At 35.6% G+C, this 72,089-nt stretch overlaps 2 protein-coding genes across 2 annotated transcripts in view; both read left to right on the top strand.

The window, feature by feature from the left end:
* The first annotated feature begins 49,924 nt into the window (after nucleotides 1-49,924).
* LOC110939636 (tRNA wybutosine-synthesizing protein 2/3/4) lies at nucleotides 49,925-56,407 on the top strand. Its single transcript, XM_022181211.2, has 9 exons — nucleotides 49,925-50,742; nucleotides 52,255-52,642; nucleotides 52,994-54,040; nucleotides 54,573-54,702; nucleotides 54,784-55,019; nucleotides 55,122-55,257; nucleotides 55,563-55,639; nucleotides 55,808-55,914; nucleotides 55,987-56,407. Exons 1-9 carry the CDS (start codon nucleotides 49,968-49,970, stop codon nucleotides 56,091-56,093), a joined length of 3,003 nt encoding a protein of 1,000 aa, XP_022036903.1. The 5' UTR covers nucleotides 49,925-49,967; the 3' UTR covers nucleotides 56,094-56,407.
* An 11,570-nt stretch (nucleotides 56,408-67,977) lies between these two features.
* The window catches only part of LOC110939634 (tRNA wybutosine-synthesizing protein 2/3/4), a 6,486-nt gene continuing 2,374 nt past the window's right edge, over nucleotides 67,978-72,089 (top strand). Inside the window, exons 1-3 of the mRNA XM_022181210.2 lie at nucleotides 67,978-68,795; nucleotides 70,309-70,696; nucleotides 71,048-72,089. The exon at nucleotides 71,048-72,089 is cut by the window's right edge and continues 5 nt beyond it. Of these exons, the coding sequence (XP_022036902.1) occupies nucleotides 68,021-68,795; nucleotides 70,309-70,696; nucleotides 71,048-72,089 (2,205 nt within the window). The 5' untranslated portion in view covers nucleotides 67,978-68,020. The remainder of the gene's footprint in view (nucleotides 68,796-70,308; nucleotides 70,697-71,047) is intronic.

Here is a 72,089-nt window from a genome sequence, read left to right as displayed (position 1 = left end):
CAATACCCTCTCTCTCTCTCTCTCAATCATCTTCCCCGCATCGGCATGCATACCCCGATCCATGCCTTTCTCGGCAACGGCAAAGGGTTGGCGGGGGGTGTTTACCGCGTGACAAACCACTTTGCCGCACCCTTTGTCGCGTCCACTCCTAACACCCTTAAAACTTTTAATACAATAAATTTCAAATGATATTAGTAATTTTTTTCTAATAAGTTTCGTTACAAATTATATCAAGAAAGAAGGTAAAGGGGTAAAAAGTTGTGCAACTATCCCTTTTTGACAACCCTAGATAAAAACTAGAGTAAATTACATTGATGGTTTTCGTGACTTGGCCTATATTATTGAATACGCCCCTCGATTACTTAGTTTACTTTCATCTATGGTCTGGTCAGAAAGGTTAACAAAATTAGTTTGACTTGTTAGTTTTAAGACATTTTGGTTACAATATAATTTTAGAAACCGATAAGCTTGTATTAAATCATTATGACTCAAAAGTTCGGTTTGACTTCCCATCTCGGGACTTGATTATGCACCATAAACCATGATCGGACTGTCGCGCTCCGGTCAAAGATAATATTTATAAGCCCAAATTACCCTTAACAAATAGCTAGTGGTAGCAAGGGGTCGAACCACGAAGAGTATGTGGTTTGTGAGTGGATTCGATTGAATTATAGAGAAGTATCACAATTATGAAGCTTGCTATGACATTTGTTTTCTTTTTATTTTGTTGAAAGATGTGAATTTAAACTAATGGAATTGATTAAATTGATTAACAACTAATGATTAACGATTGCAAGAAAATTGATTACTAAACAATAATAAGGAAAGGGGTTCACACACGGTTTCGGTAATTGCCAGCCTAGGGTTTCTACAAGTTTTTAGATCCAACTCAATTGCATATGATTAGCGGATTTAGTTGTAACACCTCGAAAATTTATGTCCAATAATGTATCGACACGTGTCATGGACTTAAAACGTGCAAAGGATTGACCTAGAAGGACTAAAGTTGACAAACAAGAAATCTATGTGCGTAAATGGATTCAAAATGTCAACAATGAGTAAATATATCTTTCAATAACCCTACATGATGTTTATACCCTTAAACGAATAAATCATGGATCATACGAAGCTAATTGTGAAAGAAAGTGAGGAATTACAAACCGCAGGGGCTAAATGTGTCAACATGTTTAAAGTATACCTCTGAGTGATCTTTTAGCATACCCAAAGCTTTGTAATGGTTAATTATACTCACAAGAATGTGTGATAAAAATTTCACAAGGTTTGGATAAAGTATGAGAAAGTTATGACAATATTCGTATGTGAGGGGTTAAAAGCGTCAAACCGCAAAAGTATGTCAATTCGTAAGGAATCGGACCTTCCGGAATATGATCATGAGTTTAGCACACTCTAATTAACCTTAATAGAGCTTAGATATAGGCTTAGAGGTGTTTAGTGCGCAAAAATAAACTTTTATGTCATTCAGGGACTAAAAGTGTCAAAAAGTGCACAAGTTTGCATTTTCGCGCATATCTTGCATTCTGAATATCCCCGGACACCCAAAAATTTATGTAAGCACTAAAATATTTTATTTTAGTGTTTGGCTTGATAAAATTCCATTCGTCGCATAATTTGGATCGTTTTTAGCGTCCGTCCGTGTTTCGTCGTAATTAGTCGAACAACGGGACCGTACGACCAAACGAACCGGCATCCGAGATGTTTTTGAACATATTTTAAGTTCCCTATACTTTAACTTCATTTTAGAGCTTTGAAATGAGGTTAACGGGGCTTAAACGTGTCAAAAAATGCATCGAAAACCAAGTTTGGGGGTGCAGGGGCCTGTTTTGCCATTTTTGAAAGTTGCTGACCTGCAAGGCCCTTACGGTCCGTATGGACCTTTGCTTACGGTCCGTAAGGCATCCCCAGACCAGCAAAATCTGTTTCCAGCTATTTCCAGCTCATTCCAGCTCTTGCAAATGGTTTTTGGTCAATCTATGGGCCAATTTTGATGGTTTTCAAGTGCCCCTTGTATTTGTAAACCATGTGCCCACATGGATGGTTGAGATTGAAGCTCGGTTTCGATAAACGATCCTAACGGTTCTTAAAAACCTATAAATACCCCCCCTTGTTTTGGGTTTCACTTGCACCTTTCCTTCCATTCTGAATTCTCTGCAATCTTTGAGGGTCTTGAGCTTCTTGAGAACCTCTTTCAAGTCCTTTGGACTTTTGTAAGTGATTCCTTTCATGCTTAGTTATTTGTTTAGCGTTTAAACCGAAAAGTCAAGCGTTATCGATAAACGCTTTGACTTTTAATCGGTTGAACCATGGTTCGCGTTGAACATGGCTACGTGATCGCAATTAGGTAGGTGTTTAACCCTCTAAAGGGCATCTCCTAATTACCACGTTTACTTAGTTTAATTGTCGGGTCAAATTTATATCAATCGGGTTTGTTTTAAATAAAATTCATAACTAATGATATAAAATCTTTAAAATCAGTTTTGTCACTTTAATGACTTGGTAAATATTAGTTGATCATGTCTAAGCATGATTCAACCCGACAATTCTAAGTATAGGCTCGGTTCACAACCGAAAGTCGCAAAGTTTGACCTTTGCTTTGACTTTCAGTTCTGACCCGAATTAGCTTGAGTTTATTTATGCCTTAGGGTCCTTTGTGACCATGTTATATGATAGTATAACCCCCCAAAGTTATACTACTTGGTTCTTTGGAATTAAAGACCATCGCATGTTTCCATAATGCCGAAATGTTGACCATAATGCCATTTGATATTAAAACGAGATTTTTGAAGATGTGAAAGGACTAAAACCTTTATTATTGATCTATAAGCATGTCCATAAAATTTCACATCAGTTTGAGGTCTAGATTAGGAGATATGCTCATTAGCGTAATTAAGAAGCTTTTCGGTAAATAAACCGTATGATTAGCATATAGCCTATCTAAACCCAATTTTTAATACCAAACTTATTACCCACTGATGTAATATAATATTTTGGGATTTTTGAAGATTTTTATTTATTTTTAGGCTGATCGTAACCTAGAGTTCTAAGCTTGATTCGGTAATTGCCGGTTTTGCCCTTTTAGGCTAGAAAATGAGTTTTACAAAACCTTTTGACCCCAAACCTTTTTATACGGATCTAATATGATAAATAAAGTATTTTGAGCCTTCTAGAATAATAAAAATATCAGCTTCCCTTCTAGAACCCGGAAATAGCTCAAAATCACCTATTTAAGCGTTTTTAACGCATAGTATATATTGAAACCATTTTAAATCTATAAGACTTGATACCTACTGATGTCTTAAGTAAACTTTCATACTTTAACAGTAAGCAAAAGTCTTAAACTCAGAATTTTAGTTTTGACCTTTTTAAGCCTATGTGAAATTACCAAAATGCCCTTAAGATGCATAGTTTGGTTATAAGTGATAAATTTCACCTATAGATTATACCCAAATGATATAACTTAGTAAATTAAGTATTTGTACTGATTTAATCAGACCCGAAACTCAGATTACTATTTAACATCTTTTATAACCTTTAAAATGACCAAAATACCCCTACGGGGCATAAATTGGTTTTAAACTCGTTTTGGGCATAATGGAAGATATCCTACTGATATCACAATATATCAAAGGCATATTAACTTATGGAACATGTTCATGACTCTTATGGTTACCCGTTACGCATGTTTCGCGTTCGGATCGGCCTATGTGACTAGTTTGCATATATAAGCCGAAACGGGTCAAACCAAATCGTTTTTGTCTCAATATTCAGAATGTGATTAAGTTACCCATATTAAACAAGTATTCAAGCTTGTTGGGTCAAAACCACATTCTAAACCGGTCTTCGCTTCATCATGCGTTTGAACCGTGTATTCCTTTTGAAAACTAACCGGTCTAAAGCTTAGGCTAAATTAAAGACCTGTTAGGATTCTAATAGGTTATTAAAAACCTTCGTTCCAGATTAGGAGCCCAGTAAAAGCTATCTGTACTTTCTGATTTGATATACGGCTGGGATTGAATTTATATTCAGCTCAGGTAAATACCCTTAACTTATTTTCCCTATACGGGCTTGGGATACGGTGCTATAAAAGTACCGCTTGGTCGGGTGTATGTAGTCATTTAAATCGGATTGTGATTGATGTATTTACATAACCTGTTTGATATGTATTATTTGGTGTATGGCCCTTGGGGGTTAAATGACCATGTCCCGGATATCCTTGGCATCATTCATGAAATGGCCACGACCTAAGCACGGGGTGTAGGCGTACACCTGACAGCTGCATTATGTAAAAACTGGTATCCCACTATAAGGAATCGACGTTGTGGGCATTATACCTGTGGCGTGTCAGTTAACTTAAGTCCGGCCCTACAAACCGGCCCTAATGGACGACAAATGAGTAAAACTGTATACAAGATTATTTTGAATAATTGTCCCAAGTTATAAAATATTTTTGCCGAAGTGCATTTAAATCAATTTTCAAACTCTTTTCAAAATGAGTCAGTTAAGTTGTATTTACCAGTGCAAACTGACGTATTTTCCAAAAAGGCTAAGTGCAGGTGCTAGACGTAATAGGCTGGCTACTCCAGGCATCATTACTCAAGTCTCGCAAGCTTTAGATGTCAAAGTCTGTTGAACAGTTTTCCTTTTTATTTGATCCGCCTGTGGATCTGTTTCGACTGTGTTGTAATACTCAAACATTACATTTTGTTCAGTTGAAATAAATCTATATCTTTTGCTTCCGCTGTGCATATTATATGTTGTGTTGTTTGACTATGATGATATCAATGTCGTCACGATACTCCCTACCGGGCCCACCGGTGACACGTGGAAAATAGGGGTGTGACAGGTTGGTATCAGAGCCAACACTGAGTGAATTAAACACTAGCCTTTTGTGTTTAATCTCAGTTACACAATTGCACATTCTCGAGTCTAGACAAGAACATAGGACTAATCCTAATTCGTTATATTTTTGTTACCTTTGTTATTTTTCTGATTAGCCCTTGCATGGGCAAGTCATTTTGATAGAAGTCCCGTTTAGGGCAACCATATACTTGTCTAAATTTAATGGGAAGATTAGATTCCTATATTATAAGATCTACCATTGTGATAAAATGGCAAAATCTAAAAAGGGACAAGACCTAGCTCGGGATAGGGCCAAGATGGTAGTTCCTCAATTAGATTCAGATCCTTGTTAACATCTCAAATTAGGATTGCTCTGCGTTTAATATTAAAAGAATCTTAAAGGTAAAACCTAGCCTAAATGTCATTGCAGACATGGCCAAGATGGTACAACCTATTCAAAAAGATTCAAACCTTGTTAACATCTGAAAGCATGTTAATATGCTTGACAAAGTGTGATCCGATAAAATCACATAAGTCATTATTAAAAAGGGTTATTCTGAATTCCTTTATTTATATAATCATCCCTTAAGGATGAAGTGCCCACGGGCTATAATTAACGTCCTCTGGGACTAAAGACAGTGGTAGCCTGCAACTCCCTATCAAGAAAAGGAATGAACTTTGATTCAATCTTAATACCTTGATTCTATAAAATCCTGGTTTAATAATTAAATCTGTCTATGTGACTAGGCCTTTTGTGCTATTATATATAACTTAGGGTTATCCTGGATAATTAACTAAAATGGGTATTATAAACCATAGTTAATAAATCGTCTAAAACGATAGAACTGTATAAGCTTCCGTATAAACCTCGTCCTCATTTGATTTTATGTAGCAATTAAAGCTACATGGCAAGGTCGGAGGAAGTAAACAGTCATTCTCTGGAAAATGATGATGATGATAGGGTTAATATTACCAAAGGCGAGCTCCGTACACTGATTGATACAGCTGTATCTAAAGCTGTAAAGGAGCAATTCAAGGAGGTTAGTGAGACGTATAGTAGAACCTCTTCAGTACCTCACTCTAAGTCTGTTCCTAAGACTCATTCAGAAGCTCATAGCAAGCCACCCTCGAAGAAGGATGGACCTAAGAAAGAGGATGTCGAACATTCCTCAAACCAACATAGCGTTCCATCCAAGAGAATAGTGTTCGATGATGAGCCACGTACCAAGTCTTGTACTTATAAGTACTTTGTTTCCTGCAAACCCCGGGATTTCACTAGGGAGAAAGGAGCAATTGATTGTATGACTTGGTTAGATGAAATGGAGACTATTGTTGATATCAGCGGTTGTGCTGAAAGGGATATAGTGAAGTATGTATCCCAATCGTTCAAGGGAGAGGCACTGGCTTGGTGGAAGTCTCTCATTCAAGCTGCTGGGAAGATCCAACTCTATAATATGTCATGGGAGCAGTTTGTTGTTCTCATTAAGGAGAACTATTGTCCACAGCATGAGGTGGAAAGGATTGAATCAGATTTCTTATCACTAGTGATGCAGAATTTAGATTGTCAAGCATACCTCACCAGTTTCAATACCATGTCTAGATTGGTTCCTTACCTGGTGACACCAGAGCCCAAGAGGATTGCTCGCTTCATTGGGGGTCTAGCCCCAGAAATCAAAGCCAGTGTTAAGGCTTCGAGACCTACTACTTTTAGATCAGTTGCTGATCTATCTCTATCCCTCACCTTGGATGCGGTCAGGTTAAGATCGCTCAAGAACTCTGAAGAGAGTAAGAGGAAGCGTGAGGAGGATGGCTCACGAGGGTCGGAGAAGAAGCACAAGGGAAACACTGAGTCCAAGAAGTTTGGGTCTGGAAAAGGTAGTCAGCGAGCAGAGGAAAAGCCAAAGTGCTCGACTTGCCAAAAACGCCACTTTGGAAAATGCAGGATTGAGACCAAGTCTCAATCAGGATCACCTGCATGTGGGTTATGCAAGTCTAAGGAGCATAAGACTATTGATTGCAAAAGGATCAAAGATGCTACCTGCTATGGCTGTAACGAGAAAGGGCACATTAAGACTAACTGCCCTAAATACGCTAAGAAGCCTGAGGAAGCAAAGAAGACCAATGCTAGGGTCTTCCAAATGAACGTGCAGGAGGCCATTCAGGACGACAATGTGATCACAGGTACTTTCCTTGTAAATGATGTATATGCTAGAGTACTGTTTGATTCGGGAGCTGATAAGTCGTTCATAGATAATAAGTTTTGTAAGTTGCTGGATTTACCTGTTAAAACCTTAAGTGTGAAGTATGAGGTGGAATTAGCTGATGGTACCTTAGAAACCGCCTCAACCGTTTTAGATGGATGTTTTATATCCATTTGGAACCACTCTTTTCCTTTGTCCTTGCTTCCTTTGAAGTTAGCCGGATTTGATATAGTATTGGGCATGGATTGGTTATCGCATAACCAAGCCCAGATCATCTGCAACAAGAAGCAAGTAGTGATTAAGACTCCGTCTGGTGAGTCACTTACCATTCGAGGAGATACCCAGCACGGATTGCCTGAGCAAGTGTCTATGCTCAAGGCATCTGGGTGCATGAAGAAGGGTTGTGTTATTTATATGGCACAAGTGACAGTCGACGAGCAGAAGCCCAGGATTGAAGATATTCCAGTCGTTTCTGAATACCCTGAAGTTTTCCCTGAAGAACTACCTGGTTTGCCACCAGACAGGCAGGTAGAATTCCGAATTGACATCATCCCCGGAGCTGCACCTGTTGCGAGAACACCTTATAGATTGGCACCAACAGAGATGAAGGAATTGAGGACGCAGCTAGATGATTTGCTAGCCAAGGGTTTTATAAGACCTAGTTCGTCTCCATGGGGAGCGCCAATTTTATCCGCCAAGAAGAAGGATGGATCAATGCGTCTATGCATTGATTACCGTGAGCTTAATAAGGTAACTATCAAGAATAGGTACCCTTTGCCCAGGATCGATGATCTATTCGATTAGCTTCAAGGGGCAAGCTACTTCTCCAAGATTGATTTGAGGTCAGGCTACCATCAATTGAAGGTTAAAGATGAAGACGTACACAAGACGGCGTTTAGGACTCGCTATGGTCATTATGAGTTCTTAGTGATGCCTTTTGGGCTCACTAATGCACCTGCCGCATTCATGGATCTCATAAATCGCGTCTGCAAGCCTTATTTGGATAAATTTGTCATTGTCTTCATTGATGACATTCTCATATACTCAAAGAGTCAAGCTGACCATGAGAAGCACCTCCGTTGCATTTTGAAGCTACTTCAGCAGGAGAAACTTTATGCCAAGTTCTCAAAGTGTGAATTTTGGCTTCGTGAAGTCCAATTTCTTGGACATGTTGTCAGTGAGCGTGGTATCCAAGTAGATCCCGCTAAAGTTGAAGCTGTCATGAACTGGCAAGAGCCAAAGACGCCCACAGATATCCGCAGTTTTTTAGGATTGGCCGGGTACTACAGACGATTTATCGAGAACTTCTCAAGAATTGTAGCACCCCTGACCTTGCTGACTCGCAAGAATAGTAAGTTCAATTGGGGGCCTAAGCAGCAAGAATCCTTCGATATTTTTAAGCAGAAGTTGAGCAACGCTCCTGTTTTAACGTTGCCTGATGGAATTGATGAGTTTGTAGTATATTGTGATGCATCACACACCGGGATGGGGTGTGTGCTTATGCAGAAAGGCAAGGTCATTGCCTATGCTTCACGTCAGTTAAAGGTGCACGAAAGGAATTACACCACCCATGACTTGGAGCTGGGTGCCGTTGTATTTGCACTAAAGCTTTGGAGGCATTACCTGTATGGAACTAAGTGTGTGATCTATTCAGATCACAAGAGCCTTCAGCATCTGTTCAATCAGAAGGATTTGAACATGAGGCAGCGATGCTGGATGGAAACTCTGAACGATTATGATTGTGAGATAAGATACCATCCAGGTAAGGCAAATGTGGTTGCTGATGCCTTAAGCAGAAAGGAAAGAGTGAAACCTATAAGAATCAATGCCAAGAGCATTGAGATCAAAAATAATTTGAATGAAAGATTGTTAGCAGCACAGAAGGAAGCAGTGCTGGAAGCTAACTATCCTGATGAGAAGCTAGGAGTAACTGAGGAGCAGTTATCCTACGGCAAGGACGGAATCCTAAGGATGAATGGACGAATATGGGTTCCAATTTATGGAGGACTTCGGGATGTTATCCTCCAGGAAACCCACAGTTCCAAATATTCCGTTCATCCTAGAGCTGATAAGATGTACCAGGATCTAAAGGCGAATTATTGGTGGATAGGCTTGAAGAAGTCTATAGCTGCCTATGTAGCTAAATGCTTGACGTGTGCTCAAGTCAAAGCTAAACATCAGAAACCGTCAGGTTTGCTACAACAGCCTGAAATTCCCACTTGGAAATGGGAAATGGTGACAATGGATTTCATCACCAAGTTGCCAAAGACTAATAAAGGAAATGATACTATTTGGGTGATAGTAGATAGACTGACTAAGTCAGCACATTTCCTACCCATTAAGGAAACTTACAGTTCCGACATGTTAGCCCAGTTGTATGTTGATAAGATTGTATCTCTGCATGGAGTACCAGTGGCTATTATCTCGGACAGAGATACCAGATACACGTCACATTTTTGGAAAAGTTTCCAACAGTCTTTGGGCACGCATTTAAATTTCAGTACGGCTTACCATCCTCAGACAGATGGGCAAAGTGAGCGTACTATTCAAACAATGGAAGACATGCTGCGTGCATGTGTGATCGATTTAGGGGGTAGCTGGGATAGGCACCTGCCTTTGATCGAGTTCTCCTACAATAATAGCTACCATACCAGCATTAAGGTTGCGCCTTTTGAGGCATTGTATGGTAGGAAGTGCAGAACGCCTATTTGTTGGGCAGAAGTAGGAGAAGCTCAATTATCAGGACCAGATATAGTCCTGGAAACGACGGACAAGATTATCCAAATTCGTGACCGCTTAAAAGCTGCCCGTGATAGACAGAAGAGCTATGCTGATGAAAGGCGAAAACCCCTCAAGTTCGAGGTTGGTGATAAAGTTTTGCTTAAAGTATCACCTTGGAAAGGGGTAATGCGATTTGACAAGAAAGGTAAGCTAAGCCCGAGGTATATAGGACCAGTCGAGATCATCGAATGTGTAGGATCAGTGGCTTACAAGTTAAACTTACCTGAAGAGCTCAGTGGTATTCATAATGTCTTCCACATCTGCAATCTGAAGAAATGTCTAGCTGATGAGTCGCTAGTCATACCGCATACAGATGTGCATATAGATGAGAGCTTGAAATTTTTGGAGAAACCTTTGTCGATTGAGGATCGACAGGTTAAGAAGCTTCGGAGAAAGCATGTACCTATTGTAAAGGTTAAATGGGATGCCCGCAGAGGTCCCGAGTACACGTGGGAGGTAGAATCCATAATGAAGGAAAAATACCCTAATTTGTTTCAGTAAATCTCGAGGTCGAGATTTCTTTTAAGGGGGTGAGGATGTAACACCTCGAAAATTTATGTCCAATAATGTATCGACACGTGTCATGGACTTAAAACGTGCAAAGGATTGACCTAGAAGGACTAAAGTTGACAAACAAGAAATCTATGTGCATAAATGGATTCAAAATGTCAACAATGAGTAAATATATCTTTCAATAACCCTACATGATGTTTATACCCTTAAACGAATAAATCATGGATCATACGAAGCTAATTGTGAAAGAAAGTGAGGAATTACAAACTGCAGGGGCTAAATGTGTCAACATGTTTAAAGTATACCTCTGAGTGATCTTTTTGCATACCCAAATCTTTGTAATGGTTAATTATACTCACAAGAATGTGTGATAAAAATTTCACAAGGTTTGGATAAAGTATGAGAAAGTTATGACAATATTCGTATGTGAGGGGTTAAAAGCGTCAAACCGCAAAAGTATGTCAATTCGTAAGGAATCGGACCTTCCGGAATATGATCATGAGTTTAGCACACTCTAATTAACCTTAATAGAGCTTAGATATAGGCTTAGAGGTGTTTGGTGCGCAAAAATAAACTTTTATGTCATTCAGGGACTAAAAGTGTCAAAAAGTGCACAAGTTTGCATTTTCGCGCATATCTTGCATTCTGAATATCCCCGGACACCCAAAAATTTATGTAAGCACTAAAATATTTTATTTTAGTGTTTGGCTTGATAAAACTCCATTCGTCGCATAATTTGGATCGTTTTTAGCGTCCGTCCGTGTTTCGTCGTAATTAGTCGAACAACGGGACCGTACGACCAAACGAACCGGCATCCGAGATGTTTTTGAACATATTTTAAGTTCCCTATACTTTAACTTCATTTTAGAGCTTTGAAATGAGGTTAACGGGGCTTAAACGTGTCAAAAAATGCATCGAAAACCAAGTTTGGGGGTGTAGGGGCCTGTTTTGCCATTTTTGAAAGTTGCTGACCTGCAAGGCCCTTACGGTCCGTATGGACCTTTGCTTACGGTCCGTAAGGCATCCCCAAACCAGCAAAATCTGTTTCCAGCTATTTCCAGCTCATTCCAGCTCTTGCAAATGGTTTTTTATCAATCTATGGGCCAATTTTGATGGTTTTCAAGTGCCCCTTGTATTTGTAAACCATGTGCCCACATGGATGGTTGAGATTGAAGCTCGGTTTTCGATGAACGATCCTAACGGTTCTCAAAAACCTATAAATACCCCCCCTTGTTTTGGGTTTCACTTGCACCTTTCCTTCCATTCTGAATTCTCTGCAATCTTTGAGGGTCTTGAGCTTCTTGAGAACCTCTTTCAAGTCCTTTGGACTTTTGTAAGTGATTCCTTTCATGCTTAGTTATTTGTTTAGCGTTTAAACCGAAAAGTCAAGCGTTATCGATAAACGCTTTGACTTTTAATCGGTTGAACCATGGTTCGCGTTGAACATGGCTACGTGATCGTAATTAGGTAGGTGTTTAACCCTCTAAAGGGCATCTCCTAATTACCACGTTTACTTAGTTTAATTGTCGGGTCAAATTTATATCAATCGGGTTTGTTTTAAATAAAATTCATAACTAATGATATTAAATCTTTAAAATCAGTTTTGTCACTTTAATGACTTGGTAAATATTAGTTGATCATGTCTAAGCATGATTCAACCCGACAATTCTAAGTATAGGCTCGGTTCGCAACCGAAAGTCGCAAAGTTTGACCTTTGCTTTGACTTTCAGTTCTGACCCGAATTAGCTTGAGTTTATTTATGCCTTAGGGTCCTTTGTGACCATGTTATATGATAGTATAACCCCCCAAAGTTATACTACTTGGTTCTTTGGAATTAAAGACCGTCGCATGTTTCCATAATGCCGAAATGTTGACCATAATGCCCTTTGATATTAAAACGAGATTTTTGAAGATGTGAAAGGACTAAAACCTTTATTACTGATCTATAAGCATGTCCATAAAATTTCACATCAGTTTGAGGTCTAGATTAGGAGATATGCTCATTAGCGTAATTAAGAAGCTTTTCGGTAAATAAACCGTATGATTAGCATATAGCCTATCTAAACCCAATTTTTAATACCAAACTTATTACCCACTGATGTAATATAATATTTTGGGATTTTTGAAGATTTTTATTTATTTTTAGGCTGATCGTAACCTAGAGTTCTAAGCTTGATTCGGTAATTGCCGGTTTTGCCCTTTTAGGCTAGAAAATGAGTTTTACAAAACCTTTTGACCCCAAACCTTTTTATACGGATCTAATATGATAAATAAAGTATTTTGAGCCTTCTAGAATAATAAAAATATCAGCTTCCCTTCTAGAACCCGGAAATAGCTCAAAATCACCTATTTAAGCGTTTTTAACGCATAATATATATTGAAACCATTTTAAATCTATAAGACTTGATACCTACTGATGTCTTAAGTAAACTTTCATACTTTAACAGTAAGCAAAAGTCTTAAACTCAGAATTTTAGTTTTGACCTTTTTAAGCCTATGTGAAATTACCAAAATGCCCTTAAGATGCATAGTTTGGTTATAAGTGATAAATTTCACCTATAGGTTATACCCAAATGATATGACTTAGTAAATTAAGTATTTGTACTGATTTAATCAGACCCGAAACTCAGATTACTATTTAACATCTTTTATAACCTTTAAAATGACCAAAATACCCCTACAGGGCATAAATTGGTTTTAAACTCGTTTTGGGAATAATGGAAGATATCCTACTGATATCACAACATATCAAAGGCATATTAACTTTTGGAACATGTTCATGACTCTTATGGTTACCCGTTACGCATGTTTCGCGTTCGGATCGGCCTATGTGACTAGTTTGCATATATAAGCCGAAACGGGTCAAACCAAATCATTTTTGTCTCAATATTCAGAATGTGATTAAGTTACCCATATTAAACAAGTATTCGAGCTTGTTGGGTCAAAACCACATTCTAAACCGGTCTTCGCTTCATCATGCGTTTGAACCGTGTATTCCTTTTGAAAACTAACCGGTCTAAAGCTTAGGCTAAATTAAAGACCCGTTAGGATTCTAATAGGTTATTAAAAACCTTCGTTCCAGATTAGGAGCCCAGTAAAAGCTATCTGTACTTTCTGATTTGATATACGGCTGGGATTGAATTTATATTCAGCTCAGGTAAATACCCTTAACTTTTTTTCCCTATACGGGCTTGGGATACGGTGCTATAAAAGTACCGCTTGGTCGGGTGTATGTAGTCATTTAAATCGGATTGGGATTGATGTATTTACATAACCTGTTTGATATGTATTATTTGGTGTATGGCCCTTGGGGGTTAAATGACCATGTCCCGGATATCCTTGGCATCATTCATGAAATGGCCACGACCTAAGCACGGGGTGTAGGCGTACACCTGACAGCTGCATTATGTAAAAACTGGTATCCCACTATAAGGAATCGACGTTGTGGGCATTATACCTGTGGCGTGTCAGTTAACTTAAGTCCGGCCCTACAAACCGGCCCTAATGGACGACAAATGAGTAAAACTGTATACAAGATTATTTTGAATAATTATCCCAAGTTATAAAATATTTTTGCCGAAGTGCATTTAAATCAATTTTCAAACTCTTTTCAAAATGAGTTAGTTAAGTTGTATTTACCAGTGCAAACTGACGTATTTTCCAAAAAGGCTAAGTGCAGGTGCTAGACGTAATAGGCTGGCTACTCCAGGCATCATTACTCAAGTCTCGCAAGCTTTAGATGTCAAAGTCTGTTGAACAGTTTTCCTTTTTATTTGATCCGCCTGTGGATCTGTTTCGACTGTGTTGTAATACTCAAACATTACATTTTGTTCAGTTGAAATAAATCTATATCTTTTGCTTCTGCTGTGCATATTATATGTTGTGTTGTTTGACTATGATGATATCAATGTCGTCACGATACTCCCCACCGGGCCCACCGGTGACACGTGGAAAATAGGGGTGTGACATTAGTGTACCGTGACTTCGGTGCCAATAACTATCAACGCTTCGAAAAACGGACAAGAATGCACTTTGTAATCAACACAAGTAAAACCTAACCAAGACAATATATACTACACATAACCATTTCATAAAGTCATAACTTTTAACATCGTTCGACAATTTACGAATACGAAACAAATGCAAACTATTATTAAAGGTTTCAAAAATCAAACACAATTTGTCACAAAGTTGAAGCAAGAAACAATTTGAAACCCTAAATTAAACAACTACCTACACCAGGGTGAAACCAAGGTGTTTAGCCGCTCATGGTTGAGGAAGCTTGAACACCGGATGCTTGGAACGTGAATGAAGTCATCTCGAAGCTTGAACAATGGAGAATTGGTGGATGTTGAAGGGTTGATGAAGGATGATGGTGGAAAGATTGATAGTGATGGTTAGGGTTTGTATGGATTGGTGATGGTGGATGATGATGGTGGATGATGATGGTTGTTCTTGATGATGATTCGGATGCTGTGGCTTGTAGATGGAATTGAGAGATGAATGGTAGGTGATTAGTGGCTCCAAGAATCAAGTTCAAACACCCAAGATCATGTAACTCCCGTCTTCAATGTTCCATGAATAAATAAGAATCGTTCCTATATCAAAGATACCCAATTTTCGCGTTTCAGGAAACCACAACCCGTCGTCAACGCCCTGGGACCCGTCGGCGACGGCCTCCCCATTTGCTGAAATCACCCGACGGCTTGTTTGGCTGTTTACGGGCACCTTTTGATGACGGGGCTTTCTAGAGCCCGTCCCCGACGTCCTCTAGTTTTTCCTGTTTTGTCCGAAACTGTTTTCTTCATAACTTCTTCGTTATAGCTCCGTTTTACTCACCATTTTCGCCCACGTACTCGTAATTCAGCCCTCTATCATGCCATCTTCCAATATATTCATTTTAAATCCATTAACATTCCCAAAATACATCCAATCTTCGTGATTAACCCGGTTTTGTTCATTTCACATCCCCGGTTGATTCGATTCACGTCCCGGTGCTCCGTTTAGCTCCTTAAACTCTTTTAGACATGTAAAACACGAATCCCATTAAAAGTAGGCTATTCAAGATTAAAAGCTATGTAAAAACATCAACTTAAGCACAAACGATAACTAGTTTTCGACCATGTATCAAACCATCAAAGAACAATTACTAGAAAGTAGGGCTGCAAACGAACCAAACGAATACGAACAAGTCCTTGTTTATGTTCGTTCGTTCGTTAAGGGAAATAATGTGTTCATGAGCGGTTCATGAACACTTCCTGTCACACCCCAACCGATGACGGAAACATCGGAGTGAGACGAACGAGATTGTTCAAAGACAACATAACACTATAATTGTGATGATAATTTAAATACCAAATTTCATTCCATTACTAAAGGTTACATTTTCTTCAAAATGAAGGTACAACACATTGCAAATTGAAATGTAACAAGTACAAAATTCATAAATAAAGTTTTGAGTGAGTTTCTAGTCCACCCTAAATAAAAATCTTGTCATATCATCATCAATTTCCTCCAACATGTATTAAAGTATATGTCAACACAAAATGGTCGGTGAGCATACAAGTTTGTCTACATAGCATAAATATTGAAAAGTCTAAAATCCACATGTCAAATGTATACTATGTTATATGAATCATACTAGCTTGCATTAATTATAAAATCAAACCAACGTATCCACTAGCCTAATCTTATCACCGCAATGAATAAGACCGCAAAGAATGATTACTTAACAGGCGGTGTGGTACTCCTATAGTGCTATACATGTTAATGGAGGCTTTTGAAAGTTAATGATAGATAGCATGCATATACTGTGTTCTAGCATGTATAACAAATAACATAACAAGTAGCATGTTTGATAGATTGCGTGTTTGTTTAAGCATGATTGTATGTGTGATTGTGTGTTTCATAGTAAGAGATATTGCAACCCAAAGTGTTTTAAAACATAAATGGGTCAAGTATACTCACGGTTTGCAAATGCTTTCCACAAAGTAAGCTTGAACGATTTGGAGGATGAATCACCGAGGTTATCCTTAAATGGATAAATAAGGTGTATGAGTTTATGGAGTTGGTGGTAGGACTAAATTCAGAATTTGAAAGTATAAATACGAAAAATATATCTAGCTTTAGGCACTCATTTGAACACCATTGCTAGTTAGTGTTCTTCATGAGTGTTGCACTCGTTGGAAGTCCAAAATGAGGAGACTAAAACTAAGACAAATCCCACCTTACCACAACATTCAACCATTATTTTAGATGGTGTCATGGTTTGTTTCTGGATTAGTATGCATACACACACACACACACACACTAATATGTTAATATTATAGTCTAGCATAAGGACATGTATTGTCAAGTCACGAATTGTCATGCATGGGTAGGATGATTCATCTAACCCTTTTGTTCACCAATGCACAAATCATCACATGGATGATTTGGATGGTCATGAACATAAGTACAAGAATGTAAATAACTTATCTAATTCACCAAGCAACCATGTGAGTTTAACTAGACGAGTGCTTCCAACATGATAATGGTTGGAGACTTGGTGTAGTTTGTCTGCTTTGATTACTTGAAAGCTACTTGGTGACTTAGATTATTCGAAATGTGAACTTAAAACCATAACATTTCAGGAACTTTCTTCAATCCTAACCTATCCAACATAGGGATTTGTTGGCAACTTGAAGGTGTCCTAAAGTTTTAAAGAAGATGAACATGTATGTAAGTTTTTAAGCAAAACAGAAAATAAACCTAACTTTGGACCTCAAAATGGTGATATACCAACTTGGTTTGCCATGTTAAACTTGTGGTAACACTCCTAGAGGGTATCCAAGTAGGTTGACATCAAGAAACAAGAAGAAAAGATGAAGAAGAAGGTTTCCAAGTAGGTTGAATATAATATGCCAACACTTGAAGGTTTTGAAGATTTAGGAGGTTTATAGAGTAATTTGAGAGAGTGTAAAGTGTTTAGGAGGTGTGGAGGAGGGGTATTTATAAGTGGGTATTAGGGTTTGGGTGTTAATGAAGTTAGATGGGAGTTAGGGTGGTTGAAAGTGAGTTAAATGCAAAATTCGCGAGCTGCCAAAGCTGTTGCCCGTCAGATAGGCTTGCGGACCATAAGGCCTATGCCCTTGCAGTCCGTAAGGCTTTCCAAAAATTAAAATGTTCATTTTTGGTCCCTTTACTTGGTTAACTAGTTCCTTAATGTAATAAGTTGGATGTTAATTATGTTTTTAGGGTTTTAGAGTATAGATAAGTGTGTATAGTATATGATATGTATGATTAATGTTTCTCACATAAAGTAAACATAATGTATGTCTCGGTTTGTATAAAATGCGCGTATTCGTGATTGATTATGTATTGAGTATGCATGAATAAATATATATGATAAAAATGTGATTCCCATTGATAAAAAATCTCGGATTACAATGATTGAAATGAAATACGTATACAAGCTTTCTAAAAATAGAAATTATGAAAATGCGAAACATTACATTACCGAACGAGATTTTTTGTTAGTGTTCATTCATTAAAGAAATGAACATGTTCACGAACACAAACAAACACAAATAAATTCGGCGAAGGTGGCAGATGCTAAAAATGGATGACGGAGGGAGCACCGCTAGAAGCCTAGAACCTGATGTCCTAATAGTGGAAAGGAGGTTGATGTATTCGTCGATGTGAATAATGAGGAAGGAAAGGCGAACAATGCAAAAATAAGGTATTGTTAGGATAATAAATTAAAGAATATAAAATGCTTAGATAAAATAAATAATTGTAGAAAAATCTTTTATGAACAACATAAACAAATGAACGAATGTTCATGAACACATTACTGAACGTTCACAACACAATTTGTCACGACCCCCGACCCATCCTGGATGGAATCGGGTGCCGTGAGCTGTCCAGTGGTACCGGTGGTTATTTTTGAAAAACATTGCATCGGAAATTTCATCAGGAGCGTGAGTTAGGAAAAATATCAGAGTTTAGAAAACACCGGATTTTTTTTATTAAATAGATGGGATAAAACCCATGTGTTACAATGGTAGCTTTAATATAAATAAATTTGATTTTATAAAACAAGATTTCTTAATTTGATTCAATTAATAAAATAAGCCACTTCTTGAAGTCCTTCAGTGCCGGATCCAATTCTTACTACTGTAATTACCTGAAACGCGTTTTAAAAAGGTTTTGTCAGCGGGAAATACTGAGTGAGTTCATTCAGGTTTTATACAAAACAGATTTGTTATAATTTACAGTATTAAGGGTGATTACAATGTTTCTGATATCAAACCAACTACCCACAGTATTTGTCACTCGACCACCCATTGGCTAGCCCATTTGTCCAATGGTGTCTGTGACTGTGGTCAGATCACCCCTTGGCCGCCCGTTTGTCCAAGTGTGACGGGAAATAAGTAATGTATACAAAACCCCACATACCGGCTGTAATTTGGTGATTACATAGACTTAATCCCTGTAATTATAACTTTGAAAATAATTTGGAGTTTTGTAAAACAGTTGATAAAAAGAGAATGACTCACTTTATAAACATGCAAGATTGAGTTAACAAGCTTCTTGATTCTATTTCTTCCGATAATTAAGCATGCACTTTATTATTCTGGATCTTCTGATGATTTAATAGTTTGTTTGATTGTGAGTGTGTAGTTGGGAGTATTTTTGGTAGTTAAACATATAGTTTAATAGAATGGAATACGTATTTGTGTAAAACCCAAATCAAACCTTAACGGTAGTCACGAGATTCGAACCTTAATGAATTTCACAAAGTGTAACACTTTGGATTCCGTTTACCGAAATCACAAAGTATAGTACTTTGGCATCCATTTAACGAACTCTCAAAGTATAATACTTTGGCATCCGTTTAACGAACTCTCAAAGTATAGCACTTTGGCATCCGTTAGTTGGTTCCTGAATCGATCGGACAGAGCATCGCATCGGCGATTATTGGTTAGAACACCAACGTATAGAGAAAAGAAGAAAGAAATGAACAAAGGAAATGAATTCCTAAGCTTCCTATTTATAGGCAAGAAGTATGAAAGTTCTAGGAAGTTTCCTATAACTTTTCTAGGAAGTTACTTATACATCTTCTAGGAAGCTTCCTATTCACTTATATCTATCCTCTTACACCTTCCTAGCATCTTCCTTTGATATTATCTATTATATATATATATATATATATATATATATATTTAGGTGTTTAATAAATCTTACTTAGCTGATTAATGAATCTTGTTTAATCTTAATTAATTGTACTTAGCTTGATTAATCTAGTTTAGCTTAATTAATCCCACTTAATTAATTAATTAATCACACTTAACTTGATTAATAGATTAATTAATCTACTTAGTTAACTTAACTGCTAAGTTTATTTAAGTTTACTTAACTATTAAGTATTCTAGCAGTTTCCTGATTACGGGTTCTAATTTCTAGACACAATGGAACTCGTATTAGTGTATTAACTCAATTCAACTTTAACGATAATCACGAGATAGAAATCCTCACAACGAATGACAAAGTGTAATCACTTAAACATCCATCGGATTCACAACGAATGACAGAGTATTCCCCGAGTTGGGGTGATACTTAAACATCCTGTCGGAATCACGACTAATGACAAAGGATAGCACTTAAACATCCTGTCGGATAGTTTCGATCGATCGGATAGAGTATCGTACCAGTGTTTAGAGTTATTACTTAATAACGGGCAGAGTTTTAGGGATTTAGAGGGTAAAATCCCGAGCTATTATTTACAAAAATAAAAGCTGACGGAAAGAAAAGAATTGAACAGCGATCGAGTTAATACCCGGTATTGTAGCAGCACCCCGCTACACTAATTAGTGGTTTGTGTGTTGTAAAGTGAATAACTCGACGTCTATTTAGAAATTGAGCGTCGTTTGAACAGCATAAATCGAATGCCAATGTCTGCTATTTATACACGAAAATTGACATGCTTACGGACCGTAAGCAGTATCCCTTACGGTCCGTAAGGGACACCTAATCACTATAGACTTGCCGCGTGTGGGACTAGCCTGGATGAGTCAACACTTTCGAAAATTTAGATTTTGACAACGTTTAATAGGGATAATCGTCAACTAGGGTTTATCCCCCCTGAGTTTTAGGGGCCCTGATCCTGATTCCGATGGTTCTGAAATTTTTAGGGTTAATGCAGAATTATTTGGGTGTCTTAATTAGGGTTTCCATAATAGATAATTATCATCCTAATTATTGATTTTAGTGAGAGTTGTTACATCCTCCCCACCTTAATAAAAATCTCGTCCTCGAGATTTGGACTATGATATTTTCTTGGGGTTATGTTTCTTAATTTAATTAAGAGAAATAATGTATCGTGGAATGGAATCAAAAGATATTTCGAGGGGTACGAATTTTGAAAATAAAGATGATTTATAGAAACAATTGGATTCAATATTTGAAATGAACTTACTTTGATCAACTGAGGGAGATTCCGAATTGATAAATCTCTATTTGTAAATGGAAGTATGAAAAATGATTTGTTAATGATTATCCGAAAATCAATATCGTTTACTTAAATGGTACTGGACAATAGAATTTAGTGTATCGTAATCTGAGTACATAATTGTACCAAGAATATGACAAATCAAACGAATGGCGTATGAATAGGGTTCATTGTTAGCACAGGCTACAAATGTATATGGATACTGCAAGGTATTGTTATGATAATTTTACCGTTTTCGAAATTAACTGAGAGTTTCAAGGAAGCGAGTCTAGATATTTCAAAAGATGAGACATTCCGATGAAATGATATAGTTTCCAAGGTGATTATGTTCAAGCCAAAAGATATATGATCCATAGATTTTTAAATGAATGTGAAGAACTTTTTGGAATTAATAAAATTCTTTGTCAGAAGAAAACTTACTTGATTGGTACCTAAGGAAGACTTAAGATTGAGAGGTTTAAAATGAAATGAAAACATGAAAATGATTCGTCAAATATTGAATTATGATATGAGAAATTCAATGTGCTGTGATGGGTGATTTGTAGGAATATATGAAAAGACAATAAAGTTAGTGTATTTTTGTCTTAATACATAATTGTATTCAGATGATTTTAATCAAAATGTTTGATTAAAGATAGGTGATATTTTGATTTACTAAATACCTTTTCCTTTTATGTTATCATAAAGTAGAAAAATAAATAAACATAGATAGGTTTAAAATATCAAATCCGTGGTAAATTTTGACAAAATAATGATATATGTTTTATAAATAGGTTTACCCAATATTCTAGAACTTACGATTAAGTGTGTTTAACTATAAGATTTTATAATAGGGTATTTTAAATAATAAAAGTAAAATAAATGTTTATTTTAATATCAAGCATACTTAAATATTGGCTTGCATAAATAACATTTGATATTTTAATATATATATATATATTATAAAAGAATATTTCTATAAGTATTTAATGGTTGTGAAATATTAATCAAGATGAACATTTATTTATAATATGTCTTGTTCATGAATGCTTAGACAATTATTTAGATAATTTTATTCGTCCCTTTAATTGTTTTATGAAAAAAATGTCTTCTCTTTACAGTAAAAAAAATATTTTTATATATAATTGAAATTTACTAAATAAGTATGATGATTTTTATATACATTAAATAGTTATTATCATGGTTGGATATTGGTTAGTGCTGCCTTGTTTAAGCATAGGTGGCCAGTCCATGCCTAACTAAGGCTAGTCTACTCAATACCTGTCCTTGACAATAATAATATTAACACCATTATTATTAATATTTTATTACAAATATTAATTAAAAATAATAATAATTACTAGTCATAAATTTAAACGAGATTAGCGCAATCTTCAAGTTTGTGAAAAAGTTACTACAAGGTGATCGTGATGTAAAGAAAATGATTTAATGAAGTTGAAGACCAACAAGCATGTTATAGTTCAAGAGAATTGAAGTGCTGGTTGGGATTATTTTGAATATGATGGCTTCAATTCATCATATGGGACCTTGAATGGAATATGTTTTGTGAGCAAGTTAACTGATTTTGAATATAACGAGTTTGAATAAGAAAGTTCAAACATGATCACAACAAAAATTATGTATATTTTTCAAAAGAACATCGAGTTTTTCAAGAAATTCATTGCTTTGATATAAAAGAGTCATTGCTTTGTAAAAACGTGTTTTACAATACAAAGATCAAGTGTAGTGAAATGATATTTGAACTTTTGATAAAACGACAATTGGATTGATGCCCTCCTATGATTTTCATAATTCAAATGAATCATATGCGCAACAAACAGTGCATGTGTAGCGTGTGGATTTATCAAGAAATGAAATAGATTAATATGTGCTTCTTATGAAAGAAATCTTTTATGGTATGATGATTATTAAAAGAAGTAGAAACACAAAAGTCAATTTATTTATAGGCAGAGGTCAGAATTGCAACGAAAGAAATATAAGAACTTTATCTAGAATTTCGTGTGATAACCTTTGTTAAGTGACATTACCAAGGAATGTCGAATGAAATGAAATAGGGGATTTGCAAAGGTATATGACTTCTTTTGTAGTGCCAATAATTATGACTATAATTAGACTGTGCACTGATGGTTGTGAAATATTGTTCCAACGTACCTCAGCGATATTTTGATCGTTTGTAAGATCAGGTGGCAAAGTGCCGCTTTTTGATTAGGAGTTCTTTTACTGATGGAATTATTATTGGTATCATCGTGCTCGAATTTATATTTTTTCAAAGGTCTTGCCTTGGAAGTCGTGTGTGATAAACTTAGATGTTTGTGGACATATAATTTAAGTTTTATGTGTTTTCTTGTGCACTAGCACAACTTTATATGCTTCTTACTTGTGTTAATAGTTTATGGTAACGCATTGGGAATTCATATATTTTTGATGGTGTCCCAACTTAATGGGTTTCTAGTATTATTTTGTTGCACGAGTTACGAGGTAGATGATCAAACGAAAGAATGTTTGACATCGAAATTAAAGATATATGCGAGGGATTCTTGATAAAGAAATCTATATTTATTATTGACACATATACTGGTGCTTTATTCTTAATTGACTTTTGGAATTCCTTATAGATATACATATTTATATTATATATTTCACATATTGTAATATACATACCTTTCATAAGGTTAAATGTATATAATAGATTCATATTTTTAAAGCAAGTCAGATATCAACTCATGATATTATTTAGGGAAATCTTGTCACTTGTTTGACATACTATGTACCCTGTCTTATCCGATTCGCGCCGGAGAGGTAATCTCAGTATATCCGGACAAGCTGGAGAGTCTGCTACTCTATACCCAGTTTTGCCGGAGAAAATTTTCTATTTCCCATAAATAGTATCTTTTCAAGGTTTAAAATTGCCTCTTTTATTAGGGCTTTTATCCAGAATCAAGGAAATTTATATTTCCATAACATATCTTTATTCTAAACCAAGTAATATCAATAAGCAAGAATTAATAGCAATTAAGTGCTATTACTTGCTAACCGTCATTCTTATAGCATACCACTATCCATTACATGATACTTATATAAGTAATTATATCTTGAAGCTTATATTAAAGCAAAATTCTTAAGTTCAAGTCTAAATATCTTTCAGAATGCTATCAGATAATATTAAGTTTCTAATTCTTCGTTTAAACTTAGGTATTATTATAACACCTAACTGCGTAAACAAGTGGCTTTGCTTATACTAAGGCATCTTTTCTTATGTTCAAGTCTAACTGCTATCGGCTGTGCTACCATTTAACAGTAATCTCCTAACTCTTTTTTTTTATTTAAGCTTAAGTATTATTATCACAACACTTATAGGCTTAAAGCAGTGGCTTAGCTCTAATACCACCTTCTGTCACGACCCCCGACCCATCCTGGACGGAATCGGGTGCCGTGAGCAGTCCAGTGGTACCAGTGGTTATTTTTGAAAAACATTGCAGCGGAAATTTCATCAGGACCGTGAGTTAGGAAAAATATCAGAGTTTAGAAAACACCGGATTTTATTTATTAAATAGATGGGATAAAAACCATGTGTTACAATGGTAGCTTTAATATAAATAAATTTGATTTTATAAAACAAGATTTCTTAATTTGATTCAATTAATAAAATAAGCCACTTCTTGAAGTCCTTCAGTGCCGGATCCAATTCTTACTACTGTAATTACCTGAAACGCGTTTTAAAAAGGTTTTGTCAGCGGGAAACACTGAGTGAGTTCATTCAGGTTTTATACAAAACAGATTTGTTATAATTTACAGTATTAAGGGTGATTACAATGTTTCTGATATCAAACCAACTACCCACAGTATTTGTCACTCGACCACCCATTGGCTAGCCCATTTGTCCAATGGTGTCTGTGACTGTGGTCAGATCACCCCTTGGCCGCCCGTTTGTCCAAGTGTGACGGAAAATAAGTAATGTATACAAAACCCCACATACCGGCTGTAATTTTGTGATTACATAGACTTAATCCCTGTAATTATAACTTTGAAAATAATTTGGAGTTTTGTAAAACAGTTGATAAAAAGAGAATGACTCACTTTATAAACATGCAAGATTGAGTTAACAAGCTTCTTGATTCTATTTCTTCCGATAATTAAGCATGCACTTTATTATTCTGGATCTTCTGATGATTTAATAGTTTGTTTGATTGTGAGTGTGTAGTTGGGAGTATTTTTGGTAGTAAAACATATAGTTTAACAGAATGGAATACGTATTTGTGTAAAACCCAAATCAAACCTTAACGGTAGTCACGAGATTCGAACCTTAACGAATTTCACAAAGTGTAACACTTTGGATTCCGTTTACCGAAATCACAAAGTATAGTACTTTGGCATCCATTTAACGAACTCTCAAAGTATAATACTTTGGCATCCGTTTAACGAACTCTCAAAGTATAGCACTTTGGCATCCGTTAGTTGGTTCCTGAATCGATCGGACAGAGCATCGCATCGGCGATTATTGGTTAGAACACCAACGTATAGAGAAAAGAAGAAAGAAATGAACAAAGAAAATGAATTCCTAAGCTTCCTATTTATAGGCAAGAAGTATGAAAGTTCTAGGAAGTTTCCTATAGCTTTTCTAGGAAGTTACTTATACATCTTCTAGGAAGCTTCCTATTCACTTATATATATCCTCTTACACCTTCCTAGCATCTTCCTTTGATATTATCTATTATATATATATATATATATATATATATTTATTTAGGTGTTTAATAAATCTTACTTAGTTGATTAATGAATCTTGTTTAGTCTTAATTAATTGTACTTAGCTTGATTAATCTAGTTTAGCTTAATTAATCTCACTTAATTAATTAATTAATCACACTTAACTTGATTAATAGATTAATTAATCTACTTAGTTAACTTAACTGCTAAGTTTATTTAAGTTACTTAACTATTAAGTATTCTAGCAGTTTCCTGATTACGGGTTCTAATTTCTAGACACAATGGAACTCGTATTAGTGTATTAACTCAATTCAACTTTAACGATAATCACGAGATAGAAATCCTCACAAAGAATGACAAAGTGTAATCACTTAAACATGCATCGGATTCACAACGAATGACAGAGTATTCCCCGAGTTGGGGTGATACTTAAACATCCTGTCGGAATCACGACTAATGACAAAGGATAGCACTTAAACATCCTGTCGGATAGTTTCAATCGATCAGATAGAGTATCATACCAGTGTTTAGAGTTATTACTTAATAACGGGCAGAGTTTTAGGGATTTAGAGGGTAAAATCCCGAGCTATTACTTACAAAAATAAAAGCTGACGGAAAGAAAAGAATTGAACAGCGATCGAGTTAATACCCGGTATTGTAGCAGCACCCCGCTACACTAATTAGTGATTTGTGTGTTGTAAAGTGAATAACTCGACGTCAATTTAGAAATTGAGCGTCGTTTGAACAGCATAAATCGAATGCCAATGTCTGCTATTTATACACGAAAATTGATATGCTTACGGACCGTAAGCAGTATCCCTTACGGTCCGTAAGGGACACCTAATCACTATAGACTTGCCGCGTGTGGGACTAGCCTGGATGAGTCAACACTTTCGAAAATTTAGATTTTGACAACGTTTAATAGGGATAATCGTCAACTAGGGTTTATCCCCCCTGAGTTTTAGGGGCTCTGATCCTGATTCCGATGGTTCTGAAATTTTTAGGGTTAATGCAGAATTATTTGGGTGTCTTAATTAGGGTTTCCATAATAGATAATTATCATCCTAATTATTGATTTTAGTGAGAGTTGTTACACAATTGAACAAATGATACAGTTCATGTTCATTCATTTAACTAATCGAAGGAAGTTCTTATTCATGTACATTCATTTTTAATTAAACGAACGAATGTAAACGATGTTCTCACTGTACGGTTCACGAACTGTTCGTTTAACATTCGGTTTGTTTACAACCCTACTAGAAAGTATACATTGTATCACATATTAGCAACGCTAGGTGAGTACGCAATTTTAAGGAAGTTCTAAATTTAGTCACTGTCATATAACTACACATCAAGGTGTACTTCTACGTTGACTCTACAGTAATTGTAGCTCTACGCCCAACGTACAATAGAGGGGTTAGGCATCTAAGGTTTTCTTAGCTAATGTACGACTACGTCGTGAGGATGCAACTAAGCCATTTACAATTAGGTTTGGCATATCCTTTTTGGTTAGTTTTCCAACTTTAATCCTTTGTCAATCAATGTTTTATTCTATTACTAGTGCTAATACACGTGAACTTCACGAGGTGAATAAAAAATATGTTGTGAATAATGAAAACTATATCATGCATTTTGACTAAATCGACACATTTACAAATTTGATTAAGTATACTTTGAGAAGCTCTTCAATGACTTCTTCTATGGTGAAGGACGACTCAACCAATTAGGGACGTCCAAAGCGAATTCTAAAAGCAAGACCTTTTTCACATTAAAATTTTTGCTCACGGTCCTAATAAATGACATTTGCTACTTGACTACACCTAAGTACAAACTGGTATACATTCTTAACATGTCCATACCATCTTATACATTCTCTACCGGTCAACTGGTTGGACTAATAAAATCAAATTCAAGAAGTGAATAACCTAATAAATTATCTAAAATTTCTTGTCACTTTTTTGTGTTGATAAGAAAAAAAATATTTTTTGGTTCAGCTTTGACATAGATTAGAATTACACAATTTAATGCAGATAGTCTCTTTTTTGGTACATGCACTATTCGGTCTCTGTCCCGATGGTTTGAGTGTTATATGCCTTAGGTCCAAGGCTTAATACAAAACTACAATCGAGCCGGGGGTCTCACTAGAAGCAGCCTCTCTATTCCTATGGGGTAGAGGTAAGGTTGTCTACATCTACCCTCCTTAGACACTGCCTTAGCTTTGCTATTTGTGGGATTTACTGAGTACGATGATGATGATGAGTCTCTTTTATTTGAATCCATTTTCTTTTTTAAATTGAATCCATGTATCGGTGTTGTTTGAAAGTGGGACCCTAGTTTTAACATCATGAATCCTCTAAAAAAACAAAAAAGCCTACCTAAAAAATTACCATAAATTCAACTCTTTTAACTTAATTCAATAAAAACATGCGATTATCAACAAAATATATTTGTAATATTACATACTAAGATTATTATCACAATAGCTTGAAATGTCACATATTTAACATGATATGAATGTATTTATGATGTCACCTTTTTCAGTAAGGCGTTCTTTGTACCTCTAAAGACTTGTTGTGAAAACTCTATTGTATCATACAGAATGAAGAATCATATGAAATAAATCATACCTAACACGCTCAGAATACCAAAAAAAGTGTTATTGTACCTTTTTCACTCTTTCATATATTTCAACATACTTCTCATGCCTTTTCGCCAAACGATGTTTGTTGTAGTATCAAGGGTATTGTTGTAAGATCATTTGTGCCTGCTGAATCATCTGCCTTTCTGCTTTCACCTTTTCATTTCCTCCCAGGTTTCAGTGATCAACGCAGTTCGATTGATGGCCTCATCGAGCGCCTCTGTTCTCCGTATATCCCTCTTGATTTCCCCCATGTTCGGTTAGGGTTACCGGTATCTATTAGTTGAGATCCTGCTAATAGTTATAATCTTTATTTTAAAACCACTCTTTTATCCTCAACATTAGTGTTCATATCCGATTTTTGCAGATCCATTTGAAGACAATTCGTTTAACATTGTTATGCAATTTTACAATTTCTCAATCGTCATTGATAACGAGCCTTTGAGATGATTGTTCTGTTGGATCTGAAAGTGTAAGACCCTTGGTTGATTATTTCGAATTTTTATATAGTTTTCGACTATACTTGTATAAATCTTCGTATACATGACTTACAAAATACCTATTTCTTAAAAACTTTTAAGACATAAATCAATTCAATATTTTATAAATACATTCGCCAATTAAAACATGACGACGAAACAATTCGCGGAAGCTTAATTCTTGATCGTGTTCGGCTCTCTCGCTCACTTGATCGTCATCCGCATTGTCTTGTAAGTTACCTATAGTCAAAACACCCAAACTTTGTTAGTTATGAATGTTAAAACTAGTTTATATGAGTTCCCATGACCCAACAACAAACAACAAACAAAATTTCAGAATAAGGAGTCGTCGCGTGGCGCAACGGCATACACCATCTTTGTCGCGTGCCCCGACAGGCGTTGCGTGCCGCGACTCCAACTGGGATTCCCCGTCGCGTGACGCGAGGGTCCCATTTTGACAACAAGTTTGGTTCCAGACCTGCACATTTCCAGCCAAACTATATTTTGCCGAAACGAGCATAACTTGCTCATTTTTTATCCTATTTACGTCACGTTTCTTCCTACGTGATCGTAAATTTATTCTCCATCACATGGAGTTAACATTCGACATCCGGATTAACAAGATTTTAGATTTTTAAGCCTTCGGGTTTAAAATGTAATTACCAAGTTTTGACCTGTTCGTGTATTTATCAAACAAACATGTTTGTTTGATCCCAATTTCTCATGAACCTCACAAATTCTATATTGTCTATCATATTAGGTTCAAATCACGGGTTTATGTACCTTCTTAAACCTGTTTTTACTTAAATGCTTATTTTGACCCGTTAAGGGTAATTAAGCATTTTTCCGCATAATTCATGCTCATTTACTTCTAGCATTTTATTTCCACATTATTTATCAATTGACCTTCCACCACAACTATATTTGTGGCGGATTTAATGTGGTGATTTATATATTCCGAGTTTTACCCTTCGGATCATTATTTTACGGCAAAGACTCTTACAGAGTCATTTGACCAATATTTTACATCTTTCGCTTTTTATACTTATTCAAAGTATTTTTTTCATCATATGACTCATTTCAAAACAACCTTTAAGGGTCGTTTGCTCGATTTAGCTTACAAGGGCGTTTTAGTAAATTTTAGTCCTTCTTTTACGACGAAGAACTTTTAAATACTTATTTAACCCAAAATCCGACCTTTTAACTATAATCTTGTTTAGAAACCATTATGTTTCTAAAACACCATGATTATAACTTAAATCATTCGACTTACCTACAAGATAACCGAATATCCATTTTCGACTTCACTTAACTCTCATTGAACCTTACGTTCTAAATGAGTAGTTAACCTATCATACGTACCTGGCTCGGATCAACATATTGACCCATTTAATGCTTTGCTTAATAACCGCTAAATAATAGCGATGCAAATATCCATTTGATACATATTCCTATAATCATACACTCGACAAAGTCATTAGTCGATATCGTCAAAGGGTGATATTTTCACCTTTTGACCCGTTTGATCTAAATGACTATTTATCTTTGCAAGATGGTATTTATTACCATCTCCTCTACACGACTCGCTCCGGTTTACACCGTACGATCATTTTACTTATAAAACATTTTATAATTCTTTTGACCCCTTTATAGCTCACGCCGTAAAGTGTCTTTCCAAAAACTAACGGTTATCGTCAACGAGGGACGAATTACCGTTTTACCATTGTTATTTGTATTGGTTTACCTTATATAGTAATCATTTACAACTCGCTATCTATTAGTCATTGCATGACTAAATAATCATATTAGTTCTTTTTAACCATTAAACATGGTTTATCATTATTGTCTTTTGTTCCGAACCGCACATGTCGTTTCGGAACATCGTAATTCAAACAAGACTTTATATTATTCATAACCTATAAAACCAATAGGTATTAAATAAAAAAGTGTAAGCTTTACTTACCTAGCATCCAGATTATGCTTTTCCTTCATTCCGGATTCGTTTGACCCGCTTCCTTCACAAGCTTTCACCTAGCTCGTCAAGCGTCAAACTATCATTGTAATTTGTAAGATGGTTAGACTAGTCATAATAAATCTTGACTACTCCATCTTACGTGTTTTATGTCGAAATTATCATGCGATCATATTTTTGGTCATTTTGACTTTTAAAAGTCAAACTGCCTATTGACGAAAGTAATTACACGGTGTAGATCAACTACTCGTTTTATTACTTTGTCAATATCCGGTAAGCATCATTCTTATGCTACCGGTTTAATCACTTATTTAATCAAGTTCATGTAATAGGATTTTCACCGAATTAACACAACTTTAATCATTTTTAACACATGATGATATCAAACATCATTCTAACATTAAGCTATCATTATTTTCGTTTTTTATCATACTAATCCAATTCCTAGCAAGTATGATCATGTACTTAAACACATAATTTGTTCAAGTATTTCCTGATTACTATCAGATATGATGATTCTAATCATAATTATATCATCAAATTCATCATATGATTAATACCCACTTATCCTAGTGTGGTAAATCATCAAATCATTCAAATTATAGAATCATATGTATAATCTTCACTTAGGATTTGATTCCTAAGCAAGTATACATCACTAATTCAATCATAGCTTCAATAATTCATTCATAATTCACGATTATGATGATTATTAAAATTTCACAACTTCACAGATCATCAAAATTTGACATACCTTAAGATCCCCTAGCTTGGGTGATCGTTAATTCATGTTCAATTGTGAATTTAGACTTCGTTTGAGCCTTCAATTTGATGATTCTTATGAAACTAGGGTTTATGGCTCCTGGGGAGCTCTCCTGATCGAACAGAACACACACACACTAAGTGTGTGTTTTGTTTTAAATTTCATTTTATAATTAAACTTTCAAGTTTATCCACTTTGGCCCTTCTTGTTTGGTTAGTTTATTAAATATGCCATAACCCACTTAGTTTCTAACAATATTCCCACTTATTAACTAGGTTAAACATTCCTAGTTAACTTAATGGGTTCGGGGAATTTACAACTCAGTTTATTTTAAGTCCCGTTAACTCGGGCCTTTTTATAAACTTTATTTCTTCAAAAGTTTTCTTTCAGCTTTTATTTAATATTAGGCTTATTTATTTAAAAATCCTAATATTCACTAGGTTACTTTTACCATTACGGTAATTTACCCGTATTTTAGTATTAATATGGTTTGATTACGAAACCCGTTTTCGGGGTGTTACAGAAAGAGTGTGTAGTGTATGTGTTTTTTATAAAACAGTTAAACAAATATAGAAACTCAATCAAAACTGTTAATACAAACACATCAACATCAACACTACTGGATTTGGGAATGATTGCAGAATGATTTTAATATATTAAAATGCTTCAATACAATCACAAGGTAAAAAGCACTCCCCCTTACCAGGTGAACTATCTCTCACTAAGTTCTTATGTCAATTGGCTCTTAGTGTTACTGTTACATTAAATACAAAGAACTATGTATAGGATGAGATAACTGCTAGTAGTTAGTAAAACTGTCGGACAGTTACACTATTACATTGAACTACTGTTTCTAGTGTAAATAAGAGAAAACAACTGGATTCTCTAAAACTGCTGGTGTGAACCAGCACTTCTAAGAATCCAGAACTTCTGGTCTTTAACATGTTGACTTGATCTTTTAGTATTCAGTCATGACTTTTGTTGACTTGATTTTTGACTTGTTGACTAGCACTTCAACAATCCAGCACTTTGTTCTTTTGTTCTATATTCTTGAAGGAAGGAGTGATGTAACAATAGTTTGGGCAATTGTTTTGGGAAGCCTTCAAGGGGGAAACGTCTGGATCAATGATTGTACTTCAACTTATTCCATCAGGCAAGGAAGATGGTTTATTAGGTTTTGGCTTTCATCATCAGCAAACCTTATATAACCCAACAATTTCCCCTAGATCTGCTAATACCAAAATCACACTTATTAATACATGTCTTTTATTCTTTTGTTTGATGGAGTCTTTTAGCCTTTCCTTGATTATGCATTTGATTCCAAGTTCAAGATTTAGAGCTTGATCATCATCAACATCTTTTTCCATTTCAAGACCAAGCATAACCTTGATGTCTTATAGGCTCAAACTTTGGACTCCATACCCATCCACCTGAATTCTAAAGTCATCTTCTCTAAAAATCTTCATATCATTCGAGTCATTTATTACTTTCCATCACACAATCGTTAGGTTAGGGAGATTGTGACGAAAGTCTAAGACTTTAGTGGCAACCACTACTTGAAGTGATAAATTTTGTGGATCTTATGTAGTTTCCTGTTGCTGGATTGGTAAACACATGTGTAGAATCAGGCATACAAGAAACTAACCACAACTTTTCTTCTTCATCTAAGTCAACAATCCATCTTGTATAATCATGCTTTTCTTTCAGGTTGTTCAAGTAATTTTCCATGATTTTTGGATTGTAGGAGAAGATTTCCTAGGGTCTAAATGAAACAATAGACTCTTTCTTCTTTTCAGCAAAGTAGATCTTTATGTTATCCAAGTCTGGTCTTGGTGGGTACTTGTTAAGATTTATGTTTCTTGCATCCAAGTAGTCTACACACTCTTTAGACAGATTAGACTCCTTCCACCTTACAATTGAGATTTTGGGAGCCCAACTACGACAATTGTTACTCTACTCTATTTTACACCAAAATCCTAAATTACTCCTCTTTGCCTAGGTTTGAACCCAATATCTCTCTTTTAAGAGTCATATGTCTCTACCAAGTGGGCTAACCCCACATTAACGAAAAAGGGAACTTCTAATTAGCTTTTTTCTCGCAAATCAGCTTTTAAATATTATTTATTTTTTAATAACAAACTCAATAAGGTGTTTTTTTACAATAATTTTATATCTATTTTTGATTGAGGTCTTCTTTTTACAATAATATTCATGATTAAATGTATGTTTTAACAAACTTTTAACATAATATATAATAAATTACAAATACTACTTGTTTAATACAATGAAACTAAATGTAATAATAATTAATATTTTTTTGATAAATAAGTAGGAAAAATTACAAGTTTTGTCCTTTATCTTTACACCACTTTTCATGCGGTGTCCTTTTTAACGATTGTTGACAGGCGGTGTCCTTTACTAGGTATTTTGTTGCAAGTTTAGTCTTTTACACCCAACCCAGTTAAGAAATCCTGTTAATTGTTGGGTGTAAAGGACTAAACTTGCAACAAAATACCTAGGTAAAGGACTAAACTTGCAACAAAATAGCTAGTAAAGGACACTGCATGTCAACAATTAACAAGGTTTTTTAACTGGGTTGGGTGTAAAGGACTAAACTTGCAACAAAATACCTAGTAAAGGACACCGCATGTCAACTTTCGTTAAAAAGGACACCGTCTGAAAAGTGGTATAAAGATAAATGACAAAACTTGTAATTTTTCCAAATAAGTATAATAAGCTATAATTTCTTTTTGGGTCTTTTTAATTGCATTTTAATTAAGGGTGTGACCATCACTTTAGGATCTTAAAATGGTTTAGTTCTTCTTGGCTAGACAACATATGGTAAATCATGCAATTGGGGGGGGGGGGTGCGCAATTCCTATCTACGCAGAGGATTACAACAAGATTGAGGTAGTGATAGGCGGTGAACCAATCGCAAGTGCCTTCTATTACTTTTGTCCCTTATACTACATGCTCATGCATTCTTATATCATCTCTACAAGAATATAAATTAATCTTCAATGAAGACCAAACTACTAATGGCAAAAACGTCACAATACAAAGAGAAGAAAACATGTTACACGCTTCTGGTTCCACCTAAAGTTTTGATCACAATACGACACGATCAACATGTGTTTTGCTCCTCCAACCAAAACGTTTTGTTTTGCTTTATATGTGTATGGATTCTAGCTCTCAATAAATAAAGAGAAGTAAAATATGTATGAGATGACATGAAGAATTATAGTTATCTTATTGGTACATCCTCAAAATCTTATTCGTACACTCTTTCCTACTCTCTCTCTCTATATATGTATATAGATATAGATAGAGTGTGAGAATGTATCAATATCAACACCCTAAAATTAATTTAAGAAAATTTAAAGACTTCATTTTTAGGTTAAAGCCATAATTTAAAAAGAAAAAGAAAAGTAGCGATTGGATATGTTGAGTGGAGCAACCCATCGTGACGGATTTTTTAATCTCCTTGATAACAATACAATATTATATTGGACAAGAGTGAGGAAGGGCCCCACAAGTAAAATGTTGTTATGTAGAGGACAACATCATTCACCATCAAATGCATTTATCATCCTAAAGCTCTATGCTAAAGGGTACCACCTCTCTCTCTTTTTTTTTATGTGGACGATTATATACTCCAAAATTACATTGAATCCTAAATTCCTAATATTATGTTAGTTATGATCCAAGACTTTCCACTAAGGGCAAAGTGTTTCAGGTTTATTAGAATAACAAATGTATTAAAATTTAAAATTATAAGATATTATACAAGTGAAAATACAATATTTTACAATATTCTATAATTATAGAATCCTACCATTTAAAAAAAAATATACTTGGATTTTTGTTGGCTTTGTTGCTTACTGGTAGTGTCTAATATATGACAAAACAAGTTAATTATACAGTTAGTCCTTATGATTTCTCAAAAGTAACAAGTTGGGCACTGAAGATTTTGAGTTACAAGTTAAATTTTCGTGGTTTCCATTTTCTAATATTTTAATTTTGGGACTAACCGTGCAACTAACTCTAATAAAACAAATGAATATGTGTTTTATACACTTTTTCAAGTGATACGTATTCTGTTCTTGTTTGACAACGATTTAAGAAATATTTTCACTTATGCGTTGTTAACGTTAGCTATTTTGGGGTATGTAAAGCTTTGAAAATTTTAAAAAGTAAAAATTATATTCTCAGTTCTTTTAAAGGATAAATAAATAAACTTTCGTTAGAAAGTAAAAGTTTTATATCAATGATGAAATTTTAGCTTTGTCTTTAAATAAACCTCGTAATAAAATTAGCTATTTAAATTAGCTTTTGACGTTTATGTCTTGTTTTATGTAATTTTGTACGGTTAAAAGCGTTTGTTCATAAATCCACCTAAAAGTTTTACTTCAAAGCTTGCTCTACAACTATTTTAGTAATCAAACTTAACCTTGATATAAAGCAGATCGTGATATCATTTGGTAGTATAGAACAATACAAGATTTCAAAATAGTCCTTTCATGTTTTTCCCAATACAGGATAATTGACAAAACTGATCCGTACCCGCACCATCTTTCTTACTTTTATCACAAATCTTTTCAATTGCACTAGTTGCCAAAAAAAATAAAAACTTAGCAAAAAGTTTTGGTGGTATTTTCACAATGGCTCATTTGGTTTATCCATATAGCACTTTTAGCTCCTAAGTATATAAAATGACACGAAGGTCCCCTTTGTTCACTCGCGGATAATACGGATGACCCTTAAAGTAGATGTTGGTTGAGTTATATGTTAAAAATTTGAAAATGACCAAAATACCCTTTATTATTAGAGTAAACTGCCATTTTGGTCCCTGTGGTTTGGGCACTTTTGCCATTTTAGTCCAAATCTCAAACTTTTACATCTGGGTCCCTATGGTTTGCATTTTGTTGCCATTTTAGTCCAAAATCCAAAAACCCTCTATTTTGAGAGTTGAAAACTGATTATTTTGTCATTTAATGCAGGGGCATTTTGGTCATTTTTTAAATTTCATTTTTTAACAATAAAACTCAGATCTGCATAATCATCTCTCTGTCTATAGCACCACCACCACCGCCACTCCTCCCCCTTTTCACCACCGCCACTCCGGCGTCGTCTCATCCAACAATCACACCCACACCCCCTTCCCAATTACATCATCATCTTCAACCCTTTTTAAAACAAACAGACATTTCAGTGCATATTAACTTCATTGAATCTGAAGATATCGAGGTAAAAAGTTTATAACAATTCTAAACCCTTTCAACTAAATCATAACTAGCTAGATTTAACATCATAACAACAACAATCATAAAACTAACTGTTCCTAAATTGGCAACAACAACAACATCCAAAACTAGACCAAAATCTCACATCAGTTTCAGAACCCTCATATCTATTGGGCTTCCGTTTCTTCCGTTTAACCTGCCAAAAAATAACCAGATCCAGTGTTCACCAACACAGGTAAACAAATTTATTAATAACATGTAACCAGATATTATTAGCGGTACCGGTGCAGAAGCGTCAGGAAAGTCTGAGGTTTTCACCGATTGAGCGGAAGTTAAGTTGTGTTCAACAGGATTCGGTAGATTCAAGTCGGTTATGGTGAGATGATGATCGGATGGTGCTACGATTGAGTTGAAATCTCCGGTGACCAGAGACGCCATAACTAAGGGTTTTGATCGGAGAGAGAGCTGCAAGTGTGTTCAACAACGGCTGGGCAAACACTATAGGGTTAGGGTTTACCATGTGTTCTTGAGGCGAAGATCTGTGTGTTCTTAGGGTTAGGGTTTTCGAGCGTTTGAGCTTCGATTTGAGCACCAGCAGAAGATGCCATTCGTGCCCTGCTCGTTGCGGTATTTTAGAGAGAGAGCAAGTCATTTTAGAGAGAGAGAGAGCAGAGTTGGCGGCGGTGGGATGGTGGTGGGGATGATGCGATAGTGGGGGTAGTGGTGGTGTGGGGGTGGTATTTTAGAGAGAGAGAAGAGTTGTAGAGTTGTATGTTGAGAGAGAGATATGTCTGTATGTTGAGAGATGAGGTTGAAGATGATGATAATCAGGGGTTTTATTATAGTTAGGGGTTTTATTATAGTTCAGTTATAATAAAGAGATAATAAATCTAAAATGACCAAAATGCCCCTGAGGTTAAAGACAAAATAGCAGGTCATTAATGGGAAATCTGGTCAAATTTGAAATTTGGACCAAAATGGCAACAAAAACCAAACCACAGGGCCCTGGATGTAAAAAGTTTGAAATTTGGACTAAAGTGGCAAAACTGGTCAAACCACAGGGACCAAAATGGCAGTTTACTCTTATTATTATAAAACAATATCAATAAATTATGAGACGCATTCGAAAATATTATAAAATAAAATATATATATATATATATATATTAGTAAAATGGTAGGACCCTTACTATTAACCAAATCACGCCCCAGTTCCCACCCACCGTCTTCTTCAGTTCGCCCCTCGCCACACCTCTATCTCTGATGACATTTGTTATTCTAATGAACTTGAAACACTTTGCCCTCAATCGATATCGCTTAGTCTATTTCTCTTTCTCTCTTTATTAGTCTAATTTCATGTTCTGTAAAACTTGCAATCTACAACATGTCTCCGACAAGCTCCATCACACACCAAGAACCTAGGTTTTGAAACATTACCAATTTCCACCCTAGAGATATCACTCGATTGTTATTCCTTTACTAAACCGGAGCATTGAAGATGAGGACTGGGAGCCAACAATGTTTGTTGTCGACCTATTGAAGTGGGGCGATGACAATGATTGTTATATGTATAATTTCATATCAACTCCATACTAATTGTATATATATATGTCTCACTTGTTTTAATATGGAGTTTATTTGTTTTATGTTAAAAGAGTCTGTTAGTCATTTTATATAAACCTAAAAGATATTTTAACGTCACTTAGCATCAATGTCTATCATGGTTACAAAAGTCGCTAGACGATCCCTAGTCGGTCGACCGGGGAGTTGAGAGTACTCGGTCTACGCGGAGAGTACTCGGGGAGTACTCGGACATGTTAAATTATAAAGAAATTACTTTTTGGAGATTAAATATATGTCAAATAATACAAATTTACTAATATTTATAACAAAATATGTGACAATGATATTCATTCTTTAATATGATAGGCATAGAAATTATGTTATATTATTATTTAAGTCAAACTAGGCCCGAGTTGACCTACTAGATCCAATTCTGGTCGAGGTTGACCGCGTTTGACCGACTCCGTGTAATTAGGCGGAGTCAAAGAAAGTCGCCTCGGTAGCCTGCCTTGTAGCGACTACTCGGGGAGTACTCGGCCTTGGAAACCTTGTTTTATAACCATAATGTCTATATGTGTTATATGTATAATTTCAGATACCTAGAAACCAAGTGCGTAATATAGGTAAACCATATATACCATTACCATATCATTCATTTTTCCTAATATGATAAGATTTATCATTTCCTCATGTTTGTCATTCCGATCTTATGACTTGCTTACATATATGTGCTGAAGTTTGGGAATAGGTTATTGTTTGAGGGGTATAATATGCTAAAAGCTAATAAGTTTGCAAATTACAAATTCTCGCCTTTCGAAATTCTAACAGTTTTTTAACGATTATTCAGAAAGTTGAAGTGTGACAGTTGTGAGTTCGGATTGATTTTGCCTTAAAGAAAGTAGATATAAATAAATATTTTATATTTTTATTTGTTGGTTGTCACTTTCAACTATAATTCTACTTATATTAAAAATAATCACAATTAATCGACCTTTTCGACACATACTATTATGAATGAACATGACATTTATTATAATTTAGTTTATAGGTTTTATAATATTTCTATAATGAATGATCACATGTATGACCTTCGTGAACCACAAACATATTCAATAATACACATGTTGAATTAAAGGACTCAAATATAAACTTGACACGACTCTTTGGAGACAATAAACATCTTCGATCGACAACAAATTTAAAATCAAATCATAAAAACTGTCTTACGTGGGATAATACGTTATATGGGTTATTAATTGAAATAATACAAAAAAGAATCAATTTTTAGTATTGGCCTAATTTTGAGTCTCTTCATTTACATGATTGATCGTCCCTATGCTATATAAGAAACACTAGTATTTCCGTTAAAAAAAAGGAAACACTAGTATTTTTTGGAACAGCTTTCTTTATGTGTGTGGTCATAACATTTCCCAATTTAGAGAGTCTCATTGCCTCATTATGATCAGACTATTTTGTCTTAATTGGACTCACACCGACTTCAGAGCTTGGTTTGGACTATCTCCCGGGAAATCATACCGCCAGCTGTCACTTGACAGTCGTTGTGTCACCTCAAGAGCAGAACTCTCTGGCGTAACACACAATGGGACGAAAACCCAGGTAGGCTTGGGATTCGAATTGACGAGGCGTAGCTCAAATCCTTCATTGCCTTAATCCACCAAAAGAGACACAAATAAGCATTGAATTTGAGTCATCCAAACCTCCTACTCCCCAAGTGGGGATTAAGAAACACTAGTATTGGCCTAGTGTTGTAAGTATTTCAACGAAACTCACTCTTATTAGAGTACTTTCATAATGTAACATGTAAAATATGAAGTTTGAATGAATTTAACGAAGCATTTAATAAAACTGATTATTGTTGGATGATTTCTGGGGATAGCAACTATATATTAAGTGATAGAAGGCTTGCATTTCTCTTGAGGGATGCAGATTTAACTCCCACTTGGTGCAGAGTGAGGCATTGGTAGGCAATAATAGGAGACCCAAGGAAACCCGTGTTCGATCCTTGAGCCAAACGAGTTTTACCGGTAATTTCACCGTCGTGCCTACGGACGGATGGGTTACAGATTTTCCCCGGAATTGATGGTGGACTCGGATTACTCTCAAAGTACTCCGTTTAATCGTGGGTACCCCAAAAATACTAAGGATTGATTCTGTTGGTCTTTAAAAAACATATTACCGTTTGACGGGATATAATGCCTCGAATTAGCAAAACTTAAAAGGCCATATCCCTCTTCAAACAATCGTTTGTGCACTCTTCTTCATCTTTGAACCACAACCATTGAAGATGCCTTTTTATTGTTTTAGACATTTACCTAATTATTCTTGTATTGTCTTTTTGAATATTTTTTCCGGTCTACATCAATTTACTTGTTTTCTAGTTTATAATTTACAAAGAACCTTATTATGTAAAATACTTTATTTTCATTAAATTAATCGTAATATCTTAAAAATACAAAAAGATGTTTTAGAGTTAAAACTACTCCGATCTCAATGAACTTGATAAAAGAAAGATCTTTAGTAGACAAACGATTGTGTTATCATGATGTTACAGTTAATTAGATATAGTAATGTTGCATAAAAAATTTTACTTGTCAAAAAGAACTTTAATGTAAAATACTTTATTTCCATTGAAATTAATCATAATATCATGAAAGTACAAAAAAACGTTGTTTTAGAATTAAAACTACTTCTATCTCAATGAACTTGATAAAAGAAAGATCTTTAGTAGAGAAACAATTGTGCTCTCGTGAAGTTACAATTAGTTAAATATAGTAGTGTCGTATCAAAAATTTTACTTGTCAAAAAGAACTTCAATATAAAATATTTTATTTCCATTGAAATTAATCGTAATATCTTGAAAGTACAATAAACAATGTTGTTTTAGAGTTAAAACTACTTCGATCTCAATGAACTTGCGAAAAAAAAGATCTTTAGCAGACAAACGATTGTGCTCTCATGATGTTACAATTAATTAGATATAGTACTGTCGTATCAAAAATTTTACTTGTCAAAAAGAACTTTAATGTAAAATACTTTATTTCCATTGAAACTAATCGTAATATCTTGAAAGTAAAAAAAGATGTTGTTTTAGAGTTAAACTAATTTGATCTGAATGAACTTGATAAAAGAAAGATCTTTAGTAGACAAACGATTGTGCTCTCATGATGTTACGATTAATTAGATGTAGTAGTGTCGTATAAAAATTTTACTTGTCAAAAGAACTTTAATGTAAAATACTTTATTTCCATTGAAATTCATCGTTATATCTTGAAAGTACAAAAATGTTGTTTTAGAGTTAAAACTACTTCGGTCTCAATAAACTTGATAAAAGAAAGATCTTTAGTAGACAACCGATTGTATTCTCATGATGTTACAATTAATTAGATATAGTAGTGTCGTATCAAGAATTTTACTTGTCGAAAAGAAATATTCTTATATCTTGACCAATGATTTATGTATTTGATGTTCACGTGAAGCTAGTTTCTTTTCAACAAAATGTGTTGAAATATTCTCGTCATCACAAAGTGCTCCCGTATAAAATATGTACCCTTTTATCTCTATATATTTATATAACTTTTGGATTAAATCTTGTTATTTTTCGATAAGATACAAAATTCTGTTCTAGCATGCAAGCTTGGTGACATATAGAAGAGGGATAAGTTGCTAATAAAAAATTAGGAAAGTGAAGACCATAGACAACCTGCTCAAACGCAGGTTCGTCCCATTTAATCGGAGGCATACCCCCGGCCACCTCTTCAACTTCTATTATTTCTTCTGGTTGAGAGGAAACAAACATCTTCAAAAGAATAATTGAAATTCTTCAAGAAAACTAGAAAACTAGGCAGATCTGCAGAACTCCGGTTGAAGATCTTCAAGAACTTGAAGAAATTGCTGAAGATTGAGAGAGAAAGGAAGATAATTCGAAAGGAAGCGGTTAGTGTGTTTCTTTTGTTGCCTATTTATACCCATCGCATTTAATGCGATGGGTACCGAGCCTTTAACTTGCAGCGCAAGCCCAATCACAAGTTGACACGTCATGCGGGAAAGCAGGAATGACGGTTACCATGTGTGTGTGAACCCCACTCGCCTGACACGAGACGACATGCTTTGCACAGTGTCAGCAGTCACATCATGTCGAAGCCCCCCGACCCCCTGCCCCGGGAAGCTGGCGGCTGTGAGCACGCCCAGAGCGGGTGGTATCGGTGTTTATTAATTTGGCAGCAGAATACATCAGGACCGTAGTTAGAAAATATTTTTATCAGATTTAAAAACACCAAAATTTTATAATAATAATAATTGGGATAAAATCCGAGTTTCATTCGACAATACATTTATAGAGATAAACCCTAATTATTGAAAACATAAACTCCGTTTCTTATTTGGTAACTTTTATAGCCACAACTTTAAGCCTTCAGTGCTCTCCAACTGACTTCTATTGGCTTCACATTAAGTTACCTGGCAAGTACATTCCATTTTGTAAAACATCAGTTGTTACACATTACAGTATTAAGGGCGATTACAATGTTTATATCTGCACAATTACTCGTTCCGTATGTGTCACTCGACGGATCTGTGACTATGGTCATATCACACATTGGATACCCGTGCCCAATTGTGAAGGTTATCAAGTACTGTATACAAACCACATAATACTGGCGGCAATTGTAGAATTACAAAGACTTAATCACTGTAATTGTAATTGAAAACATTTGAGGTTTTGGTAAAACATTTTGACTCACAAAAAGAGAAAATGTACTCACATTGTTTACTTAGGTAAAACTAAAGCTTCCTGGTAAATCTACTGGTTATTATCTATTAAAATTAAACAATGCACACGTGTTAGTAAAATAACCCAAATCACATTAACCGTACAGCTCGAGACATAACTCTAATGACTGAGTCAGACAGAGCCTTGACATGCATTACGGAGTCCTAGATCAATTGGGTGTAACACGAGACAAAACTCCAACGACTGAGTCAAGCAGAGCCTTAACATGCGTTACGGAGCCCTATATCGATCGTGTAGGGTAACAAGCAGGGTTATAATGCTTACAACGAGGTAGAGCTTCGCTTTTTAGGGGTATTATATCCCGAGTATTATAGCTAACAGAAAGTTGAGAGAGAATTCAGAAAATGAACGAGAATCAAATGAGCTCTGAGCCCCTATTTATAGGCCTGATGGACGGCGAGTCGTGGCCCGCGAGAGATACGGCTTCGGGCTTCGCGGCCCGCGAGGACCTACGTGGTGTAGCTTGGTCGAGTCAAGGTGTAGGTTTGTCGTGTCACTGGACACGTGGCACAATGCAGTGTCGAGCAAGCAAAGTCAGTCGCGGCCTGCGACAATGATGGCTATGGGGGTCGCGCCCCACGAGCGACTCTCAGATTTTGTTTTTCTTGATTTTTATAAATATAAAGGTTTTTCGGGCTCGTTTCTCGCATATACGAGGTATGATAGGAACGTTTAGGGTCACGTTAAGGGTTCTATGAGGGTTGTTATACATCACATATACCTTTCTCACTAAACCTTATCCTTAAGATTCTTTGTTCAAAACTCAAATAAGTAAACGTGCGCCGTCTAAGTTCCTGCATCTCAAGGAATCCCAAAGATAGGTGCCCCGGATCAAAGCTATATAACAGTTGCAAAGGTCGCACTTCGTACAAGTTATAAAACCAGAAGTAAACATAATTGATCTAGTCCAGAGGTACACCCACTTGCTACTCACGCGTGGGAATAACACTGGACTGGGGGGACTTGAAGAGGTATGGTCCCAGATCTTTCGCCTGCATGCGCAACCATGAGTAAGCAGCATGCACGGAGAACCATAACCAACTTAAAATCAATACAACACTTGACTATTCTTATTTATGCAGCGTAAGCTTTATAAGCGTAGGGATGAAGATGAAAGTTGCCGCAAGTACAAATAGTACATTTGGCAAAAGGTGTAACCAATCAGCTCATGCCAGGCCTTGATCAGACAACTCCCACGATAGGCAATCCTGTAGGAGACAAAGAGTACGAAAGAACAATGATGTGTAACCAATCATGTTGTGCCATTCACTGCTCCATGATCTCCACTCACAGTTGATGCCAGGCCCGACATCAAGGACAACTCCCAGGCCACGTGGCTCCAATCACCGTGCGCCAATACCTCGATCCTTTGCACACACTAACGGTCGTGTCATAGAAGACAAACATGATATTCCTTGATGGCGACGTCCAGCTCAAGGCCCATCAACCCATCTCATTCTCCACATTCTTTGGCTATAAATAGAGGACTTCACCTCTAGGTTTAAGCATCGCTTCTCCCACTCTCTCACTATTAACACACTTATTATCATCAAAATGAGTTCTTGTTCTCAAACCGGAGGGTGGTTACAAGAAGAACCCTCACCTCTCCTCCTTGTAGCGAGCTTCATGGTGTTGTTTGTTTTGCAGGACTAGTTGTTGATCAAGCAGTTATTAGACGAGGTGGAAAACAAGATTAACCTTTGTGAACGAAACTAATCCCACAAGTAAACCCCCGGGTCAACTTGGTGTTTCTTCACATATGTTACTTAAGCTAGCGTGTGACCGATTTTGGTAAAGCGGTATCTTAGATATGGTTTAACCTGACTGGTTTTGATATGGATGATTTGTCTCTGATTTTGTGAACAATTATAGTAGCCAGGGCGGACTTACCCATAGTAGCCAGGGCCGCACCCCTTGAAAAAAAGATTTTAGTCTTAATTTTCTTCGAAAATCCCAACCGCAATCCTTTGATTTTTTCCAACTGCCCTCATTAGAAAAAAATATTATGAATTTATAAAAAAATAACACTGATTATTATGAATATATAAGTACATAACACAATTTGTATAATTATTCTTTTACCACTTATTCACTTTACTTAACCAAATCTACAATCTAATTTTATTAACACAACTACCCAAGCGCAAACCAACCAAAAAATTATCCTTTTTTATTGATTTTTTTTGTTGTTTTATGTGGTGATTTGGAGAAAATATTGATGTATAAGGGTTTGATCTTTTTATGTTTTTTAGTTGTTCTAGACTTGTAGTTAATGATTTTGTTGTTTTATTTTAAGCTTTATTTGTTTAAATGATTACTGATCAACATTTAAAACTAGGGCTTGAATGTTTGAGAATTAAAATTGAAAATTATGGACTATGGTATTGGTTGAACATGATTGTTTATTTTGTTAAGTGTTTAGTGCTATTTTATGAACTTATGGAGCAATTTATATGTGATAAGAACCATGGGTAGAGAAGTTATGGCGCGATTTCTCAAGAGAAAGAGGGTTTTGTTGATCAGTTCTGTTTTAGGCATAATGGAAAACATGAAAACATACCAGTGATCGCAGACTAGCCAGCAGAGAATCCAGTAAGTGATGCAGCAATCGAGTTAGACATGCTTGTCAGGGTGATCTGGTTCCTTCTTAGGGTGTAATCTAATGATGGTGATGATGAACCGATAAAGGGTAATTGGTTGAGGAGAAGGAGGCGAGATGATGTTGTTGAGTAATTAGGTTATGTAACCTTATAACCTCTATATTAGTCTCCTTATATATGCACTCAAGAGGAAATCTAATTAGTTAATAAGAGTAACATAGTCCATCAACAATTACCAACTAATTATTTAATAGGTTGTTATATATTTTGATCTATATAATGTAAATGATTATAATGACTACTAGATTAAATACAACACCATAATATATTTAATCTTACAGGTTTGACCACTTTTTTCGTCGGATTCTTCTAATTAAAGACCAAGCTATGTCTTGGATAAGTTTTTTTGTTGTTTTATTTAATGATTAGGAGAAATAGAAGTAGGTAGGCTTTTGATGGTTTTTGTTGTTAATTTACTTATGATAGTTTTTTATGTTTTTTAGTGTTTTACTTGAAACTTTGTTTGTTAATATGATAGAAAGTTAGGAAATAGGGTTTGATTGTTTGAAAATTGAAATTGACTCAACCTCCGACCCGCGAAACTTTGTTTGTTTATGTTTACTTGTTTTACATGACCCGACCCGCTATGAACCAATTTTTTCTATATAGCTAGGACCTAAAATCCTTAAATTTTTTCCACATCCCTAAAAAAAATTTTTGAGTCCGCCATTTATGATAGCTTAGTTGAATCAAGTTGAACCATGTTGTATAAGATGGCGAGTTCATGAGACCCATCAATGATATGGTCTTTGCTTTGAGAAAATAGTTTTCATAACATATATAAATTTGATAAACTGCTAGTGCTAGAGTTATTTTTTAATGGTCATTAAAAAATAAAACCTTCGTTAAACTTATTTTTGGTTTAATGGGTAAAATGATCCTAACAAATACTTTATATTTTAGTTTGTCTAAACGTTTATATTCCAGAAACATTCATTTATTAATGGGTATCTTTATTACGTAGATTAGCTAAAAAAGTTTGTTTTGTGTTTTAAGTAAAAACTTCCGTTCTATTTTTGGACAAGATATGGGAATAAGCATCTTTACATGAAATGAATATCTATCTATGTGTCATAAACAAAATTGAATTGATTAAGTTTCAAGGATAAGTCAAAAGTGAATAGGATCCTACAAACCATCATGGAAACTTTTTTTTTTTAAGGCAACTTTCATTCACAAAAACCACAAGCGGCTCTCAAATCAAGGACCCCCCCCCCCCCCCCCCCCGACAAAAAACGACTAATTACATCAAGTCCAAAGGATAATTACACCACTTTTTCCAATCGAGATCTTTAATTCTAGTTCTATGACGAAACCAAAAGAACGAAGTAGACTTGATACTTTCGAGCAACTCAATCGGTCTTCTAGACTTGTGAGAAAATAAGCGAGCGTTTCTTTCAATCCAAATTATCCACAAGGTTGTGAAAATAATACCTCGAAGAATGATCTTATTCGAAGCAGACAAACCTTGAGAGTCAGCAAGGTTCAAAATGTCCTGCACATCAAAAGCGAAAATAGGATTCAAACGACACCAAACGCTTAGTCTGTACCATAATTCCGAGGAGAAGATGCATCCGGTAAATAAGTGCATAGCTGTTTCCGGACCCGTTTGACAAAAGATACACCCATTTTGCTGAAGCTGAACGCCTCTTTTTATAAGTTCCGCGCAAGTAGGCAAACGATCCCGGGCAGCTCTCCAAACCATGATCTTGCACTTAAGCGGAACCCAAACTTTCCAATCGATGCTCGGGATTTTTATGTTGTTAAAAGCTTCGTACAGTAACTGTTTGGCTGAACGAACAAAGAAGGCTCCATTCGCGTCCCCTTTCCAGCTCCACACATCCTTACCACCCTTCCATTGAAAATTAAACAGGTCCTCCAAAAGATGAAATAACTCGGTAACTTCAGACTGAGAAGAAGGGGCTGTTCTCCAGCTCCAATGTAAGGATTTAACGCCATTTAGAACTTTCAAACGGCTGCTAACTCCGACCCATTTGCTCTGTTCTAGCCTGAATAAACTCGGGTAAATAATCCTGAGCGGATATTCACGTAACCAAGTATCATTCCAAAAAGAAACAGAAGACCCGTCACCAACCGAGCCAGTAAAGAAGCTATGAAACAACACCCGTTCGGCATCCTCATATCCCCAATTTTGACGATGTTCTTCCAACTTCCGCTAGCCGAATATGCACATGGCATAGAAGACCATGTGCGAGACGAACCGTTGCATTCTAACACAATCCTTTTCCAAAGACTATTACTTTCTTGTTTAAAACGCCAAGACCACTTTAGGAGAAGAGCATCATTCACATGTTGTAATTTTGAAACACCGAGCCCACCATCATGGAAACAAGTTGTTTAATTTTTTTTTACAATAAACAAATCATAAGTAATAGGATTAATTTTATATATACCCTTACAAACTTGAAAATTTTTATATATACCTTTACAAAAACTAAAAATATCATATATGCCATTACAAAATAGTTAAAATATCAGATATACCCAATTTGTTAAAAACAATCTAATAAATAATCATTTTGCACTTATTTTTTTTAACTTCTAAGTTTTTATGTATGTTTATATTTTAATATAAACACATTTTAAGCTTTAATCTATTTTTACCTATTTTTGTTTTTATTTTTTTTCATTAAAAAATAGTATTCTCTATATATAAAATATTTAAGCTAAATAAATTAAGTTAGAAAAGACTAAATATAAGATTTGAAGTTAAAAGTCATATATGAGATTTTAAAGTTATACAAAATAAAGGTAAAATTGTGTTTTATTAAACAGTTTTATAATGAATTGAAGTTACGACTTGTTGGTATATTTGAAAGAAGAAGAATTAAGGTAGCGTTTGGTATGAAGGAAAGGCAGGTGAAATGGAATGGAATGGATCATTCTGATGGGATGAAAAGAAACATGTTTGGTTATAATGCGGTAATGGAATGGAGCATTCTAAAGGAATGTAACTCCTTCCAAATATAATAATTTACATTCCTTTGTATGTAGGTGTTTTTTTCCATTCCTTCAAGAAATGGAAAGAAATATGTTGTTGTTGTTATTATTATTATTATTATTATTATTATTATTATTATTATTATTATTATTATACTTTTATTTGTATTTATATTTATATTTATTAATATTCATAGTAATATTAATATATATCAAAAATCTATTATTATTTTTTTATCATTAATATATTATTATTATTATTATTATTATTATTATTATTATTATTATTATTATTGAGGAAATTATATTTTTGTCGTTTTTAATACAATTGTGTTTCGTTATTTCATCTTTTTTTTGTTTATCAAATTGTACAAAGTAATGATTCATTCTATTCACATATGAGTAACCAAACATTGCAATGGAATGGAATGATTCATTTCATTCCGTTGTCCATTCCATTACCTCGTCCATTCCATTCTCTCATCTATTCCATTACTCCATACCAAACATACTCTAAGTTCATTTGGAAACAAGAAGGCTAGCGTGGCTAAAGTGATGGAAGAAATTAACTCTTTAGCATTTTTTTGGAGTAAAAATAGGTCCACCTTTAAAAATCTTTCTTGAAAAGATTGGAGTGTTTTCAAATCTTTCTTGGTGCAGACTTGGTCCAACAACTTCTAAGATCTTCTAAGGTCTGTAAGGGTTAAACACCACTGTCCACCACCACCACCACCACCACCACCGTCCACCACCCACCACCGTCTACCACCACCATCCATCACCACAACCGTCTACCACCCACCACCGTCCATCACCCCCACCACCACCGTCCACCACCACCACCCACCACCACCACCACCATCCGTACACCACCACCAATTTATTTTTAAAGTCTACATACATTAAAAAACAAACAGCTTTCTTTTTGCAGACTGTAAAGGTTTGGTCCACCTCTTCTTCTACAGATGTCTGCAGATGTGGTCCGCAAACTGTAGACATTTTACCTCTTAAAAAACAAACATCACCTTAGAGTATCTAGTTTATGAATCATATACAAATTCAATGCTGTTAATCTTATCGGGTATTATTAGATTTATTATTTAAATTTGCTGCTCTAAAACTTTTAGTTATTGTTTTCTTGAGTTTTGATTAAACAAACTATTCTCTATTAAGCAGCCTAAAACATTAGCTGAAATCATATCATAGTCGTTTCTTAAAATAGCCCATACCAATGAGCCCAAGCCCAATTCACCCCTGAAAATCTGAAATCCTCCCTCAAAACTTCCTTCCTGGGGTTTCAACTTTCAAACCTCCACAGTTTTGCCTGAATGGAGTTTGAGAAGAGAAAGAAAGCCACTTTGGCCACCATGACTTCTTCAGAACCTGACAAATCACCAAAAGGAGACATAGACACACCTCTAATCCCACTTCTTCAAACCCTCAACTCTCACCCTTCTTACTTCACCACCAGTTCTTGCTCCGGCCGCATCTCCATCCTCTCCACCCCAACCGCCGCCGCAACCACCGCCGTCAAGAAGAAAGCCAAAGGTGGCACATGGGTCTTCATCACCCATGAACCAGCTGACCCTTTTTCGGTTCAAAATCTCATCTTTCCTCCAAACCCAACTCAGAATGACATTCAAGAAAATCTTGTTTTCAGATTTGAACCTTTGATCATTGCTGTTGAATGTAAAGATGTCTTGTCTGCTCAAAAGTTGGTGTCTTTAGCTATTTCATGTGGGTTTAGAGAATCAGGGATTACAAATGTCAGTAGTAAGAGAGTGATTGTGGCGATTCGATGTTCGATTAGGTTAGAAGTGCCTTTGGGAGAGACTTGTAAGATCATGGTGTCAAAGGAGTATTTGAATTATCTTGTTGGGATTGCTAATGAGAAAATGGAAGCTAATAGGAAAAGAACTGATAGTTTTCATGATGCATTGTTGAGGAATGAGTTTATTGCTCGACCCGAAATCAGTACGGGGAGTGGTGATTGTGAGTTCCTAAACTTGAATCAAGATTTGGGTGATAAAGATTGCTCAATGGTTACTGCTGGGTTGGAAGATATTCAACTTACAAGTGAAATCAAAGATGGCGCAAGTAATGGTAAGACTATTATTCGTATTTCGTATATTGATGTTTGTTTATTTAGCCAAAAAGGTTCACTTATTTGGGGATGAGTTATCCATCCGTTCCTGACATACGATTTATACCGTCATGCTTGGTTCTTATGAAAATTTGGAATAAAAAAATACTACACTTCATAAGAATGAATAATCTTAGATGTGTAACTACAAAAATAAGCATTACACTAGGAACTTTGTCCTTAAATGCTGATACTGGCGAAGCTTGACCCGAATGACGGGGGGCCGAAAACGTATATACCCAAAAATTTCTATATGAAAACTACATATATAACACTACTGAGAGAAAAGTTCGGGGGGGGGGGGGGGGGCGCTTCTCCCCGCCCCTTCTATACTTCGCCCCTGATTGCTGACTCTTGCAAGGTTTAGTGCTCTTTTGCATTTTTTTTTTCAAGATTTGAGGTTTGTTGGCAAAAGCCAATTAGTATGATATTGTTAGTTACTCTAAGGTAAAGTTTATAGCCAAACATTCACATAGGACAAATAGGGTTGTAAACGAACCGAGCGAACACGAACAAGGCCTTGTTTGTGTTCGTTCGTTAAGGAAATAAATGTGTTCACGAACGGTTCATGAACACTTACCGAACGAGATTTTATGTTCGTGTTCGTTCATTAAGGAACTGAGCGTGTTCGCGAACGGTTCACGAACACAAACGAACACAAATAAATTTCGCGAACGTGACGAAGGATAAAGATAGATGGCCCAGAGAGTAGCACTCGAACTTGAATCCCTTATTGTGGAACGGAGGTCGATCGTATTCGCCGACGTAAATAATGAGAAATGATAGGGAAATGATGCATAAACAAGATGAAAGTTGGTTTCCTAGTTTAATTGTTAGGGTAATAAAATAAATAAAAGTTTAATAATATAAAAAGTACAAAGATCTTCAATTAAAACACAAACATACGAACATAAACAGACGCAAATCAACGAATGTTCACGAACACCTTACCGAACGTTTACGAACACAATCGAACGAACGAGACCTCTGTTCATGTTCGTTCATTTAACTAATCGAACGAAATTTCTTGTTCATGTTCGTTTGTTTATTAAACGAACGAACATAAACGAACTTCCCGCCGAACGTTTACGAACACAATCGAACGAACGAGACCTCTGTTCATGTTCGTTCATTTAACTAATCGAACGAAATTTCTTGTTCATGTTCGTTTGTTTATTAAACGAACGAACATAAACGAACTTCCCGCCGAACGGTTCACGAACTGTTCGCTGAACGTTCGATTCGTTTACAGCCCTAGTTACAAAACTCAATGCCACCCAGTTTTAACACGCAAGATCTTGTCAATTGCCTCTAAACATGTGCAAAATGGTACATATTGTCTAGAGATATCTTACAAGGTTTAAAGGAAAAAAAATATTTTGTGGCGTGTTAATTTATGCTTGATTGTAGGACACTTTCTTATGAACGTTGCATAAAGTCCGAACCTTTAAATAATTTGTCACTGCTTCCAGGAGTTCCTGAGCTTCCTATAAAACCGATGGTTATCACTGGTGAACCAGTTGAGAAGCTTCATCTTTGGGGCCATTCAGCCTGTACGCTTGAAACTACAAAAAATCCCAAATCAGTGTTTGTGTTTGGTGGTTTTGGAGGCGTAGGAAGGCATGCAAGGAGAAAAGATTCATGGCTTCTGGATTCAGTATCTGGTCAACTTCAGTTAGTTGACTTTTCAAGCACCCCATCCCCGCGTTTGGGTCACACAGCTTCTTTAGCAGGAGAGCTTATGTTTGTTATAGGAGGTAGAGCCGATCCTGGGAATGTGCTAAACGATGTTTGGGTTCTTAATACGACAAATAACGACTGGAAACAGGTACTGTGTACCGGAATTGGATTTCCTCACAGGTGATTACCCCGTTATGCATATTCTTTTCTTATCTCTATATTGTTCCTGTTCTATATTTCAAGAGTAAACTTCCGTTTTGCTCCCTGTGGTTTGTTCACTTTAACGGTTTTGCCAGTTTTTTTGCCAGTTTGCTCCCCGCCTCTAACTCCATCTAAATTGTTTGTTTTTCCATTTTGCTCCCCGCAGGGAGCAAACTGGCAACAAAACTAAAACATCGGGGAGTAAAATGGCTATTTTTAAAGGTTTGGGGCAAAACCGTTAAAGTGACCAAACCACAGGGAGCAAAACGGAAGTTTACTCGTATTTCAAATTAAAACCGAATCTTTAAATCCTTTTCCATTATTATGCAGTCATCGACATGCATCGGCAGTAATTGGGTCAAGCCTCTATGTTTTTGGCGGGATTCAGAATGGCAGCATCTCGTCAGGAATGTACAGGCTTGATACGCAAAACTTAACATGGGAAGAAGTAGTTGTTCAAGGGCAAATACCGTCACCTCGTCATTCTCACACATTGGTAGCCCACGGTGCTCAACTATTTATGTTTGGAGGATATGATGGGTCGAAAGCACTTGGAGATTTCTACAGTTTTGACATTCATTCATGCACTTGGAAGAAAGAAAAGATGGTGGGAAGTACACCGTATGCACGGTTTTCCCACGCCATGTTTGTGTATAAAAACTATATTGGTGTCATGGGAGGGTGTCCTATCAAACAACACTATCAAGAGTTGTCAGTACTCAAAGTGGGGTCCAGTGTATGGAAGCGTATCAAGTTGAGTTCCGTTGGTGAAGACCTTTTTGTTCGTTCGACAACGAGTGTTGTTGGTGATGATCTTGTTATTGTAGGTGGTGGTGCTTCTTGTTATGCGTTTGGAACTAAGTTTAGTGAACCGATGAAACTAAACTTGCTTTCGTTAGTTTCTTTCGCTGAACCTTTTAATGAGACCGAGGACCAATCAAATATTGATTTAAAAACAATGGTGCCTTTGCGTTGGGTTCTACGAGTTGATAAAAAGCATGCGAAGCCCGCAAAAGATATATTAAAGAAATTTGGATGGTTAGATGCAGAGAGAAAAGTATACACGCAAGAAAATGGAGTTCATGTTTGTTTTCCGATCACCAAAGAATTTGTGGCACTTTACCAAAATAAGAAACCAGACATAAATGGAGTCGTAAACGAGGTAAGTAACCTTAATTTGCAAGAAATCTTGAAGGTTGTTTCAAGTGCAAGGGCCTTGGATCTTTTGGCTGCATTAGGTGCAACCACACATGCTGACCATATCGTCAAAGTTAAAAAAGCTTCAAGTTCTCCTTTGAAAGTAATGAAAGATGCGGTTGCTTCTTTGTTAAATCGTCACAATCTGCCTACAACACTCTTGGAACAACTACCCACGAGGTAAGGATATTTTCAATTTATTTTTGTGATATGTTCATGTAGGATCGATTTGACGATCAAGTGAGTCAATTAAAGTCAATACACCACTGTTTGAGTGGCGGAAACAAACAAACAGTGTTGAATCAGAGAGAATTTGAGTAGAAAACAGAGAATATCACTTTAACACACGTTTCTCATTAATATTTCACTTGAAAATCCAGCAGCAGTTCGGTATACAACTTGTGATTCCGTGCCAAATGAGAAACATACAACCCTATATATAGCCTGCGGATTTCGCTTGAAATGACACATGTCATTTCGAGCGGAATCACATTTAATCTGATTTCGCTTGAAATGACAAAGTGTCATTTCAAGCGGAATTACATCAATTAACACATAAAATTACATTCTAGCCCCTGTACTTTACATATTTGACACATTAGACCCCTAGACTTAAGACGTAGGCTTTAGACATCGTGCACTAACAGTTCATGGTAAAGGTTAGGTGTGAAATGTGAATTTAGGGGTGCTAAAATGTGGTTCTTGTTTGTAGATGGGAGCGATTAGGTGACATTGTTGTGCTTCCCATGACTTCTTTTAAGGACTCGGTTTGGGACACGCTAGGAAAGGAGCTTTGGTTGACTGTTGCTGACTCACTTGGCGCCACTCGCCTTGCTCGACAAGTAAGTTAACATTCTAATACAAGCATTTTATGTTGCACAAAATCATAGTTGGTTAATCATTGATAAAATTTGATTTCTTAGGGAAAGGTTTCACCTACCGGAACGAGAGATAGTGGGCTGGAGATTCTAGTTGGGGTCAACGGATGGGTTGACCATCGGGAAAATGGAGTTCTTTACTCGTTTGATGCTACCAAATGCATGTTTTCATGGGGTAATCTCTCTGAGAAGCGTAGAATGGGGCAGCTTGACTGCAAACAGGAAGTTATTGTTGACTTGTTTGCTGGCATTGGATACTTCACGTTGCCGTTTCTAGTCAAGTACAATTTTTTCTACTCCTTTTTTAGTTACAATATGATTACGTACTTTATGTTTTTCCGTTAAGCCCACCAGTTGCTTGTTTTAACATAAGCCTTGAACAGGGCTAATGCAAAAATGGTGTATGCTTGTGAATGGAATCCCCATGCTATAGAGGCTCTCAGGCGTAATCTTGAAGCAAATGGTGTGGCTGATCGTTGCGTTGTTCTCGAAGGAGATAACCGTGCCACAGCACCTAAAGTAAGGCTTCTTGTTCTTCATCTGTCTTTAAAAAATGTATATTTCAAGTCGTATTACTAATTCTGTGCCCTAAATTCCGTAAATGTTAGTTTGAAATCGTTTTAGGAAGTGTTAACTTGTTGGGTATTTTAATGTTTTAACACTTTTTTTCGCTCTATTGTTTCTTGTACACTTTAATCTTGTCTTTGTTTCTTTTATTGTGGACGGGATAATTTTCTTTCGTCGTTTGATTTGACTTCAAAAAAAAAAAAACGGAGCTTTGTACGAGAAAATGTATATCACTAATTGACTTATTTTTTTTCCAGGGAGTTGCCGATCGAGTCAATCTTGGTCTGTTACCATCAAGCGAGGGTAGTTGGATTACTGCTGTAAAGGCATTACGGTAATTTCTTTACTTTGAAGGGTTATAAGAGAGTGCACTTTGATTTCTAATCATGAAAAATATTTTCATTTTCCATTTCACAAACCTTTAATACGATTACTTAAAAATTTTCAAGTGAGTTCCAACAGTTTATTTACGTGTTCTTTCTATAACGGGTCGTTTTGACAGGAGCGAGGGTGGGATGATGCATGTGCATGGAAACGTGAAGGACTCTGAAGAGGATTCGTGGACAGAACAAGTCTCAAAATCAATTAAAGAAATTTCACGATCCGAAGGTAAATAGTTTTTTTTTTTTTTTTTTCCTGAAACACTTGAGAAAAAATCTGAACTTTTTGGTGATTTTGCAGGTTATAATTGGGATGTATCTGTTGAGCATGTAGAAAGAGTAAAGTGGTATGCACCTCACATTCGCCATCTTGTAGTAGACATAAAATGCAAACAAATTGACTCATAAGCCAACCGCCGCATGTTTCCAATTCGGCTTATTTATGCCCTGAGCCGCATTATCAGAAACTATTGTTCTGTTGATGCAAAAGAGTTGTGCAATTTTGTAGAAAAAGGTAATTGTTTATACCCATTTTTTGCAAGTTGAAGCCACTGAATCATGAGGTTGACTTGAATCGATCAAAAGGTTTATAAATCAGTTGGTTGTTTCGTCGATCTATGGTTTCACGAAATATGTAACTGAGGGTATTTTAGTTTGTACTAAATTGAGTTATTGTTAAAAGTGATTTTATTAATTATGTAACTGAGGGTGTTTTTGTTTTAGATTGATATTACTTTTTAAGGTTGTTTGGATTGGTGTTTCCGAATTAATTTTCCTATGGAAGATTTGGTGCATAATATGGTGCCCACGGGTTTGAATCTGGTTCGGTTTGTTGGGTTAGATGCTCCTCCATCATACTTCCCATCTGCAAAAAAAGTCACCTGGGTCAAATGAAACATCTACCTGATTCCTCTTTATCATTATCATTACTACCCACCTAAACAACTCAACTTAACGGATCGTTTAGCCAGACTCTGCGACTCTTCACTTGTACCACCTAGATCAAAGGGAACATTGGACCACTTCGGTTTTATTGTCGAAGTCTCCACACCAAGAGGTAGAGGTGCACAAAATAACCGGTTACTTAACCGTAACTGGTTATTAACCGAAACCGTAACCGATTTAGGAATAACCCGTTAGTGGTTATTTTTAACCGTAGGTTATTAACTGGTTATAAGTATTTAGTATAGAAACCAGTTATGAACCGGGTTTTTTAAATGGTTTTTTTAACCGATAGACTAGTTAACCGATAAAAAAACCGATTTTTTTTAAAGAAAGGCAAAATAACTGGTTAATTATCCAAACTGGTTAAAGTAATTAACTGGACAAATTAAAAAACAACTAGTTAATTAAGCATTAACCAGTTAAAGTAAAAAAGTCAAAATAACCGGTTTATGCAGCTCTACGAAGAGAAGAGGTAGCTCCTCCATCATAGTCCACTCTCTTTGGATTTAGTTGTGGGCCAGACCTATTAGTCGATAATCCAGTTGGGCCGACTTTGTCATACCCATGAAAAATAACCCCATGTATAGTGTTGTAAGTGAGCCCACCCTTTAATAATATTCGATGGGCTTATATGGCATTATAGGCAACTTTCCCATGTAGACTATTATATGGCCCATGTGGAGAATTTTCATGCACAGAAGTTATGCATACAATACATAATTATTGGCTATTTTTTTTTAAAGTAAACTTCATTAACCAAACGTCAAAACCTCAAATCGAGGCGGCACCCAAACAACAACACCCTACATAATTACAAATTTACACCAATTGTTCCAAGAAACCTTTAACGATTTAGATCTACTATTTAACCACAAAAAACCCAGAAACCAAAATCTATCTTAAAATACCTCATATGCTTATTGACTAATTGATGCTTACCTCCAGAAACCAAAATCTATCTTTTCTCCCATTTAAATATCTGAAGAATTAAGCTCCGTAATTCACCGGAGAATTATCAAATTTATTTTCAAGAGGCTCATCCACACCCGAAACATCATCATCATCACTGATATCACAATATTTTTAAAATCCATCCTTTTTAAGAGACCCATCATTTGAAAATATTATTTTAGTGTCATGAAGATTGATTTATTCATATGTTTGGCAAGTATGATATTACCTCCTTTTTGAATTTTCCAATTCGTAGGAGATATCCAAGTCTACGATTCACCACCCCATCGGCAAAGCTTTTCACTAATTAAAAACTTATCAAAATTAATTAATAATAGTAGTCTTCACTTCAAATCGTGATCCCTTGCGTCTTCTTCGTCCCAAACTAGGTAAATATATGTAAAGGTTAATCAATTCCTTGATCTTTATCGCAAATATATATACAGAGTTACAATTGAATCTAGGAGCTAAACTAGATACATAAGAGCATTCACATCCAACCCACTAAAATCTGTGAGTGTAGTTTTTATAATATAAAAAGTATAAAAATTGGTTGTGAGTGTAGGAGAGAGAAAATGTTACTGTTCATCTGTATATTTGAGGGAACACTGTTCACCCCCTATAATTTTTTAATATATTTTGAAAGTGGTTGTGAGTGGAGGAGAGAGAAAATGTAATGATAAATGTATAAAAGAATATTATTTAATTGAAAATGAGAGAGAAGATGTAGTGTTTTTTAGTGTAATTTAGGGTGAAAAAATGATGGAATGGATGTGAATGCTCTAAGATGCAAACTAATAATCTCCTAATATCTTAATAAGGCTATAGGGTGTAATCATGACCCTGATGATCACCATGACCCTTCACATCAGCGCCAGTCACCTACTTCTAATTAATCATTCAAAACCACTACCCTAAGGGTGTGGTCATGACTCAAATCACTATTATCTTATTTTAATTTAATTTGTGAAAAAGAAAGGAAATATTAAATAAGGAAACGGGGACCATGATTGTCATGGTTTAATCCATGAGAATCATAATGGATGAGACAAAAGGGTGATGTAGTAATCCATTGATGATCCTATGTAGCGATTAATGATAATAATATATTGCTTGGAGATTCTCTCTCACTTTAAGAAGTTGCTATAATGTGGTTCAAAAACAAGCAAGTTGCTAACTGTCAGCTAGAAATGAGGACATTTGGCAGATGGGGTCCCACGGAAGAAAAGTCACGTACACACGTGGTCTTATCCTTTCAAGGAGCTAGCTAAGCTAGCCTCAATTTTCGTGTCGAATTAAAATCACGTCTACTTACCTGTCTTTGTTTGTATTCCCTTCACTCACGCTAACAATAAATTCTTCTTTAGATCCCAAAATACATTATTATTATTAGGCTGGAGAGTGTGGAGGGCGCCATCCCTCCACCTCATCTATGTATAGCGTCCACATGGCTTCATCACCACATCCTTCATTTTAAGAAGGGGCGTCATCCTAACTTCGCCACCATGGTAACGCTAAAGTTGAAAGGTTTAGGTGGGGCCCACTAGTTTTAATCCAATGAAATCTTTTCTTTTAAATTTTGTTTAATAGGGGACTCCATCCACACCATGCAAGTTAAAGGGGGGACGTGGATCCTACGTGTCGCTTACGTGGCCTGATAAATCCCTAGGGGCTCCAACCACACTCTCCAACCTTATTATCATAATCTTAATCTACTCTTATTAATTACTACCTATATTTGCATTGAACGTGAATTTTCCATCTCTTATAGAAGACACTTTACCACAAGGATATCACCTACCCAGGGACAACTATCATTGACTATTGAAAATGTTATGTTGATACATGCCGACTACACACATGAATGGCAGAGATGGATCTGATTACTTGTGTGCTTTGTTGTACGACGGGTGAAATGTTGGAACACATCCTTGTCTCATGCAACTATTCTTAGTTGCGTCCTCGTCACTAAGATAGGTCTTATTTTTCAGGTCATCCGTAATAATTAATGCGCCCTAATGAACATTTTCCGTCACATCAGCATCATAACACCCTTTAAAAAATTATGTTATGGTTAACACCCCTTAATGCCTTTATTCCATCATTACTTTCCAATTTTGTTTTTCTTATTGGGCAATATACTAGAAATATTTCTCCCTCTTCATGCCTTGTAAAACCCACATGGGTAGTATTAGAGGCATTGTCAAGCCACTTCACGGCCCTCTAATACCCATTAGTTATCAAGCCACTTCACGTAATTGTGGTGTTACCTTCTAGCATCTTGCTGGAAGCTATGTCGTTAAGAAAAATCTATATAAATCAACTCATTATTTTGTAATTTGTATATAAAATAGCTAGTGAGCTATAATTAGTTAGGGGTATCTTTCATTTATTAACCTATATATTAAAATTACAAGTGAATGAACAATATTAATATAATGGTATTCATCGGGTTTTACCCTCAAATACCGGTGTCGTACCAGTACCAACGGTATCAAGCCGTACTGTACCAGGTATAGTCGGTACCGGTACCCACTTTTGGGGATTTCGGTAACGGTATTTTCGGTACCGGTTGGTACCGAGCTCATCAAATCCTGTAGCAACGTAGCAATGCAAGTAATTGCACAGTTTAGATTACTTTTCATACACACAGTAAGTAAACTGTATTTCGTTTGAATGAGGTTTTATATACACAACAACTTATTTTGCTTTGTTTTTTGTCTTTTTACGTAATGAATGAATTGTAGCATGTAAAATTAACTTTGATATTTAGATTATTGATGAGCAAATCGTATCAAATTCTGTAATCAAACCGGTATCGTATCGGTACCAAATTTACTATACCAAATCATTTTCGCTACCAATTTGGTACCCACCTTTTGGCGTATTCAGAATCGTTACTTTCGGTTCGACACCGGTCTAGCACCATACCTATATTTATTGATTTTTACCTTCAAATACCATACCGTATTGTACCGAGCATTTTCGGTGCCGGTACCTAATTTCGATGATTTTCCAGATCGGTACTTTCGGTGCCGTTACCGGTACCGAGCTCATCCATATTTTAACGTGTTAGCACCGTAATAACTGAACTGAAAACAACCGAATTTCCAACGTGTAGGACGTGTGGATCCTATTATTATATATTAGGTTATTTAAAATCGCTTTTTTAGGATGGATTGACTATCCTTTTCACGAAATTTTTATTTATGTTTTGATATTCGGTATCTGCTTGTTATTACTGACACACGTTTTGCAGTCACTGGGTTCCCGCCACAACGCACGGACGGAAATTTAACTAGTTTAATTAATTTAGAACTTTCCTTTGTATTTTAATCATTATTGATATTGACGTATCTCTAATTTTCTCAATACGTTTCTCTTATATTATTTGATAATAATACACTTTCTCACATTATTACTTTTCTTTTTTGTTTGTCATGATTGGTCACATGGTGATTCACACTCAAGATCATATCATCAGATGTGAAGGTATTGAGACGTTATCAAATTATTTAATATGATAGCTAAAATATTACATTTACTAGTAATAATGTACTAATATTCAATGCTATGTTTTTTTTTTCACTATGTAGCAAAATCTATTTATTTTAATACTACTGATTAATTTTTAGGTTTGTTTTGTTATCGTTTCGACTATATTATTTTTTATATTTTTCTACAATAATATTTTACGTTTCAGTTTAAATTTGATGAGTTAACACTTCACAACACATGTTATGTTTCAACATTTGTACATCCATCTTTGGTACAATCTGACTGTTCCATCGCAATGCACGGGTTTTAAAAAACTTATTATTTAAAATTTTGTAATTTGTATATAAATTAGCTAGTGAGCTATAATTAGTTAAGGGTATCTTTCATTTATTTAATTAATTTAGAACTTTAAGTCTTTAACTTTCCTTCGTATTTTGATCATTAATATTGACTTGATACAATTATATTATATATATATTATATATATATTGATTTCGAGGGACGATGAATAGTAATTTTATTTTTATAATAATATATAGTTTTTTTTATTTTATTATTTAATATATTATAATAGTTTATTATTTTATTTACTTTTAATAACATATTTTTTTAACATCTATTTCCTTTACCTTTTTCAATAATTGTTTTTTTCTCTTTTTTTTTAACATATATTAATTTATCGATTAATTTGATACTTCTTTAATAAGTTACATTTATAACTTTTTTCTAAAAACTTAAGTACGTAGTTGTGCTTGATTTCTTTCTCTGACATTCCGTTATAAGTTTTGTTAAAACGAGATTATACTCAAAATAAAATATTTATTTGGTATCATAAAACGGTACGATAATAAACTAAATCGTTCTAATGGTTTGCCTTTCTAAACAACATGTTTTATTTTCAAATCACGTTTGTTTTACATTATCATTTCCTTGGTTTCGCCGCAACGCGCGATATAAAAAACTAGTATTTATAATAGTTCATGAAAGTGGTATGATTTCTTAGTACATTATTTATTGATGTATCTTTAGTTTTCTTAATACATTATTTATAATAGTTCATGAAAGTGGTATGAATAACTATTATATATAGCTTTTTTGTTATGTTTTTGCATGTGAGAAAAAATAGCAATGATAGTTTTCCTTTTTTTAACGGCAAAGGAGAAATTTTACAGAATAAACCATGTTAGCAAGTTGCTAAAACATGGATACCCAATATTTTTACTTTTACATACAAAAAATACCAAAACAACATCACATGATCCATTTGATTGAATTAATTTTGTTTTATTCTTTAGCCACATGAATGAATTTTTTTTCCTTCTTAAAGTTGTTGAAAAACTTATCGTTATAGCTTTCCAAAGCATTCAAAATGTCACTAAAATAAAATTGAGTCTCAACTTCTTATAAAGCTTGGACCTTGATGTAGCTCTTTAAACTTTAATAATCTCTCCGCCACTATCTCCAATTCCAACGTTTATTTTACACCAATCAATCACCAAGTTCCAAACCTAGGTGATTTGTTGTTTATAAACCCATACATGCCTGCCTAGGGGACATGAAATCAGTAGGTGATTTGTTGTTGTTGTTTATAAACCCATACCACAATAATCGCAAACAGTGGTTTGAATGTAAACATTACCACTAGTGAGGGACGAGGGATGGGTATATCATAGTTTAGTGGTGCACGTAAGAAATGGAGGAGATGGTGATGTGACATAGAGACAGCAAGGAAGGATGTTGATGAATATAACACACAACCCATTGGCTGAATTTTGATGTAGTAGGCTTGTTGTAGTGTTGCTTCCTTCTGTTTGCTTCTTCCTGTTTTGTTTTTCCGCTTTTTTGTTTGTTTGCCGCAGCTCCTTGCTGATTTCTATATATATATATAGAAGTTTTCGCCGTTCAAAAAAAAAAACACACAACCCAATAGCAACAAATGAGGAAAAAATTGAATGTGTCTTTATATTGTTCCTGACTTAAGTTGTCGCTTGTTGGTGGTACGTCTATTATCTTGGTCCCGACCCACTTTAGCTCAACCTCCAAGATTTAAACACGATTACCAAACTATAAGGTATAATCCTATGCTCTTGATAACTATTGTTCTATTTCTTGTTAGCGAAGCATATTATCAACAAAAAAGTTATAAATATGACACTATGTTTTAGCTCAAAATTTTAATTTGATCATCCGTAATGGTTAATCCCCCCTAAGGGGCAATTTCCGTCACATGAGCATCATAACGCCCTTATAAAAAAATGTGTAATGGTTAACGCCCCTTAATGCTTTCAATAATTACTTTTTGTTTTGTTTTCTCTCTATTGGGCATTATATTAGATATGCCACTCCCTCTTCACCCCCCTACAACGCCGAGAGGGACGGTGTTGGGGCGTAATCAAGGCTCTTCACGTCCCTATAATGCCCCATTACATATGACCTTATTTGATTTTTTGTTAGTTGTGACTTGTGACTAACTAATGCAAGTATGAGTACACAACTTTCTAATATCATTACATAGTAGTTGATCCGTTTGACATCACTCTCTAGTGTCGCCTAGCTTCTTATGCCACCAACCAACCACATTGGATCCAGTTATTGCTTTGTGGTGTTTATATTTTGGAGTTATTGCAGCTACAACCTTTGTTACCATCAGTTGTCAGGCATTGTTGCTTTTGTTCACGTCATTGTATGAACTGAGACTTACTTTGTTTCCACTTCACGAATCAAAATGCCACCCTCCTAGACCAGCATGTCTTACTTGTGACTTTACTCCGATCTAAGCGCTCCTGCCCAGGGGTATGTTGTTGGCTAATACAAATTAGCTAAGCCAGCTAATTGTAGAGACTTATGGTACTCCTTTAGGATTTACTGTTATTCTTTATGTCTGTTTATAGTTGTTCATCAAGATAGCATTACCTTTAAATTGTTTAGTTCAATTCAGCTTTATTATTATTATTATTATTATTATTATTATTATTATTATTATTATTATTATTATTATTATTATTATTATTATTATTATTATTATTACTATTACTATTACTATTACTATTACCATTACTATTACTATTACTATAGATGGTGATTTGAGATATAATAGATGGTGATTTGAGATATAATAAGTAGCGCTGTAAACGAACCGAACGAACACAAACAAGGCCTTGTTCGTGTTCGTTCGTTAAGGAAATAAATGTGTTCACGAACGGTTCATGAACACTTACCGAACGAGATTTTATGTTCGTGTTCGTTCATTAAGGAAATGAGCGTGTTCGCGAACGGTTCACGAACACAAATAAATTTGGCGAACGCGACGAAGGATAAAGATAGATGGCCCAGAGAGTAGCACTCGAACTTGAATTCCTTATTGTGGAACGGAGGTCGATTGTATTCATGGATGTAAATAATGAGAAATGAAATGGAAATGATGCATAAACAAGGTGAAAGTGGGTTTCCTAGTTTAACTATTAGGGAAATAAAATAAATAAAAGTTTAATAATATAAAAAGTACAAATAAAATATAAGAAAGTACAAAGATCTTCAATTAAAACACAAACATACGAACGAACATAAATGAACGCAAATCAACGAATGTTCACGAACACCTTACCGAACGTTCACGAACACAATCGAACGAACGAGACCTCTGTTTATGTTCGTTCATTTAACTAATCCCACCACCAAGATACCACTAGGCTATAATGCCATGGGTGGACCAAACATTGTTAATGTTGGTCTCTAGTCATTTCATTAAAAATGATACACACACAAACACAAATATGTGTGTGTGCGTGTGTGTATGTATATATTAAAAAATAAATCGAGCCAACCGAGCCGAACCGAGCCGAACCGAACTGAGCGGACCTTTGCTCGTGCTCGGTTCGTTTACAAACCGAACCGATCCGAACCAAGCATTTTTTTAATTGAGCTGAATCGAGCGAGCAAATTTCGAGCATTTTCCAAGCGAGCATCGAACGAGTGTCGAGCACCGAGCAATTTGAACAGCCCTAGGCCAAATACACAGTTAACCACTCACAACCGACCCGCTATAACCATCAAAACCGATTAACCATAACCGTCATAACCGATTGGTTATGGTTACAGTTATCTATTAACCAACATAGCGGTTATGGTTATGGTTTAGGCCAAAACCGATCCAAAACGACCCATGCATACCCCTAGAGTGAAACAAATGGCTGAATTTTGATGTGCTTTGATTCTGTTTGAGTTTGGTGAGGAATGTATTGGGTGAACATGTAAAAGGGTTGGGTTTGGTGTCTTGCTAGTATCTTGCTCTTGTACAGTTTTTGGTGATGAGGTTAAAAGAAAACTTTATCAATCAATTGTTTTCTGATTAAATTAAAATAAACGCTTAACTCAAGCAATCAAAAAGCTATAAGAAAAGCCAAAGAAACAATTAAATTAATTCCTGTCTTTATTAGATTGATTCCTAAAGCTCGACTTTTCTTCAAGTCATTAATTGGTTACCTATAGCATTGATTATGTATGGGATGACGAATATTTCCACATATAAAAACTAGGGCTGTAAATGAACCGAATGTTAAGCGAACAGTTCGTGAACCGTTCGGCGGGAAGTTCGTTTATGTTCGTTCGTTTAATAAACGAACGAACATGAACAAGAAATTTCGTTCGATTAATTAAATGAACGAACATGAACATGGATATCGTTCGTTCGATTGTGTTCGTGAACGTTCGGTAAGGCGTTCGTGAACATTCGTTGATTTGTGTTCGTTTATGTTCGTATGTTTGTGTTTTAATTGAAGATCTTTGTACTTTCTTATATTTTATTTGTAATTTTTATATTGTTAAACTTTTATTTATTTTATTTCCATAACAATTAAACTATGAAACCCACTTTCACCTTGTTTATGCATCATTTCCCTTTCATTTCTCATTATTTACATCCACGAATACGATCGACCTCCGTTCCACAATAAAAGATCTTCACATGTTGTAATTTTGAAACACCGAGCCCACCATCATGGAAACAAGTTGTTTAATTTTTTTTTACAATAAACAAATCATAAGTAATAGGATTAATTTTATATATACCCTTACAAACTTGAAAATTTTTATATATACCTTTACAAAAACTAAAAATATCATATATGCCATTACAAAATAGTTAAAATATCAGATATACCCAATTTGTTAAAAACAATCTAATAAATAATCATTTTGCACTTATTTTTTTTAACTTCTAAGTTTTTATGTATGTTTATATTTTAATATAAACACATTTTAAGCTTTAATCTATTTTTACCTATTTTTGTTTTTATTTTTTTTCATTAAAAAATAGTATTCTCTATATATAAAATATTTAAGCTAAATAAATTAAGTTAGAAAAGACTAAATATAAGATTTGAAGTTAAAAGTCATATATGAGATTTTAAAGTTATACAAAATAAAGGTAAAATTGTGTTTTATTAAACAGTTTTATAATGAATTGAAGTTACGACTTGTTGGTATATTTGAAAGAAGAAGAATTAAGGTAGCGTTTGGTATGAAGGAAAGGCAGGTGAAATGGAATGGAATGGATCATTCTGATGGGATGAAAAGAAACATGTTTGGTTATAATGCGGTAATGGAATGGAGCATTCTAAAGGAATGTAACTCCTTCCAAATATAATAATTTACATTCCTTTGTATGTAGGTGTTTTTTTCCATTCCTTCAAGAAATGGAAAGAAATATGTTGTTGTTGTTATTATTATTATTATTATTATTATTATTATTATTATTATTATTATTATACTTTTATTTGTATTTATATTTATATTTATTAATATTCATAGTAATATTAATATATATCAAAAATCTATTATTATTTTTTATCATTAATATATTATTATTATTATTATTATTATTATTATTATTATTATTATTATTATTATTGAGGAAATTATATTTTTGTCGTTTTTAATACAATTGTGTTTCGTTATTTCATCTTTTTTTTGTTTATCAAATTGTACAAAGTAATGATTCATTCTATTCACATATGAGTAACCAAACATTGCAATGGAATGGAATGATTCATTTCATTCCGTTGTCCATTCCATTACCTCGTCCATTCCATTCTCTCATCTATTCCATTACTCCATACCAAACATACTCTAAGTTCATTTGGAAACAAGAAGGCTAGCGTGGCTAAAGTGATGGAAGAAATTAACTCTTTAGCATTTTTTTGGAGTAAAAATAGGTCCACCTTTAAAAATCTTTCTTGAAAAGATTGGAGTGTTTTCAAATCTTTCTTGGTGCAGACTTGGTCCAACAACTTCTAAGATCTTCTAAGGTCTGTAAGGGTTAAACACCACTGTCCACCACCACCACCACCACCACCACCGTCCACCACCCACCACCGTCTACCACCACCATCCATCACCACAACCGTCTACCACCCACCACCGTCCATCACCCCCACCACCACCGTCCACCACCACCACCCACCACCACCACCACCATCCGTACACCACCACCAATTTATTTTTAAAGTCTACATACATTAAAAAACAAACAGCTTTCTTTTTGCAGACTGTAAAGGTTTGGTCCACCTCTTCTTCTACAGATGTCTGCAGATGTGGTCCGCAAACTGTAGACATTTTACCTCTTAAAAAACAAACATCACCTTAGAGTATCTAGTTTATGAATCATATACAAATTCAATGCTGTTAATCTTATCGGGTATTATTAGATTTATTATTTAAATTTGCTGCTCTAAAACTTTTAGTTATTGTTTTCTTGAGTTTTGATTAAACAAACTATTCTCTATTAAGCAGCCTAAAACATTAGCTGAAATCATATCATAGTCGTTTCTTAAAATAGCCCATACCAATGAGCCCAAGCCCAATTCACCCCTGAAAATCTGAAATCCTCCCTCAAAACTTCCTTCCTGGGGTTTCAACTTTCAAACCTCCACAGTTTTGCCTGAATGGAGTTTGAGAAGAGAAAGAAAGCCACTTTGGCCACCATGACTTCTTCAGAACCTGACAAATCACCAAAAGGAGACATAGACACACCTCTAATCCCACTTCTTCAAACCCTCAACTCTCACCCTTCTTACTTCACCACCAGTTCTTGCTCCGGCCGCATCTCCATCCTCTCCACCCCAACCGCCGCCGCAACCACCGCCGTCAAGAAGAAAGCCAAAGGTGGCACATGGGTCTTCATCACCCATGAACCAGCTGACCCTTTTTCGGTTCAAAATCTCATCTTTCCTCCAAACCCAACTCAGAATGACATTCAAGAAAATCTTGTTTTCAGATTTGAACCTTTGATCATTGCTGTTGAATGTAAAGATGTCTTGTCTGCTCAAAAGTTGGTGTCTTTAGCTATTTCATGTGGGTTTAGAGAATCAGGGATTACAAATGTCAGTAGTAAGAGAGTGATTGTGGCGATTCGATGTTCGATTAGGTTAGAAGTGCCTTTGGGAGAGACTTGTAAGATCATGGTGTCAAAGGAGTATTTGAATTATCTTGTTGGGATTGCTAATGAGAAAATGGAAGCTAATAGGAAAAGAACTGATAGTTTTCATGATGCATTGTTGAGGAATGAGTTTATTGCTCGACCCGAAATCAGTACGGGGAGTGGTGATTGTGAGTTCCTAAACTTGAATCAAGATTTGGGTGATAAAGATTGCTCAATGGTTACTGCTGGGTTGGAAGATATTCAACTTACAAGTGAAATCAAAGATGGCGCAAGTAATGGTAAGACTATTATTCGTATTTCGTATATTGATGTTTGTTTATTTAGCCAAAAAGGTTCACTTATTTGGGGATGAGTTATCCATCCGTTCCTGACATACGATTTATACCGTCATGCTTGGTTCTTATGAAAATTTGGAATAAAAAAATACTACACTTCATAAGAATGAATAATCTTAGATGTGTAACTACAAAAATAAGCATTACACTAGGAACTTTGTCCTTAAATGCTGATACTGGCGAAGCTTGACCCGAATGACGGGGGGCCGAAAACGTATATACCCAAAAATTTCTATATGAAAACTACATATATAACACTACTGAGAGAAAAGTTCGGGGGGGGGGGGGGGGGGCGCTTCTCCCCGCCCCTTCTATACTTCGCCCCTGATTGCTGACTCTTGCAAGGTTTAGTGCTCTTTTGCATTTTTTTTTTCAAGATTTGAGGTTTGTTGGCAAAAGCCAATTAGTATGATATTGTTAGTTACTCTAAGGTAAAGTTTATAGCCAAACATTCACATAGGACAAATAGGGTTGTAAACGAACCGAGCGAACACGAACAAGGCCTTGTTTGTGTTCGTTCGTTAAGGAAATAAATGTGTTCACGAACGGTTCATGAACACTTACCGAACGAGATTTTATGTTCGTGTTCGTTCATTAAGGAACTGAGCGTGTTCGCGAACGGTTCACGAACACAAACGAACACAAATAAATTTCGCGAACGTGACGAAGGATAAAGATAGATGGCCCAGAGAGTAGCACTCGAACTTGAATCCCTTATTGTGGAACGGAGGTCGATCGTATTCGCCGACGTAAATAATGAGAAATGATAGGGAAATGATGCATAAACAAGATGAAAGTTGGTTTCCTAGTTTAATTGTTAGGGTAATAAAATAAATAAAAGTTTAATAATATAAAAAGTACAAAGATCTTCAATTAAAACACAAACATACGAACATAAACAGACGCAAATCAACGAATGTTCACGAACACCTTACCGAACGTTTACGAACACAATCGAACGAACGAGACCTCTGTTCATGTTCGTTCATTTAACTAATCGAACGAAATTTCTTGTTCATGTTCGTTTGTTTATTAAACGAACGAACATAAACGAACTTCCCGCCGAACGTTTACGAACACAATCGAACGAACGAGACCTCTGTTCATGTTCGTTCATTTAACTAATCGAACGAAATTTCTTGTTCATGTTCGTTTGTTTATTAAACGAACGAACATAAACGAACTTCCCGCCGAACGGTTCACGAACTGTTCGCTGAACGTTCGATTCGTTTACAGCCCTAGTTACAAAACTCAATGCCACCCAGTTTTAACACGCAAGATCTTGTCAATTGCCTCTAAACATGTGCAAAATGGTACATATTGTCTAGAGATATCTTACAAGGTTTAAAGGAAAAAAAATATTTTGTGGCGTGTTAATTTATGCTTGATTGTAGGACACTTTCTTATGAACGTTGCATAAAGTCCGAACCTTTAAATAATTTGTCACTGCTTCCAGGAGTTCCTGAGCTTCCTATAAAACCGATGGTTATCACTGGTGAACCAGTTGAGAAGCTTCATCTTTGGGGCCATTCAGCCTGTACGCTTGAAACTACAAAAAATCCCAAATCAGTGTTTGTGTTTGGTGGTTTTGGAGGCGTAGGAAGGCATGCAAGGAGAAAAGATTCATGGCTTCTGGATTCAGTATCTGGTCAACTTCAGTTAGTTGACTTTTCAAGCACCCCATCCCCGCGTTTGGGTCACACAGCTTCTTTAGCAGGAGAGCTTATGTTTGTTATAGGAGGTAGAGCCGATCCTGGGAATGTGCTAAACGATGTTTGGGTTCTTAATACGACAAATAACGACTGGAAACAGGTACTGTGTACCGGAATTGGATTTCCTCACAGGTGATTACCCCGTTATGCATATTCTTTTCTTATCTCTATATTGTTCCTGTTCTATATTTCAAGAGTAAACTTCCGTTTTGCTCCCTGTGGTTTGTTCACTTTAACGGTTTTGCCAGTTTTTTTGCCAGTTTGCTCCCCGCCTCTAACTCCATCTAAATTGTTTGTTTTTCCATTTTGCTCCCCGCAGGGAGCAAACTGGCAACAAAACTAAAACATCGGGGAGTAAAATGGCTATTTTTAAAGGTTTGGGGCAAAACCGTTAAAGTGACCAAACCACAGGGAGCAAAACGGAAGTTTACTCGTATTTCAAATTAAAACCGAATCTTTAAATCCTTTTCCATTATTATGCAGTCATCGACATGCATCGGCAGTAATTGGGTCAAGCCTCTATGTTTTTGGCGGGATTCAGAATGGCAGCATCTCGTCAGGAATGTACAGGCTTGATACGCAAAACTTAACATGGGAAGAAGTAGTTGTTCAAGGGCAAATACCGTCACCTCGTCATTCTCACACATTGGTAGCCCACGGTGCTCAACTATTTATGTTTGGAGGATATGATGGGTCGAAAGCACTTGGAGATTTCTACAGTTTTGACATTCATTCATGCACTTGGAAGAAAGAAAAGATGGTGGGAAGTACACCGTATGCACGGTTTTCCCACGCCATGTTTGTGTATAAAAACTATATTGGTGTCATGGGAGGGTGTCCTATCAAACAACACTATCAAGAGTTGTCAGTACTCAAAGTGGGGTCCAGTGTATGGAAGCGTATCAAGTTGAGTTCCGTTGGTGAAGACCTTTTTGTTCGTTCGACAACGAGTGTTGTTGGTGATGATCTTGTTATTGTAGGTGGTGGTGCTTCTTGTTATGCGTTTGGAACTAAGTTTAGTGAACCGATGAAACTAAACTTGCTTTCGTTAGTTTCTTTCGCTGAACCTTTTAATGAGACCGAGGACCAATCAAATATTGATTTAAAAACAATGGTGCCTTTGCGTTGGGTTCTACGAGTTGATAAAAAGCATGCGAAGCCCGCAAAAGATATATTAAAGAAATTTGGATGGTTAGATGCAGAGAGAAAAGTATACACGCAAGAAAATGGAGTTCATGTTTGTTTTCCGATCACCAAAGAATTTGTGGCACTTTACCAAAATAAGAAACCAGACATAAATGGAGTCGTAAACGAGGTAAGTAACCTTAATTTGCAAGAAATCTTGAAGGTTGTTTCAAGTGCAAGGGCCTTGGATCTTTTGGCTGCATTAGGTGCAACCACACATGCTGACCATATCGTCAAAGTTAAAAAAGCTTCAAGTTCTCCTTTGAAAGTAATGAAAGATGCGGTTGCTTCTTTGTTAAATCGTCACAATCTGCCTACAACACTCTTGGAACAACTACCC

The sequence above is a fragment of the Helianthus annuus genome, chromosome 5 (genome assembly GCF_002127325.2).
Source record: "Helianthus annuus cultivar XRQ/B chromosome 5, HanXRQr2.0-SUNRISE, whole genome shotgun sequence".
NCBI lineage: Eukaryota > Viridiplantae > Streptophyta > Magnoliopsida > Asterales > Asteraceae > Helianthus > Helianthus annuus.
The sequence above is the reverse complement of the archived record's forward strand: the minus strand, read 5'-3'. Positions and strand labels throughout refer to the sequence as shown.

Bases quoted from the DNA above. Each gene is read 5' to 3' on its own strand.
- LOC110939636 (XM_022181211.2), top strand. From the start codon at position 49,968: ATGGAGTTTGAGAAGAGAAAGAAAGCCACTTTGGCCACCATGACTTCT. The intron at 50,743-52,254 runs GTAAGACTATTA...CACTGCTTCCAG, and splicing joins CAAAGATGGCGCAAGTAATG to GAGTTCCTGAGCTTCCTATA. The intron at 55,020-55,121 runs GTACAATTTTTT...AGCCTTGAACAG, and splicing joins ACGTTGCCGTTTCTAGTCAA to GGCTAATGCAAAAATGGTGT.